The 72,089-nt window shown below is 39.4% G+C and overlaps 1 long non-coding RNA gene and 1 pseudogene across 2 annotated transcripts; one reads left to right on the top strand and one right to left on the bottom strand.

Moving 5' to 3' along the window:
* Nucleotides 1-19,371: 19,371 nt before the first annotated feature.
* LOC125156176 (programmed cell death protein 6-like) lies at nucleotides 19,372-25,989 on the bottom strand (annotated as a pseudogene).
* Nucleotides 25,990-27,303: 1,314 nt separating this feature from the next.
* LOC125156039 (uncharacterized) lies at nucleotides 27,304-62,547 on the top strand. Of its 2 annotated transcripts, none has more exons than XR_007148445.1 (4): nucleotides 27,304-27,417; nucleotides 53,454-53,539; nucleotides 56,255-56,463; nucleotides 59,295-62,547. It is a non-coding gene; the product is annotated as an uncharacterized LOC125156039 (long non-coding RNA). The 2 variants fall into 2 exon arrangements; XR_007148446.1 differs by lacking the exon at nucleotides 27,304-27,417 and adding an exon at nucleotides 52,386-52,456.
* Nucleotides 62,548-72,089: the final 9,542 nt, after the last annotated feature.

Genomic DNA, 72,089 nt, shown 5'->3' with positions numbered 1-72,089 from the left:
AAATGCAAGAGGCTAAGGGGGTCCTCTGGTCCTGCCTTTGACATGAGTAAGGACTTAGCTGGATTCCTTGCTATAGTCCGTTCCTCCCTTTGTTGGGCTGGTTCAGGGTCAGTGTCTTAGCCACCTGACTCAGCTAGCTCCTGCCACCTACTGATTGGTTGAAAATATCGATTCTGGGCAATAAATAACTCAGTGCCACAGAAACTATCCTTAGGCACCATTTAAATGTCACTTTGACTAAACAACTTGACTTGGTGTTATTTGCTTTGTAAGAAGAGAAGGGGAATTGAGTTTAAAGTTTCATGCTACAGTAAAGAATCATTATTTTTCACCTTCTTTCTTCCTCCCCACCTCAGACATCCCAACCATGGCGTCAGGACCTTTGGAACACTCCCAACTTCTGATTAACATTACATTACATAATAAGATCCAAGAGTGAGGAAGAGGGAAGGAACGGAGCTGGAGAGTTTCTAATATTGTCTTTTAAAATTTTTGAGCCATTTTCCACTCACTGATCATTTCCATGAACATGAGGAGAGATAGGCTTTTTTGTATGAACAAAACCCATTAATTGAGAGTGTAAATTCTGAACACAGGTTTGGAATAACAAAACTTCATTAAATGGAAACAATCAGGATGAACTGTGGAATAGAAACTTGTATTTTCTTCTCTGGTTGATATGTCTGAAGACACCCATGAGCTCTGAAATTAAAAAAAAAAAGGATGTTTCTATTCTATTTCACTTCATATTATTCTTTTACTCATCTTTTATACTTTTACGTGCTTGTCAAGACCTTAACTCCAGATGATCAACTGTAGATGGTCAAAGTATATGTCTTCATTATGTCATAAATTATTTCTACACATGTACACCAGTGTAGGTGAAATCTGGTGGTCATTAAGTATCCATCTTTACTTGAGTACTAGTTGGTTTACTCCCCAGAGTAGATTGGTAAATTCCTTATCTTTGTAATATGGACAATTTATATAATACCTGGTTTACAATCCCCCCCCCCCAAGACATTATTACCCTTCCTCAATTAAGTGAATAGGAAAAATGACATATGGAGGATATCAAGACCATCCAAGAAAAGTGAAAAGTCCTTAATTTTTCCTTAAATCAACAAATATATGTTGGTTAATATGTTTACTGCTGATTTATGAACTCAGATCATTTTGTGTGATATTTACCACCATATTCTATCATTAATATTTATTATTAAGGGAGGAATGGGACAATATTCATTGAGCACCATGCTTGGTAAATCATGTCATGCATTTCAGATACTTCTCAGTGCCAGTTAGGCATGCCTCAAATTTCCATAAAGTCTGAACTAATAGTTGTAAATCTCAGGATTTTAAAAATAATATTCTCTAAAATATTTTTACTGATGTTCTCCATAATGTATACATAAATAACACCAAGACACCTTTTTAATCATTTTGTATGTGCCATTTTCCAAACTACCATGCATATTAGCCTGGAAGATGATGTGACACCAGGGTAATTGCATCATTGGTTAAATTGCTTTACTTAAAAAGAACTATTCTGAATGGATGGACCAATTTTTCCAATATATTTTCACTTTCCAGGAATCTCCATTGTGGAGTTAAATATTTGAAAATGTTAGTATAATATAAACAGGCCAGTATCCTAGGTTTCTCTGTTTATTCTCACTGTATATGCCTTTACATAGCATTCATGTCCTTGAAATTTATTGACTTTTTTGGTCCAGTTTTCCAGAATGTGAACTTTTTAAAGAAGTTCGAGACTGTTTAGATCACTGTTTTATCCCCAAAGTCTAACTCAATAAATGTTTATTGAAAGAATCACTTTAAAAGAATCTTCTTACAAGGCAATAACGATAAATATTTAAACAATACCTTATTGCTAGCTTTTAAAGTAATTTCTTGACAGATTTACTGAATGAGACCAGCCTGTTTAATAAATTATAGTATTCAACTTTAATTTTCCCATCCATGGTTTTCTGTCTTCTTTTTGGAACTTTGTGCACTGATTTGGTATGCTTTTCCACAAACTTCAACATTTAATAATTTCTCTAAGAAAAAATTGTGAAGCTTGGTTAAAATTCAAATTACAGCTTTACCTAATAATTCTAGCCTATGAATAATGCTTTTCCTATGATATATGCCAGTTCTCATGTTGGGAAATTTTATAAAATTACCCATTTTCTCTTTGCATTAGTTTGCTGCTGACACTGTAACAAATTACCACAAACTTAGTGGCTGAAAACAATGCATATTTATTTTCTTGTAGTTCTGGAGGTCAATAGTTCACAATCATTTTCACTGGGCTAAGGTCGAGGTGTCCTGGGGCTGGTTCCTTCTGGAGAGAATCTATTCCTTGCCTCTTCCAGCTTCTAGAGGCTGCCTGCATTCCTGATTCCTGTCCTTCCTTCACCTACCCAGCTAGCAATGCAGCATCTTGCTTCTGTTATTGCATTGCCTTTTTCTTCTTTATGCAGATCTCCCTCTACCTTCTACTTCAAGAAAACATGTGATTGCATTTATGGCCCATTGAGATAACCCATAATAATCTCATGTCAGAATTCTTAATTTAATCATGCCTGTGAAAGTCTGTTTTTGCCATATAAGGTAGCATTCATAGGTTCTAGGAATTAAGACCTACATATTTTGGGGAGATGTTGTCCAGCCCACCACACCCTTCTCTATTTAATTTCTGTACTAAATCTATGATGCTTTCTTCATAAAAATGTCTTAAAATATGTACAAAACATTTATTTTTATTGATGCTGTTTGCTTTATTTTAAAGAATTAAAGAATTTTAATAAAAACAAATTATATTTTCACAGAAATTACAAAGTTTTATCAAGTTGTCACCTCCAAAATCTCCTGACTCTGATCCCTTGTGGTGGTATTGTGGAAGACTGTGGCAGGTCAGGGGCGGAGAGACAGTTGGTTTGGTCAGCATACTCTTCACACCCCAGGATACAGCAACTGAAACTGGTAGAATTTACTTCATTCTGTTATGACACTTCTCCCCTTCTGCAAGCTTTTTTGTTTATGGAAGATGAAAATGTTAAAAACAGAAAACACACGTTTACTCAATTTCACATTCCTGCTTAGACTGATACATTGTGTTTAATATGCTGCACCCTCTAAAATGTCCATCTGTCAGGGCGCCTGGGTTGCTTAGTCGGTTAAGTGTCCAATTTCGGCTCAGGTCATCATCTCGTGGCTCATGAGTTCGAGCCCCACATAGGGCTCCGTGCTGAACAGCTTAGATCCCGGAGCCTACTTCGGATTCTGTGTCTCCCTTTCTCTCTCTGCTTCTCCCCCACTCTCTCTCTCTCTCTCTCAAGAATAAATTAAAAAATTGTTGGGGCGCCTGGGTGGCGCAGTCGGTTAAGCGTCCGACTTCAGCCAGGTCACGATCTCACGGTCCGTGAGTTCGAGCCCCGCGTCGGGCTCTGGGCTGATGGCTCAGAGCCTGGAGCCTGTTTCCGATTCTGTGTCTCCCTCTCTCTCTGCCCCTCCCCCGTTCATGCTCTGTCTCTCTCTGTCCCAAAAATAAATAAACGTTGAAAAAAAAAAAAAAAAAGAATAAATTAAAAAATTGTTTAAATGTCCATCTCTCTCATCTGTGCTGGTTCCTATCCTCTGAAATCTCTAGTAACTCTTTCCCTCGCTGATAGCACTTTCTTAGCCTTCCAAATTACCCAGGGAATCCCTGTCTCAGGGAAGTTTCTGTAAGCCCTTCCCACGTGACCTCCACATACACGGCCCCTGTAGCTATCACTCATCGTCTGATTTACAACTACTTATTTTCTGGTCTCTCTTCTCCCCTAGGTTGTGTGCTCCATAAGGGTAGGAACTGTGTCCTTTAGATTGTAACACGTAACATTCTACCCACCCCAGCGTTGGTGTTCACTAGATGTGTGCGAATAAGTAAAGGCTCATTGAACAATTGTGTGCAGACTAAATGGATGAAGTTTCCTTTACCAGTGAGTTTACTAATTTCACTAACTTTTCTAACATCACAAATTTTGACACATGCACAATCCATAAAGTGTGAGGCATAGTGAGAAAATGGGGAGAGTTTTTCACTTACCAGTGTCGATATTATAAAAACAGAAATATGTAAAATATTTTCTATATTTTGGGGGTAGAATCATGTGGATCAGACCATACATTGGCACCTGAATTTGTGGTTCTGGCCAAATGGGACAAATATGCATCAATATCCTTCTGAAAGCAGTGTCAGTAGGTCATATAGTTTCTACTTAAGAACTCGACAAAGGAGGTGTATATATATATATATGTATATATATATATATATACACACACGCATAAATGTATTTATTTATACATATGTATTTATATATTTATGTTTATATACACACATATTTTAAATATGTATTTATATATTAAATATTTATATTTTAATTTATTTTATGTTTACATAAGATATTATATAATATATAAATATATAATATATATATGATCTCTGTAGACTCTCAGAATATTGAAACTGTGAGGACTACAGAAATCATTGATTTTACTGTGTGTTACTTTTTAAAAATTTTTTGAATGTTTAAATTTATTTGAGACAGAGAGACAGAACGTGAGTGGGGGAGGGGCAGAGAGAAAGAGAGACACAAAATCCGAAGCAGCCTCCAGGCTCTGAGCAAGCTGTCAGCACAGAGCCCCACGCAGGGCTCGAACTCAACAAACCGTGAGATCATGACCTGAGCCGAAGTCGGAAGTTAACCGACTGAACCACCCAGGGGCCTCAGTGTGTGTGTTACTTTTAAGATGAGGACAGGTGTATATATGCCTGTAGAGGTATTGATTTGCCCCAAATCATAGAGTCAAACCTGGGACTGGAATCCAGCCCTCCTGCCCAATGAGTTTATTGCTATCTCTACTATGCCATAATATAGTAATTTAAACACAGTTTTCAAAAGTCAGTAGGTCTTCCAAAATTCTAAACCAGATCTATCATTTGCATTTTTCTCATGATGAGAAGCAGTGAAAAGAAAACTAGATTAGGATCACCTAACTTGGATATGTTGATGGAGGTTTTTTGTTGCAGCCCCAAAACATTGTAGAATGGCACCTATAAGGCAGATGCCGCCTCTGCTGTGGATTGGGAGCTGCAGAATTCGGAAGCCACCTCTGCTCTGAACAGGAAGCTGCTGAGTTAGAAAACTGCTTGACAAATCAGGAAGTTGCCACCGTGACTGCTGGCTCCAAAATCCTGCTGGGGATTGGCTCACACCAGAGCATCCGAACAGCAGTGCCTAAATCATATGCGGAATCTTTGCTCCATAGGAGTCTGGGAAATGGTGTTTTAGTATGAAAGAGAGGCCCACACTGGTTTTAATCTTTCTTGGATGATGATGGGACGAATTTAACCTCTTGACCCCCAAATAAGACGACGGATATGAAAGCAGTTTGTCACAAAGACTTGCAAAATGCCAGTTATTTAGTGTCATTCCCCAGGCCGTTGTGCCCTCCTAGTTATTCCTACTTCTTTTAGCCTATGTGGCATGCTAGTGGGATGAAATACAACTATCTTACTAGAATATCACTCACTTATTCAATCCCTGAATATATCTGCCCATGAAAATAGTACAAAAGGGAATGGGGAATATGATATCTTTAGCTTGGACTTATTTCCATGGCTAAGTTTAGAAAAGCGTTTTAATGAGTCTTCTTGTTAGCAGGCTATAGCTTAATGCCATTTGGCTCTCCCTGAAGACTCTTCTAAAATTATTCCTGATCTTGGGACTTATTTTACTTTAAAGTAAGCGGACATGCTCTGAGTCTTGTGCTGGTTTATTAATTGGAATGAGTGACCGAGAAAACTTGGCTGGTGTTGTTTGGCAAAATTTGGGGCTATTAAAAACATTCTGAAAACCACATTCAGAATCTAACTTGCTGTCCTGGGAAAATTGACCCCCCACTCTTCACTCCCCGTTTTCCAGTGGTTGCACTGTTTTGTGTCCTCCATGACCCAATCCAGCTTGATCTCAAGTTGCTACCCTTCTTCTCACTGGCCTTCCGCTCACTTCCCACAATCTTTGCCGTGACCCCACTCTGTTGTTTTTATTTCCAAGCCTATGAAATAAAAATGTAAAGTACTTTCCTACATATGTTCTTTAAGTTCTCTTGGATAATGAGCCATCGTTATTGTGGGTGAGAAAGATGATCACTGATTCACTTTGTGGGGGAAACATGATACAAATTAATTTTCAGTATTGGCAGGTATTTGTACTTACACTTCCCTGTGCTTAAAATAATATTCCTTGCCATTTGAAAAATGAATTCAATATTATGATTTGTAAATATTGCTTATAAGAATTATAAAACTTTCTATGAAATGTAGGCTATCTCAAGTGTGACTGCATAGTGGTGGTAACTCAAACTGTCTCCAACGGAGCTCAGGTCGTTGGGCAACCTCTCTGGTCTTCCATTTTCCTATGGATAAATCAAGATGAGTTTCATCTCCAGCAGTCTAACATTTCTATGAGCGGATGAATATTTAGCTACCCGGCTTAAAAGTGATGGCTTGCCTACCTCACTAACCTATCCCAAAATAAGGATCTTAGGATATGGGATTAAAAAGTGCATTACTGAATTCACTTCTCTATTTTTTTCTCTTCCTTTTTCCATCTCTCTCTTCTCCCTGCACTAATAGATTTCAAGATGAAAGAACAGACCCTGAGGGGTTGTCTTTCTTTACATGACCAGAGCTAGAAGTGGACACGGTCATTAGGAGGGAACAGCGGAACTATTTTTGAGCGTTTCTTTTCCATAAAGGAAGTAACAGGACGCACCTCACCGGGACAATGTCAACAAGGAAAGTTTTTACTTTCTTCCTTAGCCTGGTTGCTCATGATGAGCAGTTACATATTCAAATGAATCTGTCAGGGACAAGAGTCTGGTGCTTGAGTTCCTGCTCGGCCCGATGACATTGATTTGTGAGCATAATGCTCGGCTGCGGGATGTGTGACAGATAAATTTTATCAAAATTAAGGCACAATTAAACATTTCATCTTCCTAATTACTGGCTGTAGATTCAGCCTGATGACCATGTGCTGTAAGAAATCAGCGACCATTACACATTTTAATGGAGCACAGCTGTCTTACAGCTTGGTAATATTTGCACAGTGCCACAGAACTGTAATTTATGATAAAAAGAAAAAATGTGTATTGGCGCTTTTTTGCCAAAATAGATTAAGGATTCATATACTTTAATGAGATTTGGACCTAGTCTTGGATTATCGTTATAAATGATTTATGTGCATGTTGGTGGACTCCTGTAGTTCAGAGTTGATTTGTGTTTTGGTCTACCAATATGTAATTCAATATCTATTCTTGAGCCAATACCCATCACTTTCCCCCTTTTCCATTTCTTTTGCGTCTTACATTTCTTTCACCTCTCACAAGGAAGGACAGATGGGAAGGGAACAAAGCAGAAAGGCAATGGCGGGAAGGCAGGAAGGACCTTGTTGAAAACAACTGTAGCTTCTTAAAAATTCATCGGGAGCAAGCTGAGGGAAGGGTGGAGGTGCCCTGACTGCAGGAACAGAGGCCCACGTGGACCTGTCTTCACCAGCCCTGGCCTCACGTAGGGACACAAAAATCCGCGGCTTAGTGGGTGGAGCGGCAGACAGGCCCACGAGGCCCAAACCAACCCTGACTGCAGAACTGATCTTTGCTCTTCTGAGAGGAGAGGTGACTGACAATTAAACCCTCCTCTTCTGTTCCTTCATCTGTGATGGAGGGAAAGCCTCTATCCCCTTTCCTGAGACTCCTGAGAGCACCGAGGGAGACTTCCAGTTAGTTATTACTGTAAAAGGCAACGTGGCAGTGCTAGTCTCCTCACTACTACCACAGTAAGGACTTCTGGGCTGTGAGTTTGGCTCCACTTCCTGTTAACCACCGTTGCTGTGTGTCTCTTTATTACCGTTCTTACTGGAAGAACACTTCAGCATGTTTGATGAATGAATTGCTGTGAACAAATTGGTCACCAGTAGGGTCATGAATAGTCAAAAATGTACACGGAGATTCTATATAAATTGCTAGTGCGTGGTGCATAGCTGTTGTGAATAAATTGGGGAACAAATGTAAATTTTGGTATCTGACTGGTGATTATTATGATGATTAGATTTGTCCAGGTAAATTGATGGCACATCTCCAATCCTTCTCATGTGCAGAGGATGCACACCTCTTCAGAAGTATTTCTTTTCAGAAAGCACACTGTGGATGAGAGAAAAAGGCAAGATACCAGAATCTACATGAATCTGCTCAATTTAGGTGTTAACTTGCCTACTGAAAACAGAGAACATACCCTAATGAATTCAGAAGGCCTATATATATATATGTAACAGGGAAAGAAGAGCTCATCATTTTATCATCCCGATCTTCTCCAGGCTTGATTTATTTCGGCACTCATATGCTGGAATGTTTCATACTGTACCAGGTTGCATATGCTTGCACACTAATTCTCAATTGCCGTATGCAGTTTGTGACAACCATCTGCTTCGACCTCCCTTTGAGTTCTTTCTCCCACTCAGCCCAGCTGAAGTAAAAATATGGACAGAAACAACTTCTGCAGGGAAATGAAAAAGTTAATAGGAGAGTTAAAGTTACATTGTGTATCTGCCTTTTGCATGGATGTGCTCCTGCAACTTATGCTCCACTTATCAAATATTTCTGCAATGCAAAGCCTGACACTTAGCAGAAAGCTATAAAGAATGCCATGTTTCTTCTGACAGTCTTGGCTGTGGAAGAAAGGTAATAATAAAATACATACATCTAGTGCACATCTCGACGCTGGAGCCCACTAGCACTGCTCCCCAGCCTAGACCTACAGTATGTAGCACCTTGTCACGTACCAGAGGATGAAGGGGGAGGGGAGGAAGGAAGAAAGAAGCAAGCATATTTGGAAAATGCCTGAAAAAAATCAACAGCGCATTTTGGAATTTGACTTGAAGAGGAGGGTTGATGTATGTATCGTAAAAATTATTGAATGAGGGCATAGGAGAAAGAACTTCCATAACAACAGAGCTCAGATCCCATGTCTTTTTGCATGGAGCATGCAAGGAGAAATAGGAAAAGGTGTCTGAGAATTTTATACATGTGTATTTGTGTTTGAGAGATTAAAAAAAGAGAAATGCTTGAGTTATTAGAAAACACACTACGGTCATGAAAGTGATTGTATTTATTGTACTTCATCAGATCAAAGGAACCACCAATTGTATTGGACCCGATCTCATGAATGCTGAAAGTTGAAAAAAAAATTGTGTCTTAAAAACAATGAGAAGTTTGATATCTCTATATATGTATATGTAATTCTAAATCCACATCCATATCTGTATCTCTCCCCAAATTGATCAAAGTATGGTATCTTGGTCTTCTGTACTGTGAGCATATGTCTGACTCTAAAAACAAAAGAAAAATGACCTGGAGACCGTAAGAAAAATTATGGTATGGGAAATTTATGGGAGAAGAAGAAGGAGAGAAGAAATAGGAGGATGGGAATGGAGGAAAGAAAAAACTGGGTACGTATAGAGAGGACTAGAGAAGCAATCTGAAATAATGCTGTCACACTAGTATTCGGAAGACCACCATCACAGCCTCTGTGTTCCAAAATCATTAATATTACTACAGGAAAAGCACAAAGTGAGAACATGAAATGAAATTGGCAGATAAAGAAAAAAATGTCCTGGATATAGCACTGATGAATTTCAGATGGAGTCAGATATAAAGCCTGGTGAATCATTACTAAAATGGGCAAAATACAAGTTCAGTGTGTTCTCTTAGCGTCTGAACCACCAGATTCTGTCTAAATATAATTGATTAATTCTAAAAGCCACAAGACACGCAAATATTATTTGTTGCGTTTTACCTTTTCCTTCAAACTTAGATGGTCTATCGGAAGAATTTCAGTTGAATATGTCAGAACCAGATTATGTAATTGGGGTATGTTCCCTGACAATTGTTGAGAGAAATTTAAAATCCTTTTTGAGACCTCCAAAGGGAATAGTTAATGATCAATTAGTAATGATTTATGGCACAAAAACAGACACATAGACCAATGGAATAGAATAGAAACCCCAGAACTAGACCCACAAACGTATGGCCAACTCATCTTTGACAAAGCAGGAAAAGAACATCCAATGGAAAAAAGACAGCCTCTTTAACAAATGGTGCTGGGAGAACTGGACAGCAACATGCAGAAGGTTGAAACTAGACCACTTTCTCACACCATTCACAAAAATAAACTCAAAATGGATAAAGGACCTAAATGTGAGACAGGAAACCATCAAAACCTTAGAGGAGAAAGCAGGAAAAGACCTCTCTGACCTCAGCCGTAGCAATCTCTTACTTGACACATCCCCAAAGGCAAGGGAATTAAAAGCAAAAGTGAATTCCTGGGACCTTATGAAGATAAAAAGCTTCTGCACAGCAAAGGAAACAACCAACAAAACTAAAAGGCAACCAACGGAATGGGAAAAGATATTCGCAAATGACATATCGGACAAAGGGCTAGTATCCAAAATGTATAAAGAGCTCACCAAACTCCACACCCGAAAAACAAATAACCCAGTGAAGAAATGGGCAGAAAACATGAATAGACACTTCTCTAAAGAAGACATCCGGATGGCCAACAGGCACATGAAAAGATGTTCAGCGTCGCTCCTTATCAGGGAAATACAAATCAAAACCACACTCAGGTATCACCTCACGCCAGTCAGAGTGGCCAAAATGAACAAATCAGGAGACTATAGATGCTGGAGAGGATGTGGAGAAACGGGAACCCTCTTGCACTGTTGGTGGGAATGCAAATTGGTGCAGCCGCTCTGGAAAGCAGTGTGGAGGTTCCTCAGAAAATTAAAAATAGACCTACCCTATGACCCAGCAATAGCACTGCTAGGAATTTATCCAAGGGATACAGGAGTACTGATGCATAGGGCCACTTGTACCCCAATGTTCATAGCAGCACTCTCAACAATAGCCAAATTATGGAAAGAGCCTAAATGTCCATCAACTGATGAATGGATAAAGAAATTGTGGTTTATATACACAATGGAATTCTATGTGGCAATGAGAAAAAATGAAATATGGCCTTTTGTAGCAACGTGGATGGAACTGGAGAGTGTGATGCTAAGTGAAATAAGCCATACAGAGAAAGACAGATACCATATGGTTTCACTCTTATGTGGATGCTGAGAAACTTAACAGGAACCCATGGGGGAGGGGAAGGAAAAAAAAAAAAGAGGTTAGAGTGCGAGAGAGCCAAAGCATAAGAGACTGTTAAAAACTGAGAACAAACTGAGGGTTGATGGGGGGTGGGAGGGAGGAGAGGGTGGGTGATGGGTATTGAGGAGGGCACCTTTTGGGATGAGCACTGGGTGTTGTATGGAAACCAATTTGTCAATAAATTTCATATAAAAAAAATTAGTAATGATTTAGAGCGTGGGCTTTGGAATCAGATGGACTGGGTTAAAATTCAGCTCCACTTTTGACTCTGCCATTTTTAACTTATGAACTTGAGCCCCAGTTTCTCTATTTGTAAAATGGCCGAGAAGAGCACCTACCTCACTGTTGTTAGGATAAAGTGAGAACATATATGTAAATCACCAGCACACTGTTTAGTACATAATAAATGCTCAATTAATGATAGTTGTACCTATTGCTATTGAAAAGTCTGGAGGGAACAGATGATAAAAGCTTCATGGGCAGTGGGAAGGAAAATGCAGGAAAATGACCATGGACAGTTTGTGGTGGATGGGGCACTGAGTTCTTTCATGGGCAGGTAGGGGCATGAGATGTTAAATTTGCTTAGTTGAGAAAATGTGATCTTTTGTTACCATATGATGATGAAGCCTAAATATAAAGATTACACACACCACCGATTCTTTGGCAAATATTCTATGAAACCACAGCACACGGTTCCATTTCTGGAAATATAATTCCTTCTCTAGTGAACTGGAATATTTTATGAAGGCTGAGATTTGCTACCTTTGTTTGATTAATGCTGAGGTCAATTTGAAATGTGTGTGTGTGTGTGTGTGTGTGTGTGTGTGTGTGTGTATTACATATTTGAATACATAGGTATATATAATTCCTGATATTAAAAAGACTCCTGTAATTTGGATTTTCAAAGATAGTCTCTGCTTTGTTTCTCTTAGTTTCTTCCAGAAACAGAAAGACTTGATCACTCTCATTTTTATTTTCAGCTAACTGGTTTCATCTACTTTGATTTGTGTTATGCAGCAGAATTTTTGGATGCCAGATGTCTAAAACACATAGGTTAAAAGCAGGTCAGTTTCAACTCAAGACTATCATTTTACAGTTTAGTGAATATATTTACAAATTCCATAGTAACAAGCCTGTTGACACTGGCACAGTGAAATTATTATCCTCAACAAATAATCCAGTACAAAAGTGTTTTCTTCAGACCCTGTGTGCCTATCAGTCACTGATGAGAGCCCAGCACCTGACGATAGGGCTTATGAAAGTTTGAAGTGGAGGAAGAGGAGCTGTAGCTTGGGGCTCTTGTTAATGACTCCCGCATCCTCACTCTGCAGCCAAGCCTGGCAAAGTCCACAAGAAACAGCAGGGCTTAAATAGCTCACTGCTAGTCCTAGCAGGGTTCTTGTCAGTCAGATATATTCACTGCATACCTATTGTGTGCAGAACGTAGCGTTTCACTTGCCAATTCAGCACTGAGAGGTTGGTTTAGCCCTTTTTATCTTTATGACCTGCAGACTGGTAACAGCATTTCTAGCAGTGTGTTCATTTTAACAATAATTTATTCCAATAAAACAAGGTGGATGTTCCCTAGATATGGACACCATATGCCCTGAATTTTCTGGGCTAATCTTGATTTCATGTAATTTTATTTTCATTACAATAAAGGCAATTAGTGAAATACATAATGAAATGTGATTTCAATTTTTTATATTATTCTGAGACTTCATATAATGAATTGGCATATCAGGAAAAAAATATTTTGCTAGATTACATGTATGGATTTCTTTGGAAAATGTGGTTACTGGGTAGGTCATGGTGATCCTTATTTTTACTTCTTGAACAAAAACCATGCTCTTTCAGGAGGGTGTTCTAGCACCTATGTAAACCTTTGGCTCCACTGATGACTTCCCAGCTCTTCCGTTTCCCCTTCAAGGAACATTAAAGGCTGTATTCTGATATAGCCATGGAACTTAACATCTGTTAAGAAATTTTAGGTTTCAAGTAATAGAGACACCAGCTTAAACTGACATAAAAATACGGGAGATTTATTAGGTCATATACTTGAAAAGGTAAGTCAGGGCTGGCTGTAATTGAGGCTTAACTTGGAAACTCATATAATGTTGTCCAGGACTGGTTTTGTCTCAAGTTTCCCTGTCCTTTGTGTTGACTTCATCCTCAGATTCCACACAGGGCCGTGGATAGCCCTCAGTTACCTTCAGCGTCTCAAAATGGCCCTAGCAGTTCTAGACCTTTCATCTTTACTCCTCACTGGCAAGGAAAAGAAAGATTTCTTTCGGTAGCATCCATGAAAGAAGTAATTTCAGTACCAGAAACCCTAGCAAACCTTTCTTCTGCTTCATTGGTTCTGCTTGAGTTCTGTGTCTTGTCATCAACAAATTAGGTCCCACTTTAAAATTTGGGGTGAGGTCAATCATATCTATGCCATGCCATGTGATTAAAAATGGTTCCTCCAAAACAAAATTAGGGAGGGGAAGGATGCTGGAAAGAATGAAATATCAAATGTCTACTATAAGTCTCTGTGTTTGTGCATACCGTTAAAACACAATTTCCTAGAGTAAAAGAGCAATTTGCAATGCAAAGCAGTCAAATCATATTATCTGTACATGTTGAGTGGTCAGCCAGACTCACACAATGGCTGAAAGGTTGTTTTTTTTTTTTTTTTTCTGAAGACGAGGCACATAGTTCATAAGGTGAAATTTCATGCCTGACACAGAGTGTTGCACCCAGGAGATGGGCAGGTTTACTCATATTTAGTCAGAATTACAAATAGATCAAGAAACTCCAGGTTGGCAGAACAAAGAAATATAATAATATCAGTATTTCTCTTAAAAAGCATGGGAATTATGAGGATTCCAGAGGCCCTCAGATCATGGAACAAAGAAGAACATCCTAGAATTATGAAGCTAAGGCGAAATCCTGAATATGCTGTCTCCTAAACTTACTCCACTATAAGAATTATCTGGGGGAACTTGTTTAAAACACAGATGTTCGAGTTCCACCCCAAACTTTCTGAATCAGTAGCTCCAGGGGAAGGGCCTAATAATCTGTATTTTCAAAAGCAAGCAAATTGGGAAACATCAATTTACTCTACATCTCCCACTCATCTGTGAAAATCACATAAATTTGTATTAGAACAGGGAGGATACTGCTTGCAATTGCCTCATTTATTCATTCAGCAAATATTTATTTTACATTTATTCTGTTCTAGATACCATGCTTCTAGGCAGTAAATATACAGAGAAGTATAGTCAGATAAAGCCTCTGGATTCATGGAATTTATGGTGTTATAGGAAACACAATTAATAAATTAGAATTACATAGACACATGATTACTACAAAGGGGAATTATAGACTGCTTGAGGAATGATTAGGAGAGCTAATGTCATCAAGAGAGCCTTAACTACTTACCCATTGGTGTTTTCATGCATGTGAGATACAACTGAATGTCCAGTAGGAGATGACAAATGTGAGAACGAGTCCAAGATAGACCACACTCCACTGATGACCAGGGAAGCAAACTGGCCAGATCATGTAAGTATAAGAACATCATGGAAAGAGATCTTGAGGAAACACCCCCATCACTGGTGTTTATTCTATCTTCATACATCTCCCGAATGTTTACTTAAACTGAGAGGTGAAGCTGTTTCCTGATCTCAAAAACCGAATTCCTAGAACCAAGGGATTGCTGATTTTACTACCTTCAGCACTTAACAATGGCGAAGTCAAGCTCATGCATATAGAGTTAGATGCTGGTGCTGTGTGCTTGTAAAGAGCTTTGCAATTTAGTCAGTTTAATCAAATAGATAAAACTTGCCTTTGTCGTTTCTCTCACATGCAATTTGAATATCAGAAAAGATGAAATCAGAAGATGTTCTGTCACTTGCATTCACAAGAATAGAAGACTTTCTATCCACTTTTCTACTACTGTTTCAGTGTGGCCATTCAGTAATATGTGAAACAGTGGTATTACAATGCTTCTTTTGTAAATGAGAATTACTGTTGGGATGTATCACAAATTTTCATTGGGGGGGGCGGGGAGAGGGGCAGAGGGAGAGGGAGGGGAAGAATCTTAAGCAGGTGCCATTCCCAGTGTGGAGCCCGATTGGGGTTCCATATCACAACCATGAAATCATGACCTGAGCTGAAATCCAGAGTGGAAGCTTAACCAGCTGAGCCACCCAGGGGTTCCCCAAGTTTTCAGTTTAAATACCAAATTTTTATTTCTGAAGATTGTTGATTCAAATCACAGAGTAGTAATGAATATTTTGACTTTCTGAATATACTTTCAGCTCTGAATCTGGTATAGAAACTGCAATTCTATTAATTCTATTATGTTGATATTTAAATGTTGTCTAGTAAAAATGCTATATGTAAGGCAAAGGAGTAAAAATATCAGGTGATTCTTTATAACACACAGATGAAAATCTATGGTGTATTAATTTCAAGTTGATAGTCCAATATGGAAAATTCTTGTCTTACTAGTACCCAGGATTTTAAGATTGTGTTACTTTTATTGAAAACCAGCTTCTTGTTTTCCTCCAAAGTAGTTTATTGTGTAAACATAATGTATTGTTTGGCTTAGACAGGATTTTTTTAAAGTATCAAATTTATAAAATGCTGCTTTGAGACTGAATTGCACTGGTCAATATTGCCATGATTTCCTGGCATCTTGGAAATATAACTCAAGATTCATTATAAAATACTTGTTACTAAGACTAAGTTTGTGTCTTTGGAGTAAGAGCCCAATGGCCATAAAACCAACTCTTCTGTACACACAATTAGTTGCTTGTTTTTCATAAGTATGTTTTGAATTTTGCCTACATGAAGCTGAAATATCTTCAGGAAAATTAAAAATTCAATTAACAAATCAGTATTTTAATTTTATAGCCTAGGCACTTGGAAATACAGACTGCTGGGACTTTTGTTGATGATGCTGTTGTTGCTCTTGCTTTTTGGTTGAGTTTTTTGGTTTCCTTCCAGATGTTTTACAGAATAAAGATAGCCATAGAAAATCCATTCTTAAGTAAATGGACACGTTTCTCTTCCTTATTATATAGAGGAGATAAAGATGACTGTAATCAGTATACTTGTTGGCAACTACATAATAATCTTTTGTTTGAGTTATACCTGGCTTAGAGGCTACAGTATCAGCATAATGAGATAGAATTCTTGAGGGAAATCCTTGGGGGGAAAGTCAAAAACAAAAACAGGAAAACAAAATGATTGTCCACTTATGATACTGGGTATTTTGGGGGATTCAGATGGTGTGCTGTTTGTCAGGCAAGAGAGGATAGGCAATGAGCAAAAGAAGACATAATTACAGAACGGAGAGACGGAGACCTGATAACATCATTTGAATTCTTAGATCCAGCCATGCTACATGCAACTTTAGACTTTCCCTATTTATTAACCAATAAATTTCTTTTTTTAAAACTTATGTTACGTTGTGTTTTATTTCTGGCAATTGTAGCCAAAAGTCCCAACTTATATATCAGGTGTTGAAAAAAAATGGTGCAAAGTTCTATTTGTGGTTATGAGAGAATAAAAATATAACACAATGTTGTCTATTATTCATGATCTTTAGTAGCAATATTATAAGTTTTGATAAAATGATATTTCTTATGAACTGAAGGTGGGTTCAATTAGAAAGTGAGTTAGGGCTGATAACAGTTTTACTGAAGGCAAAATAACAAACTAAGATAAAGTTTTTATGCCTTTAATTTAATAACTACTTTTGTACTTATATGGTATAGGAGGCTCTGCCATAGCACATTCTGCAAACCCTCTTTAGAAGAAAAAGACAAATGAGGAGAATTCACTGTAAAATGTATTATGGTGGTTTATTGTGTTTAATAGAGTCAACCTGATGTCCCAAACCTTCTGCCTTTATAACACAGATGACCATAAGTTCAGTAAGTTCTGTTAACTAACACATAGAACTGTATATTATACGTCTGGGGAATGTTGCTATAAAAAAAAAGGAAATTTAAAGATTTGGAGCACTAGGGGCACCTGGGTGGCTCAGTCAGTTGAGGGTCCAACTGTGGCTCAGGTCATGATCTCACGGTTCATGAGTTCAATCCCCGTGTTGGACTCTGTACTGACAGCTCAGAGCCTGGAGCCTGCTTCAGACTCTGTGTTTCCCTCTCTCTCTCTCTGCTCCTGCTCTGCTCACACCCTTTCTCACTCTCAAAAATTAAAAAACATAAACATTTTTTGAAAAAAATTGGAGCACTAAACTATCCATAAAATTATTGAATAATTCTAGATAACTGAGGCCTTGCAGAAAGATGACAAATTTTAATGATCCTTAAGCAAGAAAAAGACATTTGATATGTGGGAAAGATTGTAGAATCCCTGGAGTTTAAAGACATTTTTCCTTCTGGTTTATTGTCTATTGCATACCTGAGGCAAACGCAGTCAACATTTTAGCCCATTGTTTCCTGACACCTGTGTCATTGAGTGAAAGTTTGTACTTGTACTTTAGTTAAATGCTTACTATAAATGAGACATACTTCTACTTTGTACCTTACTGATAAATGGACTTTGTTTTCCATACCAAACTTTACCTCTAAGCATTCACTTCTAAACCATTGCCACCATAGGTTAATCTCTGGCACCAAAGATAAGATAAAAGGTGCTCAGATATTTGAGATACGATAGGGAGCCACTTACAGATTCCAGTACTCAGTCGTTGGACAATTTCTTCTTACCTGATAAGCATGCTTTCCTATAGGAGACTGCATTTTCTTTTTTCTGATTTTTTTTTCTTTTTCTTTTTACATGCCAGTTTAACATACAATGTTACATTAGTCTCAGGTGTACAATATAGTGATTCTATATATTACTCAGAGCTCATCAGGATAAGTATCCTCTTAATCCCGTCACCTCTCTTACCATCCCCGCTCCCCACTCCCCTTCTAGTAACCATCAGTTTGTTCTCCATAGCTAAGAACTTTTTTGTTTGTCCTTTTTTTCTTTGTTTGTTTGTTTTGTTTTTTAAGTTCCACATATTATTTAGCATTATACCCTTTAGATCCATCCATGTTATTGCAAATGGCAAGATTTCATTCTTTTTCATGGCTGAGTAACATTTTATTGTATATACATACCACATCTTCTTTATCCACTCATCTGTTGATGGATATTTGGGTTGCTACCATAATTTGGCTATTGTAAATAATGCCGCAATAAGCATAGGCATACATGTATCCCTTCTAATTAGTGTTTCTGTATTCTTTGAGTAAATACCCAGTGGTAGAATTACTGGACCATAGGGTAGTTCTATTTTTAATTTTTTGAAGAACCTCCATACTGTTTCCCACAGTGACTGTACCAGTTTGCATTCCCACCAAAAGAGCACAGGCGTTCCTTTTCCTCCACATCTTTGCCAACACTTGTTGTTTCTTGTGTTTTTTTTTTTTTTTTTTAATTTTAGCCCTTCTGACAGGTGTGAGGTAATATTTCACTGTGGTTTCGATTTGCATTTCCCTGATGATGAGTGATGTTGAGCATCTTTTCATGTGTCTGTTGGTCACCTTTGGATGTCTTTGGAGAAATGTCTGTTTATCTCTTCTGCCTGTTTTAAATTTTTTTTTGGGGGGGGGGGTTGAGTTGTATAAGTTCTTTTTTCATTTGCATTTTATTCATTGCTTATGTTGCATATTCAAACAAATACAATAAACCTCATTTTAAAAACGTAAGGCACATAAAAGTCTCTGTCCAAGGTCTATATTATTTTTTAAATTCCTGTTGGCTAATAAAGATATTCCCACTACAGAACTGGAGCTATCTAGAAATGCACATGATAAACATTTTGCATGCAGGATACCTGAAATATTATTATATCTTACTTCATGACACAATTGAACAGTCTCAAATCAAATGTTTGTATGTGAATAATGATTATAACTATTGTTGTTATTTGCAAAACCTCAATCAGCTTATCCACATATGTACAGTCAGGTCCCCAAATGTTAATTATATAAAATCTAAAGGAAGAATAGTATCTACCTGCATCTGTGTTCCATTTAAAGGGAGATTTGGCATTTTTAGTCCTCCTTCCATGAGTCATGTTGCTACTTGCAAAGGCCAATGTTATACAGTGCTGAAGACCATGGATAGATACTGCTCATATGACACCTGAATCCAGCCATCCTGATCCATAGCGTAACACCTGAATATATCTGTCAACCCCTGCGAGATGATGCAGCCCTTGATGAAGTCATCAAGGGCCCCCATACTTGTATGTCACGCTTGTGGATGAAGATGTCGTGAAACTGGTCAGAGGGCCCATACACTGAAAGTGCTTGCTTGAGCTCTTTCTTGTCAACCATCCTAGAGTGGTCCCTGGCCGTAAGTGTGCAAGACATTCTGCCAGTCTGTGATGTGTTTCCAGATAACAGTGAACTCGCTGAAGGTCACACCAGCCTTGTTCTCTGGTCAAACATAGATATAGATATTGACCTGACAGTCACTGAATTCAGTGGAGTCCATGTGCCATTGGATAGTGCTTGCTGAAGTTCATTGTCCAGCATCAGTTGGCTCCTATCTTTGTCAACCCTCTGGGAACCCTCTGGGAAAGCTCTGATCTGTCAGCACTACACCTCTGGCAGGGCGGGACGGAAGGACAGCAAGGGTAGGCGGTCATGGACCCAGGCATGGTTGGGATGAGACACAGGAGAAATTTTACATATTTTAAATATTAACCCTGTATTGGACATATCATTTGAAGGCAAATGCCTTCTCCCATTCAGTAAGTTGCCTTTTTGTTTTGTTGATGGTTTCCTCTACTGTGCAGAAGCTTTTTTATTTTGGTGTAGTCCTGATAGTTTGTTTTTGCTTTCGCTTCTCTTGCTTCAGGAGACATGTCTAGAAAAATGTTGCCACTGCCAATGTCAGAGAAATTACTGCCTGTGCTCTCTTCTAGGATTTTTATGGTTTTAGGTCTCACATTTAGGTATTCGATCCATTTTGAGTTTATTTTTGTGTATAGTATAAGAAAGTAGTCCACTTTAATTCTTTTGCATGTAGCTGTCCAGTTTTCCCAACACCATTTGTTGAAGAGACTGCCTTTTTCCCATTACATATTCTTGCCTCCTTTATCAAAGATTGACCATAAAATCGTGGGTTTATTTCTGGGCTCCCAATTCTGTCCCGTTGATCTATGATACCTATTTTTGTGCCAGTATCATTCTATTTTGATTACTACAACTTTGAAGTATATCTTGAGATCTGAGATTATGATAACTCCAGTTCTGTTCTTCTTTTTCTTTTCCTTTTTTTTTTTTTAAGACACGTGTACTTATCAAGTGCTTCAGCTTGTCACATTCTTTTTTTAAAAAACTGTTTATTTATTTTTGAGAGAGAGAAAGAGTGCATGCTCACAAGTGGGGGAGGCGTAGAGAGAGAGGGAGACACAGAATCCGAAGCAGGCTCAGGCTCCAAGCTGTCAGCACAGAGCCTGGCACCAGGCTTGAACTCAACAAACTGTGAGATCACGACCCAAGCTGAAGTCAGACACTTAAACTGCTGAGCCATCCAGGTACCCCTTGTTCTTCTTTTTCAAGGTTGCTTTGATTATTTGGGGTCTTTGTGGTTCCACACAAATTTTAGGATTATTTGTTCTAGCTCTATGAAAGCTGCTGTTGGTATTTTGACAGGGATCGCATTAAATCTGTAGATTTCTTTGGGTAGTAGGGACATTTTAACAATATTTGTTCTCTCAATTCATGAGCATGGGGTATCTTTCCATTTATTTGGGTCCTCTTCAATTTCTTTCATTAATGTTTTATGGTTTTTAAAGTTTGGGTTTTTCATCTCCTTGGTTAAGTTTATTTCCGGGTATTTTCAGTGCAATTGTAAATGGGATTATTTTCTTTTTTTTTTAAGTTTATTTGTTTATTTTGAGAGAGAGAGAGAGAGAGAAGAGGCAGAAGGGGAGGGAAAGGGAATCCCAAGCAGGCTCCATGCTATCAGTGCATATCCCGACACAGGGCTTTATCTTACAAACAATGAGATCATGACCTGAGCCAAAATCAAGAGTTGGACGCTTAACCACCTGAGTCACCCAGGCACCCCAGGGTTATTTTCTTAATTTCTCTTTTTGCTACTTCAGTATTAGTATATAGAAATGCAACAATTTTTGTGTATTGATTTTGTATCCTGCAATCTTACTGAATTCATTTATCAGTTCTACCAGTTTTTTGGTGGGATCTTTAGGGTTTTCTATATATAGCATCATGTCATCTGCAGATAGTGACAGTTTTACTTCTCTCTTACCAGTTAGGATGTCTTTTATTTCTTTTTCTTGTCTGCTGTGGGTAGAACTTCTAGTACTATGTTGAGTAACAGTAGTGAGAGTAGACATCCTTGTCTGGTTCCTGATCTCTCTTATAGTTGATCTATTTCCTCTGATTTTTCTTTTTTTTTAAATTATTTATTTATTTTGAGGTGGGGAGAGGGGCAGAGAAAGAGGGAGACAGAGAATCCCAAGCAGACTCTGCACAATGAGCATGCAGAGTGCGATGTGGGGCTCAAACTCAAGAAACTAAGATCATGACTTGAGCCCAAATCAAGAGTTGGACGCTTAACTGACTGAGCCATACAGGCACCCCTGCTTTTTGTTTTTAAAATCTTTTCTCTGCTTCTCATATTCGCATGTCCTCAGTTTCTTCTTTCTTACTGGTAGTGTTCCTATTCTTAGCTAACAACAAACCTCACCAATTTTTTATCAATTTTTGTTTTGTTCATCTGTTTATGTGTTTATGTGTTTATGTGTTTATTATGTGTTTATTATGTTTATGTGTTTGTTTTGTTCATCTGTTTATGTGTTTATTATTTCTACTGGCACATAATTTTTATGATTATGATTATTACTGAAGTATGTGGTTAAATTTGACCATATACTGGTTATTAAAGTTAAAATTATTTGGAGAATTAGTATGAACCATATGGTGATGATGGTTTCCTCCACTGAGAGTGTCATGGGTAGAACTATGTCCACCAAAAGTTAACATGCTGAAATTCTAACCCTCCATACTTCAGAATGTTACCTTACTTGGAAATAGGGTTATTGCAGATGTCATTAGTTAAGATGAGGTCATCTGGAATAGGATGGACCCCTAATACAATGTGACTGATGCCCTTAAAAGAGAAACTTGGATATAGATATGCACATAGGGGGAATGTCATGAAACGAGTGGAGTTATGTTATCACAATCAAGGAAGTACCAGAAGCTAGGAGAGAGGTCTTCCCTAGAACTTTCACAGAGAGCATGACTCTGTCAACACCTTGATCTCAGAACTCTGGCTTCACAAAGTATGGGACAGCAAGTTTCTATTGTGTAAGTCACCTAGTTTGTGGCAGCTAGTTTGACCTCATTGTGGCAGCTTCAGGATAAGAAAGTGTACTGCTTGCACTCTGGGTGGGGATAAAGAAACCCATGACTTTGGCTGATGAGTATACCTTAGGCTTAGGAGCTGGTCCTCACAGGGTCATTTAGAATCTCTCTAGTGCTCCTCAACCACCTCTACCACTTCATCTGGTAGATGAAGACAGTTCTTGACTCAGTGGTCAAAAACAATAGAGTTCAAGGGCAGCATAGAGTTCCCAACTCTATGATTTAGCACTGATTTTCTGTTAAACTCTAGATTTAGCACTGATTTTCTGTTCTATGTACTGTCATATTTTACATATCTGTGTTTACAAACTCAGGGCATTGGTGAGTGACTCTTTCCCCTTCACTACTCAGTCTAAAATACGCTTTCACAAAGATACCTGGATACATTTATAGTTTAGTGAGCCAAATAGCTTTGTTTTCTAAAGGTAGGTCAACTGAAAGAAGAGTTCAATACACTCTTTCCAGCCAATTAAATATTTTTGAAAATAGCTCTTTAGTTAGGCAGTTTAACCTAAATTTTCAGAGAAATAGTGAGTAAGCTTAAAAGCAGATTAATAAAGCAAATAAGCCATTCATTATAATTAAAGACTTTATTGATTGAAACTTGACTTATATTGTTAACTTAATTATAGATTTTATTGTGGCTTGAGCAGAATGTTTTCTCAAATTGTTCTGACTTTCCCTAGTCATCAGGCTAACTTCTAGACTGCTTTTTCCACCTTGCATGCATCAATACCAGATCTTCAATTAAAAGCAAAAATAATGGTGATTGTTTATATCTATAGAATGCCTTCCGGTACACAAGGCACTTTATATAACAGAAGCTTTCCTAAACCACTTTCACATATACAGTCTACTAGATGAAGAAAACTTTTCATTTATTTCTGGGCACACTGAGGACCAGGGACTAGTAGGCCCCTTGTCAGCAACCTGGTCACCTTTGTGCCCCACAGTGGAGGAATTTGTACCAAGTTCTCTGTGCCCTCAAAACTGTTTAAGTGAGGAGTACTTGTTATTGTAATTGTATGATTTAGATAAATGTTATATAAATCAGTGACATAGGAGTGCAAAAAAGAGAATTGTGTCTATAAAATCTAAATCTTCAGAAGGACCACAAAAGACAAATCACATCAAAAATCAATCTGAGGTGTGCCCGGGTGGCTCAGTTGGTTAAGCATCCGACTTCAGTTCAGGTCATGGTCTCACAGGTCATGAGTTCGAGCCCTGCATCAGGCTCTGTGCTGACAGCTCAGAGCCTGGAGCTTGCTTTCAGATTCTGTGACTCCTGCTCTCTTTGCCCCTCCCCTGCTCACACACACACTCTCTCTCTCAATAATAAATAAAAAACATTAAAATTTTTTTAAAAATCAACTTGAAATTGGTTGTGGAACAGACATCATAAAAAAAATTGAGAGACAAATCTGGAAGAATTCTTCCCAGGTCGCTTTTCAAATGCTTTAAATTGTTACTTTAACTTTAAAGACACACAATAGAAATCATAGACAATACACTTTATGAATGTTTCACCAAGGAAAGAAGATTCATCTTCAATGACACAGCCAGGCTACGGTTGGCAGAATAATATTCCCACCCCTATCATCAAAGTTATCCACATCCTAATCCTCCAACCCTGTGAGTATGTTACCTCATATGGCCAAAGGGGGTCTTCCAGATGTGATTAAATTAAGGATCTTGAGATGGAGAGATTATCCTGGTTTATCCAGTTTAATCCAATGTAATCCCAATGGTCCTTGTAAGTGGAAGAGAGATAGTAGAGTCACAGTCCGAGAAGGAGATGTAATGAGGGAAACAGAGGCTGGAGGGGTGATTGCTGGCTTTGAAGCTGGGAAGGTACCATGAGCCAAGGAATGTGAGGGACCTCTAGAAGCTGGAGAAGGCAAGGAACAGATTCTTCCCTGCAGCCCCCATGGGAGGCTTCCCTGTAGCCCTGCAGCCCTACAGACACCTTGCTTTTAGCCCAGTGAGATCCATTTTGGACTTCTGACCTCCGGAATTAGAAGAACAATTTTTTATCCTTTTAAGCCACTGTGCTTGTGGTAACTTGTTACAGCAGCAATAAGAAATTAATTCACATAATTTTTTGATAATTGTTTATCCACATATGTATAATAAGTGTACATTCGTGTTTGAAATTAAAATTAAATCATTATAGTGTGTACGTATCACTTTTTAACAATTTCCAATTTACCCAACTTTTTGGTTAATTGACCAACCACAGGCTCCAATTTTTTTTTTTTTTTTAGTGACAGGACTATTATTCTATGTGATAACTCATTTTATCCACAGTTTTGTGAAGTCCATATCACAATTGCTTTCAAAGTTCTAGTTTTGTCTTTGTCTCTGGCTTTCTGATTGGGGTGGAGGAAGTCATTTAATTTTCTTCTTATTTTCATTTATGAAAACTGGGGGCTTGGACTTTTACACTCAAACAGTGTATGATTTAAAAACTTTCATCAAATAATCTCACTTATCTTCTCTCACCTGTTTAATTTGTAGCTGAAACCCTTGGGTTTATCTGTGCTTTAGCTCTGATTTAACTTGAAATTAAAGTCCGTGTGCTTCACAGCTGCTGGCTGCCCTTAACCAGGGACTTACAACTGAAATGTTTGAAGAACAGTGGAGTCAAGAGACCAGGATTTCAGATCTGATTGACACTAACTAGCTGGGTGTCCTTTGACAAATCTTTTAATCTCTCTGGGCCTTAGTTTTCTCATTTATAAATTATGAAGTTGGAGTCAATAATTTTTAAAGTCTTTTTTAGCTTTACAATTCTGTGACTCCATAATTTAATTCTAGAAAAATTCAGCTGTAAGAAATGCTAAATTTGTCATCAAGGTGGGAAGAAAAATATTGTGGTTTGTAGGATATGCATGCATGTTCCTGTATATTCCTATGAATATCTTTTCCAAGAAGTTGAAAACATGTATTTACATTCTGTAATTTACCTAATTTCCCCCCCTTATCATACAAACCTAAAAACTACATTTAGACACAAATGCCTTTTTGTTGGAATGACCTTGTCTTAGCCATGGATACATGCTGCAAGACACAGCAAGTTCCCACTCGGTTATGAACATTGAGCTCAGTACTAGAAAAGCTCCAACATGTCACATAGGAGGAATCAGACTTCAAGACAGATCCATTCTAGTATTACCTGGTAAGTGCTGTCACAGAAGGTAGTACAAAATGCAGAATATGGGCAAGAGAAGAAGTGGTTAATCTCATCTGTAGTAGTGACAAAAAAGGTTTTTGCACTTTTTTGAACAAAGGCTTTTTGACCCACAAGATGCATCCTGAAGGTTCTAAAAAATAAAAAGCAAGTTTGGGGGTTGGGAGAGTATTTCAGTCATAGAAAATAGCCTGTTCCAAATGCAGGGGTGTGAAAGGCATGGCATAATTGGAAAAAAAGGTGAAAATTTCATCATGTTTAAATAGAGAGCAAGTGTGATAAAGGACTGGGAAAGTGCATAGAAGATAAGACAGAAAAAGTGCAAGCTGTTTTCTACCAAGCTAGAGGTGACAAGAAATCAGCAAGTGTCTTCCTGGTGAAATGACATGATCAGGTGTTATTTATAAAGGGATAATTCTAGGGACGCCTGGTGTCTTGGTCGGTTAAGTGTCTGACTTTGGCTCAGATCATGATCTCACCGTTGATGAGTTCGAGCCCTGCGTCAGGCTCTGTGCTGACAGCCCAGAGCCTGGAGCCTGTTTCAGGTTCTGTGTCTCCCTCTCTCTCTGCCCCTCCCCTGCTCACACTCTGTCTCTATCTGTCTCAAAAATAAATAGTAAACAAACAATTTAAAAAAAATAAAGGGATAATTCTAGCAGGTATTGGGCAGGTGCAGACTCAGTGCGGGAGGCTTTGTAGAAGGAAAGGGGAGAGGAAACTTCAAGAGATAGTGAACATTGAATTAAAGCAATGCTAGCAGCCATTTCAGAAAAAGAAGCCATTGGCTTTTATAAACAGGTATTCTTTCCCAAAGCACTGCCCCCTACCCCAGCAAGGGCTTTCCGGTCACAGACCAAGTCTTAGTTTATTCTCCAGAACGGTACACGAAGAATATTTTACAATACAGAGCTCCTGACCATCAACACCGGTAACACAAAACACATGTATTTTAAAAACACATGTAAACAGAATTTACAAGGATCAATGGATTATAAAGTGGTTTCTTATTCCCTCTCAAGGCTATGAATACATTGTGAAATCTAGGGCAGTTAAATACTGTATTTAAATTCGGATATGGTATTTACATATGTTACTTATTCTTTTTATAAAGATATGCCCTAGCGAAATTTAATCAGCCTTTGCAAGTTTATATACTGTGTCTGTTGGAAAAATATTTTAAATTAAGCTGTTGCTTTAACCTGACTAAATTGTCCAACCAACCTAACTGGCAAAGGGGTGTATTAGAATCAGGTTTCACTACGAGTGACAGAAAATTCAAATAACAATGGCTAAAGCAGATAGAATTTCGTCTCCTAGATAAATAAATATGATATGTTAACACAAAGCTGGGAGTAGATAGAGCGGTCATCAGAAACTGAGGCTCCTTCTATCTTACAGCTCTGTCATCCTTAGTCCATGACGACCACTACATGATTCAAGATAGCTGCTTGTGCTCCAAGTATCATTTTCTCCTTTACCAGCAGGAAGGAGGAAAGAATGTAGACAAATGGACCTCTTGAAGGACTTCTCAGATCTCGTGTGTGTAGCAAGGTTGGTGAAAAATATAATCATTATTCTAGATTGCATCGTTTTGACTAAAAATTGGAGAGTCTATAAGGGAGATGAGACAATATGTATTAAAAGATAACTAGCAGTCTCTGCTGGAAAGGGACATAGGACCGAGTGTGAAAACAAAGCAGGGCCAAAATTAATTGCTTAAGTAATCCAAATGATCATTTGGTGACCAGTTCCATAATTACAAAAAAAAAAAAATTCTTGGTAGTTTGGATACAAACTGCCTAGGAGATACATCAGCTGGGAGATTGGGAACTGAATGGTTTAACTGTTCCAACTTTCTCATCTTGCTTATATATATGGCATATATTTTTCTAAAAAAATGACAGTGGGTTGGTATGGCAGTTTGTCTCCAAGATGGCTGCCATAAATTCCTTCCTTCTATATATATATACAGATGGAGAACTCTTAAATTATTTGTGTTCTTTGGGGAAAAGAGAGATGATTGGTGATTTATATTCTTTTGGTGTTAAATATTTTATATTATTACATCACCTAACACCCTTGCCAACACTCACTCACCAACCACCACCCTCCGTGGCACCCCTCCTTCTTCTAGACTGATGAACATCATGCCCTGATGCTATTCCAGGTGCCTGGTGTCACCAAGCTCTGCTCACTTCAAAGGACAATTGCTGTTCCAACACCATTTTCTTCCACTTCATACTCTCTGTTCCCCCCCCCCCCCCAGGGGAAAAACCAAACATCTTATAAATAAATTGGCAATTCTGGATAAAGAAGTACTCATGTTTGATTGGTCATATCTCTCTCTCTCAGGTCATGTGTAAGCTTGTGCCTAGGCTTGTGCCCACCAGAAAGGTGTTAGTGACTCAAATCAGAGACTGGGGAGGCTGGTTATGGGACATGACTTTGGAGTGTCAGGGCCTCATAGTGCCCTTAAATAGTTTTTCATGAGGTAAGGTGGGGGTCACTTTCCTGCTTGAACATAGCGCTGGCACATATGTAACACCCTACAGATTAGGTAAGCGCTATTAGAATTTTCAAATGGGGAAGAAAAGTAAAACATTAAAATGAGAATTGTAGGTGTGGCAGTTTGTCTTCCAGATGGCTGCTGCCATCAATTCCTTCCCTCCCTGTAGGATCAAACCATCCCATCATGGAGGGGTGGAGTCTGTTCCTCCCTCCCCATTGGATCTCGGCTGGACTTAGGGACCTGCTTGATCACTGAATGAAACCTGGCAGGTTCTACCTGGGCTTTGGGAATGCTTGCTTTTGAAAGGCTTATTAGGAGGAGAACAGATGTAAGAAGTGTGACTGTCCTGTGACCACCATGCTGTGAAAAGCCCAAGCTATGTGCAGAGGTCCTGGAGGAGGAGATTCTGGGTGGGGAATGAGGGACTGACTATGTGCATGAGGAAGCCTTCTTAGAAATGGATCCTCCAGACCACCCACCCCAGCTGAGACCACATGGATCAAGATAAACCATCCAGCCACACCCTTCTCACATTCCTGACCCACAAAATTGTTGAGTAAAATAAAATTAGTGTCTTAATCCCTTAAATTAATCCTTAAATCCCTTAAATCCCTAAGTGGCATAAATAGATAACTGAAAAAGTAGGTTAAAGAAAGAATATAATACGGGGAAAGGGGGATGGAAGATAAGCAAGAGATAAAATAAGGTTGAAGGATTCAAAAGAATGTAGAAAGCTGTGAAGTCTTTGGTATGAAGCTGAATTTCAATAAACGAGAAGGCCAGGTGATAGAGAGCCGGATCCACAAAGTAGAAGAACTGTCTAAGAAAAGTACGTTAACGTAAAGAAAGACACTCCCAAAAGGAAAATAAGAGTCTCAGGAAGAGGGAGAATTCGACTTGCATTGCAAAAAATCTGGTCATACTCACCCCAGAAGAATTGTGTAAAAACCAAAAATGTGTAATATGAAAGGGAAGCTAGGAGAAAGAAAGAAAAATCTCATTGACACCAACGTTCACATTCGATAAGTAACATCTATCTATTGAAGGTGCATATGCACTAGAAGTTGGTGGTTTATAGGTGGAAGAGACATAATTCTTGCCTTCATAGAGCTCACAAACATATTACATCAAATTTTTGTCCTAAATGACAACACAGTAACCCCTCCCATTATGAAGAAATATTGGAACCTCTAGTTGGTAGAGAATAGTAACATTTCTGCATGGTTAATATGAAGCCATATCCTTAAGAAGACTGACCTATGAGGGAGCTGTAGAAAAGCCAAGCCTGGAAGCTAAATCCTGACAATTGGAATGATCCTAATACAGGGTCATGCCTTTTAGGAAACCTAAGTTAAAGTTTATTGGTAATTGATGATGAGAATTCAACATTGGATACTATCATAAGGAAGTTACTCAATGAGCTGAAGGGGAGCCTGGTATTACTTTTTTTAAAAAAGAGAAGAGAGGATTAAATAAGAAATACAGAAATGTGTCTTGATTCCTGTATTTCTGAAGGAATACAGGGCTCTGTATATCCTGTATATATCCTCTGTATATCCTGGGCTCTATCTTAAAAACCTTAGGATATCTCTTGTCAAGAATCTCATAGTAAATATTATAGTGTATTGCTAGAAGCGCAAAAGCTACCCAGACATACCTTCCTTCATTTAAAAACAAAACTGATTTGGATTTTCGCATTCACGGTTAAATTTACTGAAAGTGGGGTCTTTCCATTTTGCAATGTAATGGGGGAGTAGATTTTTTAAACAGTCAAGATTTACACCACCAGTAAAGAACAAAAAAAGATACAGTCTCTGATGCTCCTAATCATTTGGCAGTTTTAGCCAGTTTCTTGCAGTGACCATATTTTTGCTTCCCTGTAACTCAGCCTAATCTGTTTTACAAACTTTTGTTCACTCCCACCTTCCCCCCTTCACTCTACCCATGGCCAATGTCCCTTTACCTGTGGCATTTTACACTTGAGGAGAGCTGCTAAAAGTTGACAACAAAAGGACCGCTAATCGCACCAATTAAGAGGTGTGAATGTCACCCGTTACCTACCAGCTTTGTTACTGAACATGTTAATTAGTAATTGTACAGGTGCAGACTTTTAAGTTTACAAGGTTAACACTGATGCACAGCTTTGTTTTGGCTGTTTGTTTAAATATTGAAAAATCATGGGTAAAGGGCTGGTCTGTGTTGAAGAATGAACAGATGTCATTGCTGTACTTTCTCAGACAGAAAATCTTTAGACTGACTTAAAGCAATAAAAGTGACCTTCCAAGAAGTGATTCTCTGTGGTCAGTCTATCAAAGAGTACGTGTTATTGGTTTTCTTGCCCCCCGTGGAAGAGTGAGGAACTTGCCTTCACAGGACTGTGGAACTCTACTGGAATGTCATTTGAAGGCACTATACTAGAAGCAAGTAGAGTTCATTAAGAGAAAATCCCCTAAAGGTGTTTTCAGTAAGCCCAAAGTTTCTATATATTGGTCTTTCTGAAGGCTTTACTCATTCATTGAGTCAGTGTTATAGATATATCTTGTAGACTTCTTTTTAAAAAAGTTTTGACTAATAAAACACCTGAATGAGGGAATCTGTCTCAGAATCACATACCATCAGTTTGATAAGAACCAAGGGATCACCCTGACTAGCCTCTGATTAGGGAAAGTAACAGAAATTCATTTTACAGGGAGGAAAACTGAGGTCCTAGACATTACATGACTTGCCTGAGTCCATTAAACCAAGATTAACCTCAGTTTGCAGAGTGAGGTAGATATTTGGGAAGAGCTAACCTTCAATTGTTCTCTAGCAGAATGAGTAATTCCTGAGGAACTGGTAATTTTTAGCTTGTCCTCAAGCCTACTGAAATATCTTTGCTCTTTCCATGCATCTGTAAGAGCAACTGTTGTTTTCAGTCATTCAACGGGAAAGTGTGCGGTAAGGGCCTCTTCTATTTTTGTGGTAGACTCCACAACAAATAAAGAACGTCTCTCTGGCTCCTTGGAACCAAAACTGCAAGGTTTTGAGAACTGCTGTGCAATGGCAAAACTAGTTGATTGGTTTGGGACCAGTGCCCAGACCACATTTAAGGGAGTTGATCCAGGTCCTGGGTGACCAGGATCTCCTTGCCCCCTAGTGATGTGTCTCACTAGTTATCTGCCTTACATCGAGGGGGAAAGTGAAGGTATGAATAGCAGGATGTCCAGGCATATGGGCTGCCCTTCTCTGTGAACACAGGGCATAAATCTAACTTTTTATCCATGATTAAACAAACGAACGCACTCCAAATTTTTAGCATGTGCCTGGCTCATTGTAAATGCTCAAGAAATGGTAGCCATTATTGTTAGCAGTTTATTAGCCTCTGGGGACATTTGCATCTTACATTTAATAACCATAAAAATAACTAACATTTGCATTGGACGTTAGCCTTTTCTTTTTCATGAAGCTGGGACTCTTTTCTTCCCTTCATTTTGCATTTAAAATTCAGTTTTAGGTTCTGGTTGTTTTGCAAAGACATGAAATGTATAGTGTAGAAAACTGTAAAAATTTATGTCTTATAATTAAGAATCTATAATCCTGCCTCTCGAGGATAACTGTTATTAACACCTGGGTATGTTACTTTAAGCACTATATTCTATACATGCATAAACATTTAAAAAATTAAAGTGGGAATTGATTATGCAAGCTGGTTTAGAAGCTATATTTTCATTTATAGCTGTATTTAAAACATTTTTCTTTAAAAATATGTTTTTATTTCCATTGCAGTTTTTGTTAGCTGAATATTTCTTTGTGTGGCTTTTCCATAATTTAACAGATTTTCTATTTTTACATATATTGTTTGTTTCTAATTTTTCATAACTATAAGATACTGTAATGAGTAACATCCTTGTGGCTAAGTTTCTTTAGATAAAATTAAAAAATTTTTTTTAATGTTTTATTTATTTTTGAGACAGAGACAGAGCATGAGCGGGGGAGGGCAGAGAGAGAGGGAGACACAGAATCTGAAGCAGGCTCCAGGCTCCGAGCTGTCAGCACAGAGCCTGACGCAGGGCTCGAATTCACAAACCGCGAGATCATGACCTGAGCTGGAGTCGGACGCCCAACTGACTGAGCCACCCAGGCGCCCCTAGATAAAATTTTAAATGTAGAATTTTTAGGTTAATATACACATATTAGTATCAATTGCTGCATAACAAATTATCTCAGACTTAGCTCAAAACAACACACTTTCATGAGCTCAGTTGCTATGGGTCAACAGTTTGAATGTGACTTAGCTAGTGTATCTTCAAGGCACCAGTGAAGGTGTCAGTCATCAGTGCGGGTTGTGGTCTCACCAGAGGCTGTGCTTGGAAGTATCCACCTCCAAACTCACTCAGATTGTTGAAAGAATCCATTTCCTTACTGTTTTAGGACCAAAAGCCCCTGTTGGCTATAGGCTAGAGGATGCCTTCAGCTCCTAGAGATAGCTGAAAGTTCACTGCCATTTGGCCTCCTAACAGAGGCAGCCCCCAGCATGGCAGTTTGCTTCTTCAAGCCAACAAGAGAAACATACTCCAGCAAGACACATGTTAAAATCTTATGTAACATAATCATGTAATCACATGTATCCTCCCCCTCTTTTTTTTTCTGTATTCATTCTATTGGCTGGACATAAATTACAGGTCCCATGATCCTCCGGGGGAGGGCATGACATAAGGGCATGAACACACAGAAGCAGGGTCATGGGGGTCATCCTATCTATTTGTCCACTATAGTACATGTTTAAAACTTTTGTTGAATATAACCAAACTGAAATATATCTGTATTAGCACAGAATTAGTGTGACCTTTTTTCTATCACATTGGTTAATTTCTATAGCATCATTAAAAAAAAAGAAATTACCAATTTGATAGAAATTGTGATACATTTTTATTTGAATATATTTGTTTATAATTGAAAATAAATGTATAGTCCTACGTTCTTTGGTTATGTGTACATTTCTGTTTTGAGAATCGCCTTCCATGTCCCCTGGGTAGAATATTAACATTGTTTATTGTTATACTTGTTGCAAGTATTTTTCTCCCATATGTCTGTTGATCTTTGTTTTTTGGGGAGGGAATATTTAGGAATATGACTTATTGCATTGTAGTTAAATCAGACATTCTTTACCTTCTTGGTATTTCATTACCACCACATAGAGTGTTTTCCTGCCCCAGGATTACAGAAATATTCTAAAATATTAAAAACAAAATTGTAAGGTAATCTCATGATTATTTTTTCATTTACATTTAATCTATCTGATATATGAAATAAATTCATTATTATTATTTATCACAAATGGTTGGTAAATTTCTAGAAGCTTATAAAAGACTAAAAATCCCAAAGGACCTTGGGATTTTTAACCATGTTTAACCAAAGTTGAATGTTTAACCGACTGAGCACCCAGGCGCCCCTCTCCCCTCCTTCCTCTTAACAACAAAACCTCTTGAGTTGTAGCAGAATTCATGAACAACCATTTATAGTCTACATTTCCCAACTTCCCTTGCAGCCATTCATGGCCATATGACTAAGATTAGGCCAAGGGATGTGAGTGAAAGTTATGTGTACAATTTCCTGCTTACATACTTAAAGAGACTTTTTCTTGATGCTTTTTTCATTTTCTTTTGTGCCAGAACACACATGTGCAAGAGATTCGCTTTGCCCATAAAGGCAAAGGCAACACTGTAGGGCTTTGGATCTCATTGTGCGTCTCCAAACCATCAGCATAAACATCCCATGAGAACTTGTTAGAAATGCAGGTTTTTTTAATGTTTATTTTTGAGAGACAGAGTGTGAGCGGGGGAGGGGCAGAAAGACAGGAAAACAGAATCTGAAGCAGGCTCCAGGCTCTGAGCTCTCAGCACAGAGCCCAATGTGGGGCTCGAACTCATGAACCGAGAAATCATGACCTGACCCGAAGTTGGACACTTAACTGACTGAGCCACCCAGGAGCCCCGGAAGTGCAGATTCTTGGGTCAAACCTTTACCTAATGAATCAGAAACTCAGGTGGGCTCAGAAAGCCCTCCAGGTGATTCTGATGTCCTAACGCAGGGACTGACAAACTATGGCCTGTGGGCCAAAATCACTGGGGCAGCCTGATTTGGTACAGCTGGTGAGCTAAGAATGGTTTCCATATTTTTGAAGAGTTGCCACAAGAAGAGCGACAAATAAAAACAAGGAATCTTTAATTGAGACTACATGTGGGCTGCAAAAACTACGATATTTACTCTGTGGTCCTTTACAGAAAAATGTTACCAACCTCTACATGGAAGTGTCAGAACTACTGTCAGAGGAGCTGCTAAATCAATGAGATGGGAGGAACTTAGATTCAAATAATTTTGTGGAGTAGACTTGCTCGTCAGTATGGCCAGTTTATCTCAGGACTGCTAGGCAAAGGAAGAATTAGCTGTGTCCTAAGTGACCCACATGTATGTGGGGGTCTCATTGTTACAGCAGCTGAGCCCGTACCCTAACTAATGGTTATTTTACCATTTGTTTTTACCCTAACAGGTAAGAAGCTGCTAAGTAATATGCTGATCTCCCTTTCCACACCTGTTAGCCAGTGGTCTGCAATTTGTTTTTCGTCTCCCACATTATGTCTTTCCTAGTGGCTGTTTAAAGATTCAGATGTTAGGTTCACCTAACAATCTTCCACATAACTTGAGCCCCAGAGGCTTCAGAAAAGTTCAAGGTCAAATTCAGTCTACCTGGCTGATGATACAAATGTTTTCTATTACGATAATTTCTTCAGAATAATCAGTAATCTCATAGTCAGTAATCTTGTCTTTACATATCCTTATTCTGATATATTGGTTTAGAATGGTTGGTGTATCAGCGCTGAACAAACCGTCATGACCTGTTTTCTGGCTGATGCAAACAGATTCACCCTTGTAAAAAATACACTGAGTGGCATTAGCTCTTAATAGATAGGATTTAATGGTAGTATCTGCAGCTGTCGGCTGTGGGATTTCTTTTTAAGAGCGCAGTTATGATTTAGGCCAGACACATAAGACTATTGCAATTAGGGAGGTAACTAAAAAGGTTTAAATGACCTTGTAGGGAGAGGGGTCTCTATTCCCAGCTGTGCTCCCAATGCCGGCTAAGCATCCTGTCTAGATCCGGAGATGGTGCAACACCCCAGCCTTGGAAAGCATATCAGAGGGGAAGGAAGGGAAAGGGTGGTTTGAACTACAAAGTTCAGTTGGCAAACACAGCTCTTCTCTGTCTCTCTGGAAATTTATAAGCCAGCTAGCAAGCAAGGTGGCAAAGCCGGATTTCCAGTGGGAGCAATGTGTCCCGAGGTAAGACACTGCACACAGAAACTGAGCTCAGGTTTGGGGCAATCGGTGGGTGAGTGGGCAGAAGAAGAGGGTTGGGTTTGCAGGGACAGGCAATGGCTTCGCAGCACTTCATAAGCGCAGTTGTGGCCACAGGCTCGCTCGTGTCATTTTGTACGCAGTAATGAAGCCTGACGAGAGGTCTCCTGCTTGCCGATAGCCGGCTGTTGTCCTAAAAATGCAAACCATCGCCTCAGGCCATGGAATCGGGAACAGGCAGAGGACAGAGGCTCCGGCTGGGCCTCCCACTGCTAGCTCTCCCTTCAGCACTCCCGACTTGGACAGAGAAAGCTGGTCTTTACCCTTGTACATAAGGACACAGAAGAAAGGGATTTTTTAAGGTGTCCCAGAGGCCGATGGTTTTAATCCAGACTTTTTGCTGAGCAGATATTAAAGATGGGGGAGGGGGGATGGCTAGCACCAATCCTCACGTCCCCATGTGTTTTCTCATGCAAAATAAGCTTTTTGAACTTGAAAGCTGCATTTTCGCTTAGTTCCCCAGTGCCCCCCTCTCCCCCCTCCACCTCTATCCTCTTTGTTTTCTCTATAGAGTAGGCAAGTAAATCGGACCCTCCCTCAGCAAGTCTTTTAACGATGGCTCATTAATAATCGATGGGCCTGGCGAACGCAGGGGTTCACAGCTCCGGGGCGAGGCAGCCGAAGACCCCGCGCCACATGGGAGACCCCGGCCTGGAGGAAGCCCCCGGGCCGAGGCTGGCGCGGCGGGGCCGCTGATCTGGAGGCTGCGCCTAGACCCGCAGATCCACGGAAAGCAGGCCAGGTCCGGGGCTGCCTGCCTGGACCGAGCTTAGCGATGCAAACCGAGTCGTCCCTTTCCGCAGTGTTTGTTGTTTGTTTTTGTTTTGAAATGCTGCCTTCCTGCTTCCCCAGCAGCCTGCCGGTCCTAAGACTGCAAAGACTTCCTTGACTTGGGGAAAGGCAAATTTTGAGTGGTAACTTGTCCCCCATTGGCTCTGAGGGTCTTTGTTGCCCACTGCTCGTATTTCAGAAGCCCTCCTCCTCTCTTGTCAGTCTCCTTGGAAGCAAACCCTGAAGTTGGAAAAAAAAAAAAATGCATGCTGTTTCCTTGTGTTTTTAGGCATCTATTATTTCTATGGAATTCTTGACAGACAACAAAAGATTAAAAAAAAACTGTCGATTTTTGCTGTCAAGGAAACAAGCTGTTCTCCCCATTTAAGGCTCCCTTGGTAAACCTGGTTAGAAACTTTATTAAGAATTGATGAATATAGTCAGTCTCTCACAGAAGTCACCTGGAGCTGTTTCTAGATCTCCACTATACGGAGAGCTTGATGAATCCCTGAAAGTGAATCCCGGCTGGATGAATGACCCTGGTTTTCTGAAAGGCCTGGTGGAAGGGGGCTGACCCAGGTGGGGCTTTCACGTGGTGGATGCCCTTGTGCTGCTCTGGGATAGGAACAAGAGCACTAGACCCTCACACCTGTGTAGCGTTTCCTGCTTCAAGAGCCCTTTCAAAGGAGCTATCAACTTTGCTCCCCTGTAACCCGGCGGGAAGGTAGAACATGCCGATCAGGTGGGCCACAAGGAAGTGATAGGGAGACCTCCAACTTGCTGCTCCCTTAGGGTTGCAAGTAATGGTAGCATGTAACCCCTTCTCTATATGTTTCCATCTTCCTTTGACACATTTTTCTCTTTATTCACCATTACGTATTTGTTAATTACTTTCCTTAAAATGCTACTTTCCAGGGAAATGAGGCAGGTATTCTGGGTCATTCTCCTTGCTGTGTTCATATCCCTATTGATTCTATCTCTTCTTGGTTAAGAGCCAATCGGTCCCATGAACCCCTGTGATTTCAGTAGGACTTAATGAACTTGAATTGTGACCACATTGGTAGGACTCTGTTTATGTTTACACAGTGGTTTTAACTTTGTTGTCTTAATAGACACTGACAGCAGTAATTTGTATATCTGGACCCACAAAACGGAGGCCACCCCAGTAGCCCGGCCCATGTCACACATCTAAACCTAAGTCAGCCTGCACTTATGGGAAATATTTTGCTCTTGGGGAAACCTACCACCCACCAATCACAATTCTCCAACTCAGCTCTAGCTAGTTTAACTTACCCTAGAAAGTAGGCCCTCATGGGGTGCCTGGGTGTCTCAGTTGGTTGGGTATCCATGACTGATGACTGAGGTCATGATCACTCAGTGGGTTCAAGCCCTGAGTCGAGCTCTGTGCTGATAGCTCAGAGCCTGGAGCCTGCTTCGGATTCTGTATCTCCCTCTCTCTCTGCCCCTCCCCCACTCACATTCTGTCTCTCAAAAAATAAATAAACCTTTAAAAAAATAAATAAAAAAGAAAAAGAAAGTAGGCCCTGCTGGCTCTATAAGGAAATCCCCGGCCACCTAGCCAATGCCGCCTTGTATCCGTGTTCCGCTTCTGATGCTCTTTGAAACTTGCTCTTGCCCAAAATCCCTCGAGAAGAGTGGCCCACTGTTTGTGAGGCAATGTACTACTCCCATTCATTAATTATTTTCCCTTGGATAATGAGTATCAGACTTGTTATTAAATTGTATTACTTTTGTTATTTGACAACCTTCATAGCAATCCCGTGAAGTAGGGATTTCCAACATCCTTCTCAGATGAGGCAGCTAAAGCTCAAGAAAGTTATGAATTTTCTCTTCCCCCCATTGTCATGCTGCTATTCGCCTGGCAACTAGGGCATGTTCACAGATGTACAAAGCTTATCGTCTATTTGGGGGAAGCCTGTAAGCCAGCAGTTAAGCTGTGGTATGTACCCCCAGAATCATAATTCAAGGTAGAATTGTAGTCCTCTGAAAAGAATATGAGCTAAGTACTGTATCATTTCAGAGTAGGGAGAGATTTCTTTTAATGGAAGGAACATATAGAGTGGTTGATCAAAGTCATGGTCCTTGGTATCACAGGGACTTGAGCTGAATCAGCTTCATTATTTGGTGGCTGTTGATATTGGACAAATTATTTAACCTAAGTTAATAATTAAAACTTAATCTAAGTTTTAGATTCCTCATCTGTAAAACTAAGTTTGTTATACTTACTGCATTTCCATGGGGATTAAATGAGATAATCCATGTAACTCATGGGGACTAGACAGAGTGAGGACTCAAAAAATGGTGGCAATTGTTGGAATACTCTGCATGCTTGGGATTTTGACAGCTAGAGATGGGGCAGATGATGACATTTCTGTCTTTCTTTTCTTTTCTTTTCCTTTTTTTTTTCTTCCAAGTGTGATGGAAAGAATTTTAAGAAGGGGTAAGCAGGTTGTATTTACATTTTATATAAATCACTTTCTGACATTTTCTGCTTCATAGTCCTAAAATTGCACTGTGTGGTACAAGTCGCTTGCAAAGAAGGTAATTACCAAGATAGTTTACAATTTGACCAGTACATTACAAAGCACTATTACCTCTTCTCTACAACAGTTTCAATAGATATTGTTGTCTCCTATTAATAGAGGAGAAAATAGAAGCCCAAGAAGAAAAATAACTTGTTTCCGGTCACACTTTTAGTAGCCGGACCAGATTCCTTCCTTTTTCTGATTCTTGTTCACGACTTCTTTCCTTGAAACTATTCTATGTCTCTTTTGCCTAACATTTTCAGTATACTAGGCATTGCTTCAAGTACATTATACATTTTAAGTCAACTAACCTGTACTGCATTTCCTTGAAGTTGGTACTTTTGTTAACCTACAGGTAAGCGGGTGGGGACAGGGAAGGCAAGTGACTTGCCCAAGGTTTCTTAGCATGTGCTGGACCTCTGCTTGGCACTGTTCCCATGAAATTATGCATCCCCTGGTTGCGTGCTCCGTGACCTCAAGTTTCTCTTCTATGATTCCTTCCACCTTGTTCCAAACCGAATAAGAACCAGCCCGAGGTGAACAGGTCGTCAATAGGTGTCTGCGACACTGGGCAGCTCACCTTGCAAGGAGACAACAGCCGCGAGTATTTGAATTGCTCTGTTGCACACTTTCCAGGCTCCCTGTGACCAGGAGAGACATGGCTTAGCAGAGAGGCTGCACAAGTGAAGGTGCTGGGGCAGCTGGGGTGGGGAGATCATGGGATTTGAAGTAAATAGAGCTGGGATGAAGACCAGTGCAGCCATGGGCACTTGCTCTTCCGGAACCCTAAGCAAATCATTGACATTTTGAGGGGGATCTATGCTATGTCTGAATTGCTATGTCTGAAAAAAACTGGGAGTAATATGAGCATTTTCCCACCTGCCTCACACATTGTTCTCAGGATAAAATAAAGCAGTGCATGAATATGCAATGTGAAGACTCTACATTGTATATAAATAGGAAGCACCAAAGGCCTCCAACCATTTTTAATATCAAATAAAATCCTGATTTGTCTAGTTGTCTAGAATGACGAGTGGAAATAATTTGTTTCTGTAACTGAACCCAGATTAGATCTCTGGACACCACCCTTCTATTAACGCACCTTGATTTTTGAATCCATGGAATTATTTTCACTTCCACGTCTTTTAATGATTGCATCACATTCCTCATTTTAGGAGAGAATCTGAACCCACAGGTCTCATCAGCTTAACACCTTTGTCCAAAGAAAAAAGAGGGGACACTTTCCTGGTTTGTCACATTAACTGATAACTTTAGTCAATGTGGCCCCCTCACCAGAGTATAGGATATAGGATAAGGTCACATTCATTTTGTTATTCAAATTATAGTAGCTGTGTTTCATCCAGTTTCCTCTTTCCCCATGGGGTTCCATGAAAAAACCAAGACCCTTAGAAATTTACTCAGTCCAAAGAGCTTAGTCTCCATAGATACATCACTTGACAAAGGAAGAAAGTAGAACATCTGGTCAAATGGCAGAAGAGCCCCTTTCTCTGCTGCTGTTGTTGCCATCCACAGCAAACCCTGCAAGTTGAGGAGCCGATATCCTGCCTATTGACAAGCTGCTCTGTCAAGATTGTAATGGGGTCACTGGTGGTTTGTCAGCAAGAGGATCCGGGAAGGGAGGAGAGCCCCTTCCTGCCCCAGGATTCCTGAGCCTCCGGGGTGAGATCCCCACGCGAGCAGCAATCTCAGTCCTCACGCCCACAGCACTGCCCTGGGGCTGCAATAGTTCCAGAGCCACCGTCGGAAGGGAGTTGAGCCTTGGCCACTTCGGGGGGCCTAAGACCAGTCCTCCTCTCCAGCAATCCTGGTACCAGGGTTTAGTCACCGCTTTGGGACTCTCCTTTCCTTCTAATGACTTTCCTCCTCAGGGTCCTTTTGTTTCTCCTGCAGCCTAGTGCAAGGGTCGTCAAACTACAGCCTGTGGGCCACATCAGCCTGCTGCTGTTTTTGTAAATAAAGTTTTATTGGAACACAGCTATGCTCATTTGCTTACATATCTTCTATGGCTGCTTTCATACCGCGGAGTGGAGGACCTATGGTGACACGCTGTGGCCTACAAAGCCTAAAATGTCCACTACCTGGCCCTTTGTGGAAAAAATGTGTTCAGACACCCGTGACCATCAAAAGTGTCATAGTGACATTGATTATGGCAGTAAAATGTTCTTCTACAAGGTTCTGTAGTCAAATAAATGGAAGGATGTAAATGAGTGCATGTGTGAGGGATAGCGCCAATCATCAAAGCAGCTACACTCCAGGTTCTTGTCAAACCACCATCGGCAATTCTTTTATACTCTGTCCCCAGCCGCAATGATTTTTTCCCCCAGAACAAAGAAGATGAGCTCTAAGTTGATTTGAGATCTCCACTTCCAGAAATAGAAATAGGTACCAAGTTTTAAATAGAGAACAGCCTGACTCATCAGTATCCCAAACACACGCCCAGGGATAGGAAATGCTATCATAGGGAACAGCCAATGGCTTCTCAAAATAAATAAGTGCTCGTACTCGGAGTAGTAGTAGTCACGTCAGGTGCCTTTTGGACTACTAAAAGATAAAGAGACATGAAATCAAACTTTTTTGGAAGATTTTGTGAACGGTAATCTTTATATTGAAAAACATTCACAAGAAAAGCACTAGAGTCATGTTGACCCAACTAATTAAAAATGAGAAGATTCACAATGTAGTTGGCTTTTCCTCTCTTGCTTCATGAGCCTTGTTGTCCAACAGCCTGAGCTAAACATGCTGTGTCAATCTTCTCTTTTACATTTCCTGGGTGTTTTCTTCTGAGATTCTGCAACAACCCTGTCATTATTTTAAATATTTTTGCCTGTAAATTTCAGAATACTTGATCTGATTTTAATAGGATCCATGTGTGAAATCCTTTATTTTTTTTTTCATCTATCGTTCTGATTCTTTCTGCTCTTTAGTACAGCACAGCTTGGTAGCACTAGGTACGTCTTGTTGAAAGTATGTCCATAAATATGTCCCTTGCAGCATGGAACAGCTTGTTAAATTGGCAGTCCTCAGCAGTTTGCCTAGAAAAGTTTGCCTCACTTGCGATAGTCCAAATGTAGGGCAGAACACAGCGTAACTTTTTATCTAATTTTACCAATTGACATATTCTTCAAATTTTTAACTACCTCGTGTCTTTTCCTTACAGTGCCGACACCTGACTTTAAAGTGGCTAAATGTTCTCCCAATTGCCAAATGTGGATAGGGAAATTACCTTTTATTACTGGATATTAATCTGGGGAGAAATGAAAGAAAATAACACAATAATTTAAAACAGGATACTAAATACACTGTGGGAAATGCATCCTGAATGGCTGGGGCCACTGCTTTCTATTCCTTAGGTGGGATTGGTGTTGTTGTTCTTTATGGCAAGGGTGGGGCTCACTAATTTTAATTTTTCAAGTTTTGTTGATATCCTTTAGTGGTATACAGTACTTAATAATACCCCCCCCCCTTGTTTTGGAGAAAGAGAGGGCGAGTGGAGGAGAGGGGCACAGAGAGAGACAGAGAGAGAGAGAGAGAGAGTAGAGAGAGAGAGAGAGAGGGAAAATCTTAAACAGGCTCCATGCTCAGTGCAGAGCCTGATACAGGGCTTGATCCCACGACCCTGGGATCACAACCTGAGCCAAAATCAAGAGTCAGACACTCAACCAACTGAGACACTCAGGCACCCCTAAGATACACCGTTATTGAGACTGATACACTTTGGGATTTTATTGGTATGCTCTGATTTTCAGCTCTCGCTGGTTAGGATCCTGTTAGAACTAGGAGTGACAAATATAGAAGGACTTTCAATCCATAATTTAATGTCACAAGGATGAGCCTTCAATGCCACAGCCCTTTGCCCTCACCTCTGTGAGAGGAGGCCAAGTTCTCTCCCTCCCTATGTCTATGGAACATAGTCAGGCAGCACGTATGTCTTCAGGCCTCAGAACACCAGAAAAACTCCTTGTCAGCCTGTAATTACACTATTTACAATGTACCAAACCTTTTCCTGGGGGGAAACCGCACAACGAAACAAGACAAAACAAAGCACATATCTGAATGTGGCATCGGTGAAGGGACCCACAGCTTTGTGTTCAGTAACCCTGTTTTGGTGGCCACACCCTCCAGATGGCCCTAAGCGCTTTCAGGAAGTTGCCTGAAGAGAATGCATTTTCCATGCTTACTCCCTGTCTTCAGATTTTATCACTCAACAGAGTATTTGCCTGTTTATGACAAATTTATTAGAAAATATCATTGCTGGAACAATTCTTGAAGAAAGCCTTCTTAGAAATCCAAAGTGGACTTTTTAGCAAAATGACACATACTTTTCCACCTTCTTCTTCTTTTTTTTAAATGTTTATTTATTTTTGAGAGAGAGAGAGAGAGTAAGTAGGGGAGGGGCAGAGAGAAAGGGGAGCAGAGGATCTGAAGCAGGCTCCACGTGACAGTAGAGAGCCCAACACAGGGCTCAAACTCACTAACTGTGAGATCATGACCTGAGTCCAAGTTGGATGCTTAACCGACTGAGCCACCAGGTGCCCCTCCACCTTTTAAACATGCTTTCCCAGCTGCAGGTGAGTAAGGACCACTGCATTTAGATCATTTTAGTTTTACTGAAATTATGTGAGACATAGACTCGCCTTTGATTTTCAGAGGTGAACATTTATATTCCACACCTCTCTCAAGGGTAAGAGACAGAATCTGAATCTCTGTCTTAGTATTTCTTAAAAGTGGGGGGTTGGAGTTTTACTGACTTCAGAATCATCCTGGGTAGAAGTTACAAGTGCACATTGGTGGGATTCACTTCTAACTCACTGAATCAGAGCCACTAAGGTAGTATTGGGGTAATTCTGATGCATATGAAAAATTTGAGAGCATCACATCCATTGCCCTGTACATAGCTGGTGTTCAATATATTTGTGTGTGTGTGTGTGTGTGTGTGTGTGAAGGGAATAAAAATATTCCAAGGAAATTTAAAAAATTATTCAAATGTAGTACTGTTTAAAAAAGAATTAAATGTCCTTCAGGCTTTATGTTGATTTAACCATGTTAAAACTGTGACCAAAGACATTCTAAATTGTGGAACTGTGGTTGATAATTGAAAGAGAAAATCTCTTGGCATCTTGAAGAATATTTTCTAATACTCTTAGAGGGGTCTGTAAAGCACATTTAAAATAACTATCCTGGATCACTTTACTATTTTTTTAATTAGAAAAATTTAATTATTGCCAAAAGCTATTTGCTGGAATTATATAAAAATGTTTACAGATGCCTTAGGAAGAAAACAGCAGAATGTGGAACTAATTGTGTTGATTCAAGATAATTATGAAACACAAATGACCATTACTTACAACAAGTCCCCTGACAACCAAGGGTTGACTCCAGGGATCAGGCTCAAATGAAGGAAATAATAATAATAATAATAATAAAAGAGCAGTGATATACTTATGTGGTAATAATCAAAGTAGAAAATGTGCCCTATTCCCAAGTTAATAAAGGCCTTTAGCGACATTTCGGTTTTTCAGTTACACAAGCTATATTTTCACTAAGTAAAGCTTCTTCCCCCACCCCCTAACTTCAAAGGAGTATCTTGTTTTTAAAAATCTTGAATTCCTATCGCATTGACTCTTGGGAATACGAGGTGAATGAATTACGTTTCCTGACTTTCCCTTATGGTGGAGAGAGACATATTTGGGTATGAATTGTTTTCTTTTCCATCCTAGATTTTCAGTGAGATTTCATGCCAGGGTTGCAGGTAAGAGCCCACAAGAGACTTTCTGGGTGCTATAAGATGTCTTGGCACAAAAGACCTGAGCAACTATAATCGGGGTGTTTGCAGGTGGTCCCCAACCTATGTGGACTTCTTGTTCTATTGTGATTTGATCATGCTCTATTTAGACTAAAAGGTAGAATCAAAAACACAGAAAAGGCCAGAAACTTCTATTGGGAATCACCACCAATAAGAAATGTTAGAGGACCAAACATGATTTTGAGTCTTCTATTGAACAATAACATCTTGGAGAGAGACTTTAACACATTTGTAGGAAAACAGTCAGGTTTCAATTTCACATTACTAAACTGAAAGACAAGCTGTAAATCAACATGTAAGTCACCAGATCAACAATGTGTAATAGAAATAGAAGGTGAGCCACAGATACAATTTAAAATGTACTTCTAGCTACTTCAAAAAAAGTAGAGAGAGACAGGTGAGAGTAATTTAATATTTTATTTAACCCATTATTTCCAGAATATCATTTTAACATTTAATGACTATAAAGATCGTTAATGAGATATTTGACATTCTTTCATCATACTAGGTCTTCACATGTCACTTTGAATTAGCCAAATTTCAAGTGTTCAATGGCCACATGTGGGTAGTGGCTGCCATATTGGACAATTTAGCCCTGGACTGTTAATCTTCCATCCATGTATTAGTTCTCTAAGAGGGACTCTTTTTTTTTTTTTTTTTTAATTTTTTTTTTCAACGTTTATTTATTTTTGGGACAGAGAGAGACAGAGCATGAACGGGCGAGGGGCAGAGAGAGAGGGAGACACAGAAACGGAAACAAGCTCCAGGCTCTGAGCCATCAGCCCAGAACCCGATGCGGGGCTCGAACTCATGGACCGCGAGATCGTGACCTGGCTGAAGTCGGACGCTTAACCGACTGCGCCACCCAGGCACCCCTAAGAGGGACTCTTTTGAAGGATGAATTATTTCAAAGGCTGTAAAATGTTGTCATTTCCATGTGATCTTTTTTTTTTTTTTTTTTTTTTTTATTTTTTTTTGGGACAGAGAGAGACAGAGCATGAACGGGGGAGGGGCAGAGAGAGAGGGAGACACAGAATCGGAAACAGGCTCCAGGCTCTGAGCCATCAGCCCAGAGCCCGACGCGGGGCTCGAACTCACGGACCGTGAGATCGTGACCTGGCTGAAGTTGGACGCTTAACCGACTGCGCCACCCAGGCGCCCCTCCATGTGATCTTAAGATGAGTATGTGTCAGTGAATGACCAGGAGTGACAGTGGGAAATGTGCTTTCTGTTGATGTATTTGAAAGTTACCCTTGGGTTTTCCCAGGCTGCAGAGGCTGACCTTTTCCAGCACTGTTACTTGTTCAGTTGCTGCATTTACTAGGTTGGGCTGTCAGACAGACACTGCAAATTGCAATGTGCTATGGCTGTGCTGGACTGTTGGACTGTTGGATGATACTCTAAGATGTCTTTACTCTCTGCTAGTGGCTGTCTCACTGCAGCTTGCTATCTAGCAACTGCTTATGCCTCCTCTGCCAAAGATGCTGAGCCAGTGGACTGGTCTCATTCTAGGCTTTCACTATTGGCTAGTAACTGGACAGAGATCTCAAGGAGCCAGACGTGGTGTTCATGGCAAATGTGAGTCTCATAGGCAGAGTGAAGGTTGAGCAATACCGTGACTCAGTGTTTAGACTTAATCTCAATCTGGAGTGTTACACATCAATAATATATTATTGACTTAGAAACATACCAGCTTTTTTGAACTGTTTTCATTTATTTCTGGATTTCAAGTTCAGAAAGTTGATAATTATATATCATATAATTCATGACACCATATCATTGGTTTGCACAGGTTTCTGTCAACCAACTGACTGATTCACTTATATGTCACCTATCTCTCTATCAACTGTCCATTCATGTTTTTATCAGTCCATCTCATTTGATTCCCATTTTTCAACTTCTGTCATTCTGGTTGTTTCTCTTATCACAAACAGTCATATTAATATGTTTAATGATATCTTTTTGTTTTCATGTTTTTATAAGACATTTGTTCGTGCATTCTAGTTTATACAAGTGTCATTATGTTACACAGATCATTCTATTTTCTTTTTATCATTATAGCCTATTGATTCTAAGACCTATCCATATAGCTATGTAAACATTCAGCTATTTGTTTCTAATTACTGCAGAATACTTCATAGCTGGTATCTACCATGTTTTACCTGTCCACCAGCAATAGACTCCATGATTGCCTCACACCATGACAAACAGCACTGTGATAAATATCATGGAGGATGCCCCCCTTCTCCACCCTTCAACCCCCCCCCCCCACACTGTATGAGAATATTTTTGAGAATTGTATCCAGCAAGAGTACTATTTGTCATAGGGAGTATTTAATTTAACTAAGTACTACCAAGTTGCTTCCAGAATGTCTGCACTGGTCTATGCTTAAATCATCAGGCATATGAAGGTTTTCATATAGCTATATGCTCAACAATAATGGCATTATTCAGCTTTTCAATTTTAATCAACCTAATGAGTTTCTTAAACTTTTTTATGCTATCATGTCAAAGTGTATGGTAAAACATAAAATTGGGAAGCAAACCGAGGTGATAAAATCCAGTTTTCTATTCTTTTTGAAAAACATTTGACCATGTGCTGGTTGATACAGGCCTAGAGACAAGTCACTATGCTTAATAAAAGTAGTGAGAGTGGGAATCCTTGTTTTGTTTCTGATCTTAGAGGAAAAGCTTGAAGCTTTTCACCGATAACTATGGTATCAGCTGTGGGTATGTCATAAATGGGCTTTATTATGCTGTGGTACATTCTGCTTATACCTACTTTGTTGAGAATTTTTGATCACAAATAGATACTGAATATTGTCTAATGCTTTTTCTGCATCTACTGAGATGATCATATGATTTTTATCTTTCATTTTGTTAATTTGGTGTATTGTGTGGATTGATTTGCAGATGTTAAACCATCCTTGTATCTCTGAATTAAGTTCCACTTGATCATACTGTATGATCATTTTAATTTAATGTATTATTGAATTCAGTTTGCTAATATTTTGTTGAGGATTTTTGCATCTGTGTTCATCAGGGATATCGGCCTGTAATTTTTGTGGTGTTTTGTCTGGTTTTGGTATCAGGGTAATGCTGGGCTTGTAAAATGAATTTGGAAGTGTTCCCTCCTCTTTAATTTTTTGGCAGATTTTGAAAAGAGTAGGTGTTAAATCTTTGAATGTTTGGTAGAATTCACTAGTCTGATCCTGGACTTTGTTTCTTGGGAGGTTTTTTATGACTAATTCGATCTCTTACTAGTAATCAGTCTATTTAAATTTTCTATTTCTTCCTCAGTCCTGGAATATTGTATATTTCTAGGAATTTATCCATTTTTTCTAGGCTGTTCAGTTTGTTGGCATAAAATTGTTTGCTTATGATACTTTGCATGTCTGTGATATCAATTGTAACTTCTCTGCTTTCATTTTGATTTTATTTGAGCCTTCTCTCTCTCTTTTTTTTTCCCCCTTGGTGAGTCTACCTAAAAGTTTGTCATTTTAGTTGATCTATTCAAAGAACCAGCTTTTAGTTTCATTGATCTTTTCTATTGTCTTTTTAGTCTCTTATTTCTATTCTGATCTGTATTGTTTCCTTCCTTCTACTAACTTTGGGCTTCATTTATTCCTTTTCTAGTTCCTTTAGGTGTAAATTTAGATTATTTGTTTTGGATTTCTCTTATTTATTGAGCTATTTAGATTTCTCTTATTTATTGCTCTGAACGTCCCTCTTAGAATGGCCTTTGCTGCATCCCACAGATTTTGGTATGTCATATTTCTGTTTCTAAATATTTTTAAATTTCTCCTTTTATTTACTTGATGATCAAGTGGCTGTGCAGTTGCATGTTGTTTAATATTCAGGTTTTTGTGTTTTTTCCAGTTTTCTTCTGTCCCCATTTAGGTCTGTTAATATTTGCTTTCTAATTTTGATGGTTCTATGTTGGGTGAATATATATTTATAAATGTGTATCTTCTTGCTAGATTGGCCCCTTTATCATTATTTAATGCCATCCATTGTCTTTTATTACAGTCTTTGTTTTAAAGTTTATTTTGTCTGATATAAGTATGGCTACATCAGCTTTCTTTTAATTTTCTTTGCATGGAATATATTTTTTTCATCCCTTAACTTTCAGTCTCTGTGTGTCTTTAAATCTGAAGTGAGTCTCTTGTAGGCAGCAGTCTCTTTTTTTATCCATTCAGTCACAGCCTTTGACTGGAAAATTTAGTCCATTTACATTTAAAGTAGTTAGTAGTTAGTGGTAGGTATGTCATTTAACTTAACTTATTAACTTAACATTAACTTATTGACATTACAAAAATTTTTTTTAATGTTTATTTATTTTTGAGAGAGAGAGAGAGAGAGAGAGAGATCAAGCGAGGGGTAGAGAGACACACACACACAGAATCTGAAGCAGGCTCCAGGCTCTGAGCTGTCAGCACAGATTCTGATGCAGGGCTCAAACTCATGAGCCATGAGATCATGACCTGAGCCAAAGATGGATGCTTAACTGACTGAGCCACCCAGGTGCCCTGTACTTATTGACATTTTTAAAAATTGTTTTATGGCTGTTTTTGTAGTTCCTCTCTGTTCCTTTCTTCTTCTCTATTTTCCCTTGTGGTATGATGAGTTTGTTCAGTGTTTTATTAAGATTCCTTTTTCAATTTCTTTTGTGCATTTACTATATGTTTTTGATTTGTGGCTACTGTGAGGTTCACATGTAACATCCTATGTATATAACAGTCTATTTAAATTGATAGCAACTTAAATTTGAACACATTCCAAACTCTACATTTTTACTCACCCCATCCTCATATTTTATATTTTTGATGTCACATTTTACCTCTTAATCAACAGCCTGGTTTGTTCTTGATGTGTCCCTGTTGTTGAGGGTATGCCAAGACCTGTCTGTGTTCCTAGGGGAGGAATCTCATTTAGCACCTAGTTTCAGGCTGATGAGAAGCCAGAGCCTCAGGCAGCAGCTTTTAAAATATGCAAATATATACAGTCCTGTGGGACCACAATTGTAAACCCTGTTGGCCTCCAGACCAGGAGATCTGGAGGTTGCCCCTGGGTGATGGTTGCAAAAATTGGAACTCCAGATGTGTGTGTAAGCTCCTTTCTGAGAGGTATTCGCCAAGGGAGTGTGCCATGATGGTGTCACTCTGCTCACATTCCTAGGAGTACCTCCATAACCTCTAGATGTGTGAGAAAACGGAATCCTTGCTCCTTAGGCTGAAGGTACAGGATAAAAGAATAGGCCTTTTTCAAGGGAAGACTGGGGTTGTGTTTCAGTTTGCTGTCTGTGCAGAGCCCTGGGCAGGGGGGAGGGGCTGCCAAGACTATCCTTCTGATTGTTACAATCTCTTGGAGCTCAGGAACTCCAGCCCCCTTGGCCACAAGGGCCAGGCAAACATGGCATCCCCTGTGTGGTTTATGTGGACCAGCCATCTTCAGCAGGGCAGCTGGAAATATAGGGGCTGGGGCACATTCACCGGCTTCAGAAAAGGCAGTGGGAAAATGTCTTGACTGTTTGGCTTCAGCAATGCTGGAGGAGAATGCCTTGACTATGGGTATATGCTTGCCCCAGGATAGAGGTTGAAGAATGCCATGACTGCTCCTATTTGCCAACCCCAGCCAGGCAGGGTGAGTGTTGCAACTGCCCATGCTCACCAATGTTAGCAAGGGACTGGAAGAATGCTATTACAATCATTGGTGCTCACTTGCCCCAGCCAGGGAGCAGGGCATCACTGCAGCTGCCTCCACTCTCTGGCCTTGGCAAGGCAGCGAGACAGTGTCATGACCACTTACCCCTTCCTGACTCAGCGAGGCAGCGGGAGGATGCTGTGCCCGAATATACCACCAGCACTACTAGTGGGATAGGTGGAGAGCACACAAATGGAATCCACCAGTACTTCCACCTCTGGAGAGCACTCCCAACTGCCCCCTGCCCCTCCAGCAGATTCTCCCAGGCCAGAAAATGAATCTTCTTTATATACAGTTGAGGCACTTTTCAAATCAGTGCTTTTTCACCAGATCCTAGGGTGAGAGAGACTGCCCACAAGCTATTTAACAAGAGAATCTGTTTTTATAGCATTTTGCATCCCTTGGACATTAGCCCCATTGATTTTCTAAGTCAGACATTTTTGGGGGCTTCTATCTCTGATGTAGATCCCAAGGGTTCTGGTGTCTGATTTGGGGGACCAATCCCTCACTCCACTGGGAGAAGTGCCAGACATGTGAGATCCCTCTTTACTCTGCATTGAGGCACAGGGGTAGGGTTTTTGGTGGAACTGTGTCTCTACCTCTCCTACTCATCTCGATGTAGTAGTCCTTTTATCCTCTTGTGGAGAAGCAGTTGAATTAGTTTTCAGAGGGAAATGATCAGTATGTAGCTGTAGATTTGATATGTCCATGGGAGGAAATGAGTTCAGAATCTTCTCATGTTGCCATCTTGAATCCCACTTCTCATTCATCATTTTAAATAGCTTCCTTATGTCCATGCACTTAACAAACTTTCAGTAAACATTTGCTGAGTGAATAAATGAGTAAATGAATGGCAAAATAGAGGGCTATTAACTTGCACGCCATGTAAAGGCAAAAGAGTGTGTCTGTTACTCTGTAATATGAGTGACAGTGATTATGGGAAGGTGAGAACAGGATCTAAAGACAGTAAATTAGAGGATATGTACAAAATGAAAAAATTACAAATAGCACAATTTATACACATATTCTCTTAGATATTTATTCATAATTAGGTTCAATGTAAAATAATTTCAGAAATTATCTTACACAGTTGGTAAACACTACTCTTTGGAGTTTTAAGAAAGTCCTTACCATTTGAACGAAAGTACAAGGTCATTCCACAATTTGTTACCAGTATGAGATGCATCTTCATGCACTCACTTCCCAACTGCACAACTTACTGACTGAGAACTACTGTCAGTTTTCCAGTCCATTCTTTAACGCCTTACAAGAGACCTGCAAAAAATTCTAAACCTTCCTTTCCGACTTTGGATCACTCTCAGTTCAGAAGCTGTAATGGGGTGTGTGCTTCTCAAGGCCTAAGCTTTGGTCCTGCCCTTCAAAATCAGGCGTTAGCTCATCTCCAGCTTAGGGTGCTGAGAGAAATTCCACAGTCAAAGGTAGATTGGTTAAAGCTAATAAGAGTCTAAAAACCTATGAAGACAATAGATAATGTAGCAAGTCAAAATTGCAGAAGTCGTTACCACTGAGTATTCAGGAAGAAAGAGGTAGAGGTAAGCACATGGACCAGAGATGTGAGACATTTGCCTACCTTAGTAAAAATAAAGGACCAACAATACTAGATTCTGCCAGATGTTTGACATTACATCAGAAAGATGCTGAAGTTAGCACCACAACATGCTTTGCTCACAAAGGTTGGCAGATTCTGGGGTGAGAGATCCAGATGGCTGAGGGTGTGGCTAGTTGTGCTGGGGCCAGAAGCTCTTGGCCACTTGTCTTACCTCCAGATATTTTGGGCAAACCTAGAACCATCGCACCTCCATTCAGGCAAAAATAGAGAAGGTCAGAAGGTTGTTTTGCATGCTTCCCTTCCATTATCTGATTGCTGAGCACCCAGTTTCTCCAGGTTTTCCAATTTTCATTGGAAAAGTCAACAAGTAGAGGCTACAGTAGAGCCCAAACAGCAAAAAGCAGAATGAGCTGACTGGTCTTTTTATCCCTTCCCAGACTGTGGCACTGATCCTGGAGCTGCACTCAGGCCGGGAGGGATATTCTTCCTTTGCCTCATTTCCTCACATCGTGAGGAATTAAAGGATAATATGGACTTTCCACTTTTATGGGTTGGCCAATACTTTAATGAGATCAGATCCCTTTGACTCTTGTTAAATTAGTAAATGAAAAAGTAGTTGAGGGGCAAATTAATCTCTTGTAGCAGTTTTGCCCTTCTAGCAGATATTAGTTAAGGGTTTTAGGGGCAACGGGTGATTTTCTTTAAAATTTTTTTTCTTTTAATATTTATTTATTTTTGAGAGAGAGACAGAGTATGAATGGGAGAGAGGCAGAGAGAGAGGGAGACACAGAATCCAAAGCAGGCTCTAGCCTGCTGGGGGTGATTTTCATAAGCAACTGACCCAAAAAATGTTTCCGGCAAACAAATTCACAGCAAATTTTGGGCTACAGACATTATAAACTTATGATCGGGATAACGTCTGTTCTCCAGTTAAAAGTATGTGGTCAAGGGGCTCCTGAGTGGCTGACTTTGGCTCAGGTTATGATCTCACAGTACTTGAGTAAGAGCCCTGCGTAGGGCTCTCTGCTGTCAGCACAGAGCCCACTTCAGATCCTCTTTCCCCTCTCTCTCTGTCCCTCCCCCACTCACTCTCTCTGTCTCTCTTAAAATAAATAAACTTTTCTTAAAAAAAAGTATGTCGTCAATATATTGCATTATATGTTAATGTGTGTATCAGTATATGCCGATATGTATTACCCTTACACATACAGATACATAAATAAGAGGGAGTGAAAACCATAGCCTTTGCCTTCTCTATACCCTCTACAGAGAGATCCTAAGCAGAATCTTGGCGTTGTTCCATACAGAAATGGAGAAGAGTATTAAACCATATTTAAGAATAATAATAATAAAAGGTAAGTGATCAAATGCCCTAAGCAAATAAGCCCATTAGTTCAAAATATTATTATTATTATTATTTTTACTTTTCATTTTCCTTGGGCAGCAAAAGAATGACCACCGTCCTCCTCTGACCACCTTGCCACACCGTCTTGTTGTTATTTAAATTTGATACATAATGATAAAGCATCATCAAGGCACCTCAATTCATTTGACTTAAAACTCCCTGGTATTCTAAATGCAGTAGCAGTTTCCAACATGTAGTCCTCTGACTGGGATTTTAATGAAAGGATGTTCCTTTTCCTGTTTTTTTTTTTTTTTTATTTGTTTGTTTGTGTGATTCTGTGAAAATATTTAGCCATTTTCAGCTTCTGAGATAGTTTTCCAACTATAAAATAAATATCTGGTGTCAAGCATTTCTGCTTCAGAATGAAATGAGAAGCGAAAGGCAGTATCCATTAATTTATAATTAAACTGGTTGAGAAAGGGAAGCACATGCTAGCAGATTGGTCCTCGGTGACTGATACGCTCCCTGCCACAGAGCCACTGCTGGAGGATGATTTATTATTTTTCCTAATGTTCCTCATTCTCGTTTCAGCCGAGAAGGTCACCCACAAAAGACAGAATCCAGAAAAGAGGCGACACAGTTTGACTTTGGGTGGCTGCCTTTTTTTTTCCTCCTTTTCTTTCACTTAAATTTCAGTATTTACAGCTTACCAGTCTTAAATTTGACACTCAGCAGACATAAACTGTATTCTTGAGAGGATTAAAGGATTATTCACTCACTAGCTTAATCAGATTAATCAGAGATTTTGAACAAGATATCTAATGCCATTCACAAGATGAGACGCGTGATCACTGCCTGCTAGTTGAACTTGGCTTGAGCAGGCACACACACACACACACACACGCACGCACATGCATACACTCATGTACACACAAACACATACATTGACATTTTACACACTATGATATTATTATTTAAAAATACTTGTTTTTAAAAAAGTTTTTTTTCAATGTTTATTTTTGAGAGAGAGAGAGAGACAGAGCATGAGTGGGGGAGAGGCAGAGAGAGGGAGACACAGAATTTGAAGCAGGCTCCAGGCTCTGAGCTGTCAGCACAGAGCCGGAGGCAGGGCTCGAACCCACCAACTGTGAGAACATGACCTGAGCCAAAGTTGGAGGCTTAACCAACTGAGCCAGCCAGGTGCCCCCAAAATACTTGTTTTTTAATCATAATCAATTAGCTTCTAATGCTTACTTTATCTAATGAGAGAAAGAAAAAAAAAGGTTATGTGCCTCTATATTTTCTAATGCTATTTAGATTTGAATTACTTTGTTCATTATAGGTTGAATTTATTTTTATAACTGCCTATTTATTGTCATATCATTCTTTAAAAGAATCTCTGGAACTATTTAAGGAAAAATAATTATTTCCATTTTTTACATCCATAGGAAGTAACCCTTGAAATCTGAATATTACTGAATTAAGTTACAGTGTGAGAATAAAAAATAACCTGAAAAATAGATTTATTTGTTATTAATAAACAATAATAATTATTGTTTTTCCATTCCTATTAGGAGCTTAAATTCTATTCTACATTTATTTTAATAAGCTCCTTTTTCTGCAGGAACAGGAGGCAGCAAAGACCCTTTGTACTGCAGACATATTAAACCAGGATGGGACCAACTGTCCCATTGTAGGAACTCTTATTTTAAAGCAGCCTGAGTTAAGCAGATTTTGTTGGATTTACTTTCATTTGGGTCTTATGCTATTTGGAGGATAGAAAATGTAATATTGGAAGTATTCTCAAAGATAGGAAGAAGCAAAATTAAAATGTGAGCCCTATGCGTCCACTCTATTAATCAAAATCACCTGATCTAGGAACTCCTGAGACCCTGGGAGCCGAATTTAGTTATTGCTCCATATTGGCATAGTGGTTCAGAAGGCTGTGGATTTTGATGTTCTTGCTTCCCAACTAGAATCTTATCTCTGATGGTTATACAATTATTATGAAATCTTCATTAATCTGTATAATGCTCATTAATGTTTGCTGGTGATGCTGTCTCAATATAGAATATGAATACCTGATATTTAAGCTTGTATTGTGTCTCCGATGTTTTGAAGTCCTTTCACAGATTACAGCAACCCCATGAAATAACAAAGCATTGCAATACCTATTTTATAGCTACAGAGAGAAAAAGTGCTTTATCCAAGGTTAAGCAATAGAATTAGGGCCAATATCCAAGTCTTTTAGTTTTGAGTCCAAAAATAATGCCACTCTTTCTCCTGTTGTGGAGGTGTTGTCTCAGTAATGGCTGTGGGTTTGGATGGCTCCAGCAACACCTACCCTGCCCAAAGAATGTGTGTGTGTGTGTGTGTGTGTGTGTGTGATGGGACACAGCTTAGTAAGTTTATAGGTATGGTTTGCAGCAATGAAATAAAATAAACAATAGTTCCAACTTAGCAAACACTGGAAACCAAAAACAGCCAATAAAAGTGAACAATGAATTTTGGTCAGTTTCCTGGGCTTTTGAGCTGCAATGAGATTTTATGGCTACGCCACAGCCAAAAGTTAGCAAAGGATGAAATCACAAGCCACTATTTCACTGCTCATCGGAGCAGTCGGAACGCTGGCTAACTTTTACAGTGTTTACGATTTGCGATGCACGTAACCTATATTATCTCATCTAATCCTGAGGTACGTTCCTCGTTGTCATCCCTTTTTCAGGTGGAGAAACAGGAACACAGAGAATTTAAGTAACGTGCACAAGGTCTCAGGGTTACCAAGTGGCAGGTGGAGCCTACAGCTGGACGCAGGATGTCTGTTCTTCATCACCGTGCCCACTTCCCTGCCATCAAATATGCATTTACAGTTCTGGCTGCTTTACAAAATATGATTTCTACACTGACACCTAGTAATCTTCATTGTTGCACTGTGTATGTATTTGTAGTCCTTTTACCAGAAATGGTGACGCCTGTTCTGGTTTCATTTCAGTCATAGCATGCTTTAAGGGCTTAGTCCGCACCAGATACATGTGAGATGTTTTCTCATTCATCTCAGTTAATCCTCACTTGGGAGATTGGAATTGTTTTGCTCATTGGCAGATAGAGAATGTGAAACTGGGAGAAAGTAAGCAACCTGCCGAAGTACAAGGCCAAGTAAAAAGGCTGCAATTCAACCCCAGCCTGATTCCATGCCCTCTTGGCCTCTCCCTGCACCTGAACATGAGGCCGCAGTTGGGGGCAGGGAGGGGGGTGGGGGCAGCGCACTGAGCTTTTCAGCCTAGCCTTGCTAGAAGGGACAGAACCAGCACACAAAATAAAAACATTCCAGATTTGCAGGATTACCTTCTCCCCACATGGGGGCCAGGAAGTCTCCTCTCTCTTAGCATGTTTCATTAACACTAAGTAATCAAGCCCAGTTTCTCTTTCCTTTTCCTGGGCCCTAGTAATCTTTTTCACTTTATAAAACTACATTTTTATTTTTAATCAAATGCACTATATTATTTCTGATTCTCTTCTTTCCTTTTGGAGAGGGTGAACCGTATTTGGTTTTCAATTTGCATCCCTGTAAATGGTTTTTGCTCCAAAAGCACAGAACAATGTGATGTTACGAAGATCAAGATCATCTGTTTAACTAGGGTAGAGCTAATCCCAAACTTATTCCTATCTGTGCTGGGTAGAAAAAGGGTAAACATTGGGGAGAATGCTGGTATTTTAAAAAATCCATGTGCTATGTTCAGGGACCAGGCATTATTTTAGACAGGCATGACTAATTTTTTCTTGTGTTTAACTATCATTTGCAAAATATCTCAAGTATAGTGAGCACAAGAGCCTCTCAAATACACACATTTCCTGCACATATCCACACCTTCACACAGTGTTATAGGCACACATTTCCTCAATGCCCCAAAGTGAAAAAAAAAAGCTGGTTTAAGAATAAACCTCTTCTCTGAAAAAACATTTGCATTGGATTAAAACCACACTAAATTTCTTCCTCTAAAAATATTTGGTAGTGACTTTATTCTGTTAAGAGCAGTTGTTTTATTTCACAGAAAATGTAAATAAAGCCGTACCATCATGGAAGTTGATGGGTTTTATAAATGAACTTACAAAAATGAAGTTGGTCTGTTTGATACATTATTGTCTTTATTCAACTATCCACTGGAAAGGTCCCTAATATGTCAACTAACATGGAATGGAATAACAGTGGAATAACGTTGGGCTTGGTGTAGGAGTTATTTGGATGCAATTACTTTTTGAGGAGATGTAAGCAGCTTGTGTGTGTGTGTGTGTGTGTGTGTGTGTGATTTCTCATAGTCACTTTTTTTTTTACAACTACTCTGTTGTAGCTTATTCTGCACTCCCAATAAAGGCTAATACTTCTGGAAGAGCCAGATCCTTGAGAAATGGTGTGTATGAGATTGTGGACTTAGCATTTCACAGAGAGAAATCCTGTGCCGTTTTAACATAAACCAAAGAGATTATGTGACTTAGTGGGCTCTGGGATCACTTATATTTAGTGTGTGAGCGAAGATATTGGATCTCAGTAATTGCAACCATTGGGTTAACATGGCAGTTATTCGAAATGAATGACTCATGTAGGTGAGCCTTCAAGGTTATGGGTCACTGAAAAGCTTTCCCTAGATTCTGCATACAGCTGCTCACTGATCAGGGCTTTCCTACATTGCTGGGGTCTCCTGGTGGCAAAAGCCAAGCTCTTCTCTCTTTCCCTCTCTCTTCTGTGTGTGTGTGTGTGTGTGTGTGTGTGTGCATGTGTGTATGTGAGAGAGAGAGAGAGAGAGAGAGAATGTGTGTGTCCATGTGAGAAGAGACTTCTCATCTCAGATGTACTGTTTATGGAAAGAGCAGTGAAGACAGGGGACGTGGGCTTCTTAGTGAATCTGCTTATAAGTATTTATTTATTTATTATTTATTTATCATAAGCCTGCTGCTGCTGGAGTTTTGGAAATGTCCTATATCCGGCCCTGGGTAAGTATTTATATGTAAAAACCAAAATATACATTTAAGATGTAAGTGCTCTACTATATGTAAGTTACACCTATGTAATCAAAAAGTTGAGAATCACTTCATTTACAAATAACGTGTTATTTTGTCAGTATTAATTTTTGCACATGTTACAGTTTCACTTAGTTTTCTTTTGGAACCTCTCGGAATTCCTAACAGTAAGTGACAATGGTGGTTTGGGAGAAGATGCACATTTTTAACAGCCATCAGTTGGATCTCTGAGCTGCTCTTGCTCAGCTCTTCAGACGTGTCCCCAGCCTTCCACATTATGTCTCTTTCGCAACGGAGAGTTTGCTAAAAGAAATTTTTCTAGAGTTCCATCATACTTGGGGTTTTCCATTCTTGGTAAACAGTGCCTCGGTCCCTTATGTTTGACACACAGGTGGTCCCCTTCCTGCGATTATTGTAGAAACACAATGTAGAATTGTAAAATATGTAAAACTAACCAGAAATCCTTAAGTGAAAAAGAATGAGGCCAATACAATGGAAGCCATGATCCCAATAACAGAAAATAGGATCATGTGGCTTTATTTCTGAGCAGCTGGCCCTCCTGACCTCTTACAAAAGCAACACATTAATGATGCATTCGCAAACAACTTGTTTTTACCTTGTGCTGACAGTCAGGCAAGTGGGAGGTTAGAGAAAAGAAGGGAAGGCCAGGCAAGGGGATTGCTTTGCTGTACAGTCTTGGTTTCCCGGCCTTGGCTGATGGAATTATTGTTTATTTTTTTAATTTTCAGAGGTAGGCTGATGACAGCTGAAGAAGACTGTATTTGCTGAGGAGCAGCATGATGGTAGAGAGGAGCAGAGCTCCTGAGGGAGACCTAATGGTTCCTCTCCTTCCTGCACGGAGATAAAGACTTATAATAAGCGTGCATGTTCACCATCTGGCTCTGTGCATGTGGTCCTTATGGAGGGGAAAGCAGCACAATCTGTAAATGATCAGGAGCCATGGCGCTCTCTCCAGAGAATCCACGATGCAATCAAGGTGACAGATGGCATGGCCACTGCTGTGGCCTCATGGAGAAGATCAAAATCACCTTCAATAAACTCTGACTGAAATGGGCATGAGCACCTCAAAAAAGTCAGTTTGTCAGTCAAACTGCGACAGCAAGCTGCATTGGGGAAACATAGCGGCCAGCTCTCTGTTTTCAATCGTTTCCGTCTGACTGGGCCTGAACTATGATCTTTCTCAAATTGTCCTTTCTGTTTAGCTGAAGCAGGCCAGCAAATTGCCAGATTCATTGCTTTATTGAAGAAAATTGAAAACACGATGTCCTCAATTCCGGGGACGCGCGACTGGCAGGTGCTGGGACACCCAAGCGCTGAGAGTAGATCCCTGTGTCTTCAGCCCAAGTTTGCTCAACTTTAGGCAGATTTTTGGATATGAAAATAAAATGCAAATATGTGCCTGGCCTGAAAAGATCAGCTGGCAATGGATATGTGAAGGGTATTAGATGTCCAATAAATGTGTGTAGAATAAACACATGCTTGAAAGGAAAAGGAGGAAGGGAGGAAGGAAGGAAAGAGACGAAGTCTCCGTGTTGTTGGTTCCATGTATTTTGACAGCAGGCTGCCTTGATGATAGATTCGCTATCCATTTCCTTTTCTGTGCATGTTTATCGAATATAGATTGCTGTGAACTTGAAGCCTGGGACATAAGATCAGTGAAATACAGGTGTAACATTTTGTCCTAAACAAATTGTATAGAATTTGTAGAGGTCAACGAGTTCAGACAAATTTCCATTTTTGACCCCCTTCCTTCCACAGCTGAAACATTTTTGAAAGGTCCAACTGCTCATAAAACTAGAGGGGGATGAGTAAAAGTTACCTGTAGTGGGAGAAAAATACTGTACTGTCTTTTTGAGAGGTAAGGGCACTGATTTCAGGTCAAAGATGATGGATCTTAATGAAAGGACTCTCCCCCTCCCTCTCCCTCCTCCTCCCTTGGCAGAGTTCCACTGTTGTTCTTCCTCCCAAGCTCCAGGAAATGTACATTTCAAGCAAAAGTCGACTTTCCCAACCTTGTGGTTTCCCCAGAACCCTGTATCTGTTCTCTGATCCTGGTGTTTTATATTATTAAGCCTGTGAGGAGATCTCACAATTCCAACATCCCATTGATTTTCCTACTCGAGACCATAATCTTCTAGTTTGCATACTTGCTTTATTTAAAATCCAAATCCTGCTCCTGCCCCTGTCCCCATACTCCATGTTGTAAATTATTTGCTTGACAGCTGAGAAATATCTTACTATTGGGTCCTGGATTCTCATAATGGCTTTCTTTTCCCTCATAGTTGCTTCTGAATGCTAATGTCCTGCTGTAGAGATTTACAAACAACTGAAGGACTTCAGCTCTAATCTGTGTACACAAAGCGAGAGAAACTATGAAAAGGGGCTCATATTTTGAGTCACAGAAATAGCAAGAACTTCATATAAGGACTGTCTTTTCACAGAGCATGTAAGTGTAGCTGACTTGTTACGTGTCACAGTTCCATGTGGTCTCCTGGGAGCCAGGGACTAAATTTATTCAGGAGGAAATATCTATGGAGTGCTGAACACCTACTAGGTATAGGCTGTGTCAGGAGCTGAGAAATAAAACTTCATAAAGAAAAGTAGGTATCACACAGCACTTTTATGGGCATTCTCCCCTCGGGCTGGCTCTCTGCTGAGCCCGTTTGCATTCTCATCAATAATAGCTCTTGTGGAACACAGGACCCAGACGTGTGGGCTGGTGGGAGCATGCTGTCCTGTCCCTGGAGACGCTGTGTGTATTCTCCATCCTGGCCTTTGGCTCTCTGGAATGACAGGCTCTGTAATAGACATGTTCATCAACACGGCCACAAGGAGGGGTGGCAGGATGGGTCATTTCTGTCTATCGGTAGCAGTTTCTTCCCCCCAGACTCCAGCTGCTCACATGGAGTTATGCTTCAGAAAGGCAAATGGGTCTAATCCTTTCCTTAAGGAAAAAGATTATATGGGGAAATTCAGCAGGGGCCAGAAGGTTGAAGTAGCCTACACTGGAACACGAATGTCGCGAGGCAACCAGCAGGAAATTTAGTAATCAGAGCTCGGCCTAAATTCAGATAATTACGTTCAAGTTCTCTCTGGCATGCAGTGTCACCTGATCGTATGCAAATTGTGTAACCATATATCATTACTCTCTTTTATGTCCTATCATTCCTAAATAATAAATTGCTTAGAGAAAGTTTCTTGTGGTAACTTGCAAATGTGAGTCTGAAAGCAGAGCTTTTCCTTTATAATGCTGCACATACACCCTTGCTCTCTCGGCCCGTGGGTGCGGCAGGTAAGAAGATATGCAGATCTTCAGATCCCACAGGCTCTGAAACTCACAAGGAGGATGGCTTGTGGTCAGAATATGGACAGTAGCTGCAACATGGACTGAATAATTTTTAATCATGGAGAGTGCTTTTTATTTTAATGTTTTGAAAGATTGACACAATGCTGAAAGGAGAGGCTACACAGAAATTTTAAAAGGTGCACACAAGAAGATAAGCAATCTATTAAAAACTCAGATTTTGAAAGCATGCCATTGGCCTGAAATGGCCTTGGGGTAACAGTAATAATGAATGGTGATTTCCCAAGTTCTCTGTGCACCAAGCCGTTTAGACTTCTCAAGAGGACAATGCTGTCTTCTTTCAAAAGAGGGAGTAGATGGCTTGCTACCAGTAAAACAGCTCAGACATAGCTCTACTGATTTGGGAACAAAGAAATGGAATGTGATTTTGTGTGTGTAGGATGTCATCATATGAGCTCACACCAGCTCTAAATTGGGTATTTGGAGGCTACTACATCTTTTGGTCAGATTTCAAATCAAACCCTCAATGTCTGCATTTTTCTGTCCATGCTTCTCTGAACAAGAATGATGGTGAATGAGGATGCCACCCTGTACCTCAAATGTTTCTCAAGCTGCTGGTGTGTTTTGGTTCAGCTTTCATGATTTTTTATACCAGTTTGTGACTTAAAAAAAAAAGCTCTCAGCAAAATATTTCTGTTATAGTATGATGTCGTGCTTAGAAAGGTTAATAAACGTTTTACAGAACACATTCATGTTTCGTTCTACTGATTGCTTGACACTCATTTTAATCTTCCTCAGGCTAGCAGTGAGCGAATGGTTCCTGTTTCCCATTAGATTCCTCCACCCACCATAACGAATGAGCTGTTGATTTGATTTCAATGAATTCTCTTTGGTGAACAATTCACTATAACAAATGCTTTCTTTGGCCATAAAACCATTTATCCTCCATATAGAAATGCTATTTCTGGGGCATTTTGTGCTGGTGTAGGGCATAGTTCTGTTCTTGGGGGTTCTTATAATCAGAAACAGCCCACTTCCCATTCTTCCCCGTGACACTTAAAAAATTATTAAGGTCATTTTTTCCATGCTTCTCCATAAGTGTATGAAGACTCTAAAGCAGCAAAGTCCAAGAGACGTAGGATGTCATCTACAAATGTGAGTCACGTAAGTAATCGTTCCTTTTCTAAGAGCCATATTTTTAAAAAGTAAAAAGCAAATTAGATTAATTTTGATAATAGATGTTATTTAATCCATTAGATAAACAAAATGTATTGTATCCATACAGTAGAATATTTTTTAGTCATAAAAGGAATGAAATTCTGATCCATGATATAACATGGATGGACCTAGAAAACATTATGCTGAATAAAATCGGCCAGATGCAAAAGTACAAATTGTATGATCCCATATGAAGTATCTAGAGTTGTCAAAAATCAAGACAGAAAGTAGAAATGTAGTAACCAGAGACGGGGATGGGGGGGGAGGAGAAATGGGAAGTTAGTGTTTAATGGGTACAGGGTTTCAGTTTGGGAAGAAGAAAAATTCTGGAGATGGATGGCGGGTGATGGTTGCACAATAATATGAATGTTCTTAATACCACTGAATTGTTTTTAAAGATTAAAACTGTATTTTGTATTATGTATATTTTACCATACATACACACACACACACACACACTCACACACGGATCAGATCATGCCATTCTTTTGCTTAGAAACCTCCTCTGTCTTCCCATCACTTTATAAACTATTTTTAAAAAATTTTTAAATCTTTATTTTTGAGAGACAGACTGCGAGCAGGGGAGGAACAGAAAGGGAGACACAGAGTCTGAAGCAGGCTCCAGGCTCTGAGCTGTCAGCCCAGAGTCAGATGTGGGGCTCGAACTCATGAACCTCGAGATCATGACCTGAGCTGAAGTCAGACGCTTAACTAAGCCACCCAGGTGCCCCTCCCCTGCCCCCCTCCATCACTTTATGAACATCCGAGTACCCTTTCCATGAACTTTGCATTCCTGTGTACCTGGCTTCTCCTGCTACCTTTTCCTGACTTTGCTACTTACAGGCCATGTGATCTTCTGTAATTTACTTAGCCTGCTTAAGCTTCAGCTTATTTATATATAAATTTGGGATAATTTTAATCTGTCAATCACATGGGATTAGTGAGCATTCAAATAAAATAACACGTGTAAAGTGCTTAGCACAGTACCTGCCTGCACCTAGTAAAGTCTAAATGCAGGCTTAGCTATTAAACTGTGTAGTTGTTATGTGTATATTTTCACATCACATGTTTAACACATTATACATGTATAATTAATTACTTTAGAAGACCTGAATAAAAGATACAGCAGGCAAATCAGTGATGTGTGAATAGAGAGGGGGCAAGTATATGTTAACAGGGTTATTTGTTGAAGAGTGGTCAATGTAACCATACTGACCTAAGCTTTAGGACAACATCGTCTAACACATAGATGGGTACAAAGCTTTCTGTAGAAAAGATTATTCCCGTGGAGCCAGCATGTCACAGTGGTCATTTCTGTTGATCTGGTCGTCGTTTTTCATGCATTTTGCAGAGCATCAACATTGGCTAAAGAAAACTGAGCCATATCAGAAATATCAGAAATTTTCAGTTTGGCACTTTCCTACAAACAATATTTAGAGGGAATTCATTGTTTCACGAAATGAGGCAGACATCACTTGCATTCACAAATAGCTATTCCCAAGGGAAGGTTCATTTGCATCACTGGATCCACCTTGACCCCTCCTTCCACTTCCCCCCACAGCCAAGATCTGGGCCAGTGTGGAAGTGGTCTAACTGGCTCACCTCTGTATGTGACCACATCAGCTTGTTTTTACCAAGATTAAAATTGGATTCAATAAGATGTGGTTATGTCAATATTTTCTTTTTTTCTATCCTTTTCTTTCTTTCTTTCCTTCAAAAACTTAGAAGCAACACTTTGAAACATTTAAAGCATAATCACTCTGTTTTCTACTACATACATGGTGAATGCAATCTGTCCCTGAACATCTAGAATCTGGAGACCTTTGCTATCCGTTTTCTAGGGCTCCTGCTCTGTTCTCTCCCGTTTCCTGGCTAGCAACAGGGAACAATAGAAAAACTCAAACTAGTTCAAATTAATTAACAGGTTTTGGGGAAAAGGAGAAAACATACTTAAAACGAAGTAAGTTGTTGTTCTATGATCTTTTGGAGTCCTAAGAACAGCATTTGGTTTAAACAGCATTTGTTTTTTTAAAAAAATCACCACACACACAAAAAAATGAAGAAAGTGCACCTTCAGAACCTTCCCTAGCCAATTCTCTGGCCAAGTAACTTCTCTGGGGCTCTAGGTTTCCTTCCCAGTTAATAGTAGTATTGCCAGTTCTATGATATAAGAAGTGTTAGCTATACTGCAACATTTATCATCTTATAAGCTAATAAAGAATCAGACATCCAGAATGCAGGTTTGGATTCATTTCCTACTTATCTATTATTTTTACCATGAAAGGATTGGAAAATTATTTAATGTAAGGGATTACTATCCCACAAGACTATTGGAATAATGGATTTGCGTGTGGGTGGTAGTTGGGCACGATTTTACATTACATATTATTCTGACAATTCAACTTTGAAATAATCCATTACTAGTAAGAAGCTGTCAAGCACACAAAGGGTTTGAAACTCTAAACAATATGCAGGAACAGTTATTAAGGGCTGAATTCGATGAACAAAGTGAGATCTGTATTTTGGCTATTTTACATTATCTCACATTTGTTTTTTGTTTTATGTTTCTTAAATTTGACTATAATTGCAAAAAAAAATTACTGATCCAGACTCTATTTTGCAGATGACTAGACAGTTTCAAGATACAACTTAAATTTTATTTATTCTGATTGCTATGTTGGAACAAAATGATAGTCAATAAGTATTTTACTGGAAGGCTATAATTTCTATAATTCTTTGGAGACTTCATTATCTGAAGATATGCTATGTGGTCAGGAGATATAGGGAGGTATTTATAGAAACCTTAGATATAGAATCAATTATTAAAATTTTATAAAAGTAAAACTCCAATGTTGGGCTTAAGAATATGAACAGTTGGTTTTATATTTTCAGTTGATGACTGGGTTTTACATCGGACTGTTGAGTAACAGAATAATGAAATTTGTGGGTTTCCTGAGGAAATTATTTACTTTTTTTTTATCTTGTCAAAGGAAAGGTAGCCTTCTTGTCTGTTTTGCAAATAATGAGAAAAGTGTGAAGACACACAAACACAGGAGAAGAAGCCACTGGGTCTAGATTCAATAGGTCAGACTCAATTTTTAGAAAGGATTTCTCAGTTAGGCTTTCTCTGCCTAACAGACTCAGAGCCTTAGGCAAGGGACTGCAGGTATCCTGGCCTCCAAAGACTTTTCTTATGTCGGTTGTGGCTAGATGTGACAACTCAAGGTGCACAACTGAAATTTGTAAAGGCTGCCAGAAAAGCCACAACAACAATAGCATGCCCCTACTTAAAATATTTAGGTCTATAGCATATTCAGCTCCTCTGAATAAGGTTTCACTGTTTCTACAGTTTCTTCCAGTGGCCAATGCAGGTGGGGACTGTTGAGTCATTTGTACCTCAGCCACAGTGTGGCGGAGAAGAAATGCCCCTTTGTGCAATAAAAGGCGTTTTCTACAGCAGAGCATCCTTTTGTGAGCACATCATCCAGATGGCCATTTCCGTCTGTCTCCAGGGGTGAACCAAGCAATAGAGCAGCATAAAGAGGATTAAAAACACTATTTTCTCCAACCTCCATTCTCCCCAGTGTCACTCCATTTCCTCTTTCAACACATTAAGCACTATTAGCAACTAACTTGTTTCATAAGATTTTACTTTATTCAAAATGTTTCTTAGGATTGGAGGAATGGATGTCCGAAGTCTGTAAGGCATTTGGCTTTCCTTTTTCAGACATAATTAACTTCGTATACAGGAGGATGGTACAAAGAAGAAAAGTTTGAATAATACATGATGAGTCATTTCTAGTGAGTTAAGTCTAGCCCAAATGTTTCTAGGTGTACAAATCTTCAATCTTATTGCTATGTGGTTAGCTCCTGCTTGTTCCTGGTTAACTTTATTAGAATGAGGAACATGCACCAGAAAGAATGCAATGCATTAAGATAAATATTAAAACAAAGTAGATAATGGCCTTAATAAATTCATAGCTTATATAGTATGTCACAAATTTTATGTCCTTAATAGATTTCCTTTGTCTTACAAACAATAATTAAGCAATATTATAAATATAAGTAAGGAAATATAAGAATGAAGCATCTTACTGATACATATTATTCCTATTTTAATTATTCAACTTATTTTATTATTTAAAAAAATTTTTTTAACATTTTATTTTTACTTTTTTAAATTTACATTCAAATTAGTTAGCATATAGTGCAACAATGATTTCAGGAGTAGATTCCTTAGTGCCCCTTACCCATTTAGCCCATCCCCCTCCCACAACCCCTCCAGTAACCCTCAGTTTCTTCTCCATATTTAAAAGTCTCTTCTGTTTTGTCCCCCTCCCTGTTTTTATATTATTTTTGTTTCCCTTCCCTAATGTTCATCTGTTTTGTCTCTTAAAGTCCTCATATGAATGAAGTCATATGATTTTTGTCTTTCTCTGACTGACTAATTTCACTTAGCATAATACCCCCCAGTTCCATCCACTGGAACTGGTAGTTGCAAATGGCAAGATTTCATTCTTTTTGATTGCCGAGTACCATTTTATTTATTTTTGTGAGACAGAGAGAGAGAAAAGGCACGAGCAGGGGAGGGGCAGAGAAAGAAGGGGACACAGAATCTGAAGCAGGCTCCAGGCTTTGAACTGTCAGCACAGAGACCGACACGGGGCTTGAACGCATGAACTGTGAGATCATGACCTGAGCCAAAGTCAGATGCTTAACTGACTGAGCCGCCCAGGCAACCCTCAACTTATTTTAGATGATTAGACTAAAAAGTTCATATCTGACCTATACATACCATGAATCTTACTTTATTATGAAAGGACTATATTACTTTTCTGATTCAGACAATTTAAGAATATAGAATATCAAATTAACCACTTGAATAACACAATGAATTTTGGAATCATATAAAATAACTTAAAGAATCAAAAGGCTAAATTTACATATGAACATTCTTTCCACCAATCCCCAGTTTATAACATCAGAAATATAGTTTTCTTTCTTCCTCTGCTCCTTATCACAAGAAGAGGATACGAGGGTGGAGTGGGGACCGAAGAAGATAGAGATGAGAACTAATTTTGGTAAAGGACAGTGACCAAGAGCAAGAATTGTAAGTTCGAGACTGGGCTCTAAATTCTAAATTGGACTGTCCAGTCTTGTGTGAGCCATTGTCTTCTTTGTCTATTGAGATAGCAGCCTTGTCTATTGAGTAGCGCAGGCTTGGAGAAATACATATACCTAGGTTGAAGTCCTCATTTCCGCTCTTACTAGCCACATGACCTTGAGACATCCTCACCTTTTAAATGTGGATGTCAATAGCTATGCTCCAAAGTGGTTGGGAGAATCCAATGAGATTATATTGGTAAAACATCTAACACAGTGCTTGTTACATAGCACATACCCAGTAAGTACAGCTCTTCATTATTTTCAAAGGAAGTGGTTAGATCAGTTCCCTATGAGTGGTAGTATTCTGTGATCCAGGAGCTGGCTGCTGGCATCCAAATTTTGGCTCGGGTAATCTGCTGACACCCTGCCCCCACCACATATGTGGTAGCCATGCACTGGTAAGAGTTCCCAGTCACACACAGCAGGTCACGTTCCAGACAAAGACATTGGCTCAGCTTAGTTTAGTGCCTAGTATGGAAGCAGGACACCCCGGAACTGTGTAATCACAGTGTTACACAGAACTGTGTAAACGTGCCTCAGCCACGTTTTAATCCTCCACCATGACTGACTAACCTATTTTTTTTCCCCAAAGCTGCTATAAAATCAGAGAAGGAAACTAGCCCCGAATCATAGCCCTGTGGTTCTCTGTCATATACGCTCTCTTGGTTTCCATCCAACCTTATTTTAAATATCCCTAGGGATGCGTTTTCATCACTTTTCTTGCAATATTTTTCTTAAATAATAATTTTTACTGTCAGAAAGTTTTCTCTCCTATTCAGGGTAAAATTTTCTTTCCTTCCTTACACTTCTAGCTATCCTGTCCTAAACCTGATTAAATAATTCTTACTGCTGGTTCAGTATTTCTCCTGTCAGATTTTTGTAGTCAATTATTGGTCCCCCCTCAGCCATTACTTAGCAACACCAGACATAATCTTTATCTTTAATCATTTCTCATAACTCACTCCTCCATCACCACCATCATTATTCTCTCCTCTGAATTAATCCATCTGTTCTTCTGAAGGTAACCTCAGTGTCTTAGGAGCATGTTCCCTTGAAGTGAAACACATACCTATATTTATTTCAAATTTTACTGAAATAACATAACAGTACAGACACTTTTGAAAACAAAGAAAAATTGACATGTTATTCTAACATGATGGTTATTGTTACCTTTGTCTTTTCCATTTTTATTTTTTTTTTCAAAGGTAAAGGTGTGGAAAAAATGTTTACTCATATAATGTAGGTGGGATTTAAAACAGATGCAATTATTTAGAAATTAATTTGTGATATATATTGAAGCTTTTACCTTATGTTCTTTGATGGAGCACTTCTGCTCATAGAAAGGAGAAAAGACCTTTACATATGATTTGAAGTAAGTTACTGCGAGAGTGCATCTTCTGGAATCTAACTTGTTATATTTAGGCAAGATTCAGGTAAAATCTAACAAAGCAACGTTATCTTTCCTAGGACTCTGTGGAACAGAAATGCCTGTAGATTTTGTTGTTACCGTTGTGAAGAAATGGACATTTGTGATAGACATTAGCCATGAGGAGAGTCTAATCCTGGCCCTCCAAAAATTAGGTTTGAAAAAACAGAGAGGTATTTTCATACTATGAGAAAAGTAAAGAGGCATGCAAATCCTCTGTCTCCTCTTGAGGAGAGGGGCTGGAGCAAGCTGTCAAGCACTCTATAGATGGTGCTCCTGCCTAGAAGAAACTCTATAGGAGAAGGCAGTCTGGGAAGTCCATCCTTTTGGGAGGGGGTCACCGTTAAATCCTAATAATGTGCTATCACATCTAATCATTGCCAGTTACAAATTTCTTGGAGAGAACCTCCCATCCCTCCTACTACCAACTTTATTAGAGAATTCTGCTGCCTTGGCTGTCTGAGAAAAGTTTTCCACAGAAAAAATAAGAAACTATCCCTATAGCCCAGCAATACAGTGGACTTGGGTATTGCCAGTGTCAATATAAATCCTGGAAGAAAATCGGTGTGTCTTCTCTTCAAGAGGGAAGGAACCAGCAAAACAGATTAGAAGGGATTGTGAATACTTTTCTCAGGCCAGGTGAACCAGAGAGAAATGTGTTTTTAATCTTACTGCTTTCTAGATCTGTGTGTGTGTGTGTGTGTGTGTGTGTGTGTGTGTTTGAGGGGGGGTGACCAAGTAGCTGATTTAAAAAGCACAATTAGTTGTGTGGGGGCACATGGGCATTGATTCACTTTCTCAATAATGCATTCATTCAACAATCACTTGTTGAGTGTCTATTATATGCCTTGTATTTTCCTAGGTGCTGGTGATGCAGCAAAAACAAAATATATTCATGTCCTCCATTATGGAGCTTACTTTCTAATAGTAATTGGAGGTAGATACAAACACAGGGCTGCATTGCTTTCCCAACTGAGTTGTGAGGGATAGATATGCAAGAAAACGAGTGACAGTAAAACTGGGCACAGTGTAAGGAAGGCTGGAAAATAGCCGGACTGGAAGACATCTATATGGAAAAATGTCATGGGAGTTTGGGCTTTGACTGAGGTCATGTGCTGGATGGGGTGTGATGTAATCTCTTCTTATACACTGCCAAATCTTCTTTTAGTCCAGAGAAATAACAATTAAAAAATTTTTAATGTTTATTTATTTTTGAGGATGAGAGACAGAGTGCGAGAGGGGAGGGCCAGAGAGAGAGGGAGACAGAATCTGAAGCAGGCTCTAGGCTCTGAGCTGTCAGCAAAGAGCTGGACTTGGGGGCTCGAACTCTTAAACCGTGAGATCACGACCTGAGCCAAAGTCGTTTGCTCAACTGACTGTGGCACCCAGGTGCCCCCAGAGAAATAAAAATTAAATGTTTCCTGAGATAACATTTCTGTGGACTGTAGAGACAGGACCAAGGTCTGCACTGTAATGGCCTTGAGAGTGGGAGGGTGAGTAAGCAGCCGCGAAGGGAAGTACACATCTAGGTAACATCCACCTCCATGCTGCGTGTGCCTATAGTGAGCTTAGAAAAAGTTGTTAACATGTTATCTCTTCATCTCTGGGCATTTGGGGACGTTTTTCCCTGTTTTACCTTCCAGCATTAATTTTTTTAAAAAAGAGTAATAGTATCTTAAAATTGCGTTTACAATTTTGGTATCACTTTAAGATTTCTATGGTTCCAATTTTTACCCCCTCATTGAACATTTTGTTTTGTAACTCGTTCTAATTTCAGAATAGGGGAAGGGAAGGAAAACTAAGATAAAAACAGAGAGGGAGGCAAACCATAAGAGACTCTTAAATACAGAGAACAAACTGAGGGTTGCCGGAGGGGAGGGAGGTGGGGGGATGGGCTAAATGGGCAATGGGCAGTAAGGAGGGCATTGTTGGGATGAGCACTGGGTGCTATGTGGACGTGGGAAATCACTAGATTCTACTCCTGAAACCATTATTACACTGTATGTTAACTAACGTGGATTTAAATAAAATTAAAAGCAATAAAAAAGAACAACGCAGTTTGTCTGCATGTCACTTTATTCTGTTTCGTCCTTTACTCCCAGAGGGTTTTCCTAATTTAATTTTTATGTGAAAGTTCAAAACTCTGGTGATTGCTCCATAGTATTCAGTTCGGGGGTCCCCAACTTAAAATGAATTTTTTTCATCCAGAAAAATATAAAAATGATTATGGGATAAGGAAGTAAGAACTCTACTGAAAGAGTCTAAGGGGTGCGATCATATTCGTAAAATACACACGAAAGATTTGTTTAATCCACTGTGCTTCACATTTTGGTCTCCATTTCTCAAGAAATGTATCTGCATTTGGAACACTTTTCCTAAGAATCCTGGTTAGAACTATTCTCAGACCTC

Source organism: Prionailurus viverrinus, chromosome F2 (genome assembly GCF_022837055.1).
Source record: "Prionailurus viverrinus isolate Anna chromosome F2, UM_Priviv_1.0, whole genome shotgun sequence".
NCBI lineage: Eukaryota > Metazoa > Chordata > Mammalia > Carnivora > Felidae > Prionailurus > Prionailurus viverrinus.
The sequence above is the reverse complement of the archived record's forward strand: the minus strand, read 5'-3'. Positions and strand labels throughout refer to the sequence as shown.